Source organism: Onychostruthus taczanowskii, unplaced genomic scaffold (assembly GCF_017590055.1).
Source record: "Onychostruthus taczanowskii isolate IOZ18803 unplaced genomic scaffold, ASM1759005v1 scaffold16, whole genome shotgun sequence".
Classification (NCBI taxonomy): domain Eukaryota; kingdom Metazoa; phylum Chordata; class Aves; order Passeriformes; family Passeridae; genus Onychostruthus; species Onychostruthus taczanowskii.
In genome coordinates this window covers 10,254,283-10,326,104 of record NW_024498795.1, presented here as the reverse complement: position 1 = coordinate 10,326,104, position 71,822 = coordinate 10,254,283, and the positions used below count along the sequence as shown (strand labels likewise).

The 71,822-nt window shown below is 44.8% G+C and overlaps 1 protein-coding gene across 1 annotated transcript; it reads right to left on the bottom strand.

Moving 5' to 3' along the window:
• Positions 1 to 28,305: 28,305 nt before the first annotated feature.
• Positions 28,306 to 49,481, bottom strand: GATA6 (GATA binding protein 6). The gene is made up of 7 exons (XM_041399413.1): positions 49,389 to 49,481; positions 47,163 to 48,082; positions 43,556 to 43,722; positions 40,096 to 40,221; positions 38,696 to 38,783; positions 38,466 to 38,572; positions 28,306 to 29,957 (listed from the first exon to the last, which is right to left on the bottom strand). Exons 2-7 carry the CDS (start codon positions 48,061 to 48,063, stop codon positions 29,790 to 29,792), a joined length of 1,557 nt encoding a protein of 518 aa, XP_041255347.1. The 5' UTR covers positions 48,064 to 48,082; positions 49,389 to 49,481; the 3' UTR covers positions 28,306 to 29,789.
• Positions 49,482 to 71,822: the final 22,341 nt, after the last annotated feature.

Here is a 71,822-nt window from a genome sequence, read left to right as displayed (position 1 = left end):
GTGCACAACTCTCAGCCGGGTCCTGGCATTTAAAAGAGTTGAGGGATGGGAGAGTTCAAAACTGATGAGGCAGTTTTGGATGTCCCATGAATGTGTCCTGTTGCTCTAATGTCCCAGCAGAAACTGGCAATTAACTGGGAAGTTTATGTGATGTGGGCTTTGGAGTGTTACAGTCTTTTCTGCTCCACGTGTTGAGACAGAGCTGTGCCTTCTGAGTACTTCCAATGGAGAAAATGTCTGAGGTCTTGTTCTGCAAATGCTTGGCCTGTTTTAATATAGCAGACCTCGGGGTTTTGAAGACAAAAAGACAGGTTTCCTGGGAAGACTTTTGATTTTACTGGCCTTCTTGAAGGGGAAGGGAAGGGAAGGGAAGGGAAGGGAAGGGAAGGGAAGGGAAGGGAAGGGATTCTGCATTTTGTAACTACTATACTTAGGTGACAAAGCCAAACAGAAGCAAAATCCCCAATACACTGAGAAAAATCAATCAAATCTGAGACAAAGAAGAATGCAGCAAGAGAGGGTTTTTTGGATCTGGCCTTCAACGACAATAAAGCATGGGGTGCCTTATTATACCACCTTATTCTGTAGTATTTTAGCAAGGAAATTGTATGCAATGGTACTAGGTTAGGGTTTGGCTTTTTTGGTATATTACTGCTGCAGGGGAATCCTACTCATCCCCAAAGACCCCTGTGTCATGAGACATAGGAAGAAGCTGAATTAAGCAGAAAAAGGAGCCACAGAATTTTTGTGTGCAATTTACTTGACTGAGCCATCAGAATGAATAAGGAGGTGTCAATGAGCAGGGCAGTGTCTGAGCTATCCCACCAGAAATACCCTGACCTGTCACCAAAAGGCTGGTGCACAGAGAACAGCATAGAATTTCTCTAACCCCTCCCCAGACCTGTAGAATTCTGAGCTATCCCACCAGAAATACCCTGGCCTGTCACCAAAAGGCTGGTGCACAGAGAACACCTGTAACCCCTCCCCAGACCTGTAGAAGTCATCCTTTCCTTACATCCTGGGGGAAACAGGTACCACCATTTCATTCTGAGTTTCTACAGGAGAAGAAGGATCCCCTTGTGTTTGTGTGCTGCTGGACTTCTCCCTGGGTGTATTTGACAAGGGGTCTGTGCTGCCATCTGCCTGGCAGATTTCACTGCTGTGCAAGGGTGGGCAGGCCCCAGCAGCTCCAGGGAGGGCACCAGGACTGTGATATGCTGCCTTCCTGCCTGGCCCCAGCCATGGCCTCGCACAAGCTCAGGAGCTGCTCATCCAGCTCCCTGACAAGCTGCTTCACGGAGCTGGACCAACCCAATATTATTGACTTGATTTGTTTTCCAACCTATGAGAAGACAAGGTGGCCAAGGTCTGTCCTAGGTCAGTTTAGGCTGCTCTGGATGTGTAACTTTAATTCTAGGAATGTGATTGTTCCCATTTCATTTTTTTCACACCACTCACTTTTCTGTAAACTAATATAATCTCCCTCAACACTTGTCTGTGTTCCCACTGGATGCAAACAGATTTCCAAACAAAATTCTCCTGAAGATTGCTGGTTTAACCTCGCTGCAGTGCTGCCAATTATAATGACCTTTGTCCCACATGCTGAAAATAACCTCCTGAAAGCAGTGGATTCCCTGCAGAGTCATGCTCTCTACAGCATTATCAGGATCTTTCTTGCAAAGGCCACCAGCAGCCCCATGCATCTGGCTTCATGAGCTTGCTAAAGCCAGTGACACAAAACCAGGGGCAAGCCCTGGAGCTTGTGTGTCCTCAATGTCTGTCTCCTATTTTTTTTGAGGAGATATTCTGGCCAGGGCCTGTGGTTTTGGAAGAGGAAACATTATTTGTCTCATAATACAGACATCAAATACAAACATGGGAGCTGCAGTTCCTGGCATGAAAGCTTTTTGCAGCAATTTACTATCCAACATCCTTATAATTAATGAGGGCTGTAACTACTATTTTTAGTACAGCTAAAATTTGCTATAAGTTATTAGAGAGAGACATGTTGTGTAATATATGACTAATGTACCATTTCACCAAGAATTTGTATTACATTGCTGAAAATTGCAGGGAAATTATTTCCAGAGGCTTCCAACAGCCCTGAATGCTCTTTGAATGTACAGCACAAAGCAACCTACAGCTTAGCTGGCTTGGCTGGGTAATTATGTCAAAGCCTTCAGAAAATTAAATTCAGTCTGCACCTTGCAAGAAGGATGTGGCCAAATGTATTTCAGGTGTGACAAAATTGAAATCATTGAAATTAACTGGGGAAAGAGGTGGAAAGTGGAAGTGGGAGAAGATTACCAAGGGTAGAACTGATGAAATAAGATGTTTCATTTGCTGGGGTAACTAGCTTTGCCATTGAAGCCTGTCTGGGGTACCAGGACCAGAGGCACCCTGAGCCTGCGAGGCTCGGGCAGATGTGGAAAAAGCTAACGTGAGGGGAGGCAGCTGTGGGCCCTGGGAGAAAGTCACTGTCTCAGCATGCATTTGGTTTGTTCAGAGTAGTCTCATCTCTGTCCCTGCAGAGGTAGCTGAGTATCTTGCATGATTGCTTCTTACCTGCCTTCGTTTAATCACACGTTATTCAGCATTAAGTCCCCACTGTGGAAAATGGAGAGACAGAATCTATGTATGTACACTCTGTTATCTGACCCCCCATTTCAGTACCAACTTCCCAGATACATGCAAAAAAACCTCAACAAAAGCCTCCCTCCCACACCCCCATACCCTCTTCCCCATGTAGAAACCCCAAGTAACACCCTTCTTTTATAAGAAGTAGCGTGATACATTTTTTCTCTCTTCTCTTGAGTTGGGGAACATTCTTCCCTACATAATGGTGTTGTTTTCTTGTCTGGCAATGTTGTACACACTGTCACAGCTATTTGCTATGCAATTCAATTCATAAAAGTCAGCAACCTGTTGAAGTGATTAGCTGTATTTGCTTAAGAGACGCCCAGTACTGGAATTGCAGGGAGAGTGCATTACAGGTCAGAGTTACAATATTGACCAGGATCTGGGGGGAAGCTTGTACAATCACATTAGCCATTCCTATTTATGACTCCTAAGCTAGTTAACCTTAATACAGCTGCTCTTAAGAGATACAGATGGGAAGTAACTCTGTATAAACTGCATACTGTATAAAGTTTACGTGCAATCAAGTTGAAGATGGAAAGATGGGGGAGTAGATCCTTGAGATGCAGATTACTTCAGCTGCTAGGCAAAAGCACTGGCCTTGGCTGGAGCATCAAGTGTCCCAGCCCAGACATCGATATGTTCTTTAGAGAGTGCTCCAGCAAGGAGTATAAGGTCACCAGCACTGGCTTGGTGCCTTGCTGCCCAGAGGAGTTTTGTCTGTGCCTGGAGAATTTTTGTCTGCATCTTCTAGGCACTTCCCAGCAAAGTGGTACAATGTGAGGCACATTTGGTACAGGTCTAAGAGGCAAAACATGCAGGGAATCTGTGTGACTTTACCTTCACCAGAAAGTAAGACAAAGGTAAAAGGAGCAAGTATTCATTATGGAAGAAAAAAAAATTCCCTGTGATAGAGCACAGCCTTCGGAACACAAAGTGGACAATAGAAACGGCAGTGGGATTTTTCAAAGCATGAAAGTAACTTAGCAACACATATTTATTTCCTGTTTTAGAAAAGGTGCCGTGAAGGCATAAATTCCTAGGAGATTAATCATATATAAAAGACATGCATTGTTTAGCTTTGAAATTGCATGTGGAATACCAGTGAGATCATTCTGCATATGTCCTCCTCCATTCATAAAGACCTGGCATGCTGATCACCTAGCAGGTGTGCATCGAAACAGAAGATGAAGATGGAAACTTTTGAGAAAGAGCATTTGATGTGTTTCCTCTCACATTTCTGTTGGTGGCACAACAAGTAGCAGCTATGGGAGCATCTTACAGAAAAGTAATTCCTGTCCAAGAGATTATATTAGTACATGAGAAAAGTTAGAAATTTCCTCTGTGTTCTGTGTTTAGTAAACAAGTCACGTAATAACTTACTTCCAGGAGTTCAAAATCAAAAGAAGGTGTTTATTTCTGTTTGGGAAAATGTAAAACTCTATGATTCAGGATTTATGTTTCAGGGAAATCAAAAGAAAATCAAATTTTACTAAGGCAGTTGCCAGTTTTAGTCTTTACATGAAAATCTTTCTGTTTTCACAGTGGCTTTCAGTTTTCAAAACCAGCAACTCTTTTTCCAAAAAAATCAAATCTGAATGGGCATAGTTTTATGGGTTGCATTGGTGACATTTATTGTGCAGCCATAAGCATGAGATCTTTAATGGTCTTGAGCAAGCTAAACTCTATAACTCTATCCATAAGCATACAAATATTGTTCCACCCGTGTTGAAAGATATTTATTGACACTTAGCAATTTATATGAGGTCATCGACCTTCAAAACAGGTCTCTTTTTGAAAATTTTATTGCCGTGTTACATTGCTTGACTAAAAATAATTAACTATCTACATTGTTTAATGACACTGCCAAACTACCAACAGTAAGGTGAAGCAGAAATGTGAGACCTTTTTTTCAAAAAGAGAAGCTTCTTTAAAAAACGTCCATGAAGGTATAAAAATGTCCTCTATTCCTGAGGGATTTGTATGGACCAGTGATTGCAGTATTTACACTGCCTCCTAATTTTTAATATTTTTTCCTCCCAATGCCTTTGTGAGAGAGTGAAAGGACCTTTTTTTCCTTCAACAGATGGATATCTGAGATGTGAAATAAATAGGAGAGGACATGGTATGGGCATGGACTGATTAGTGAAATACTGGAGGCATTAGTTAGATTAACAGGAAAACATTCTGGAAAACATTTCTTGCAGCAAAACACCCAGCTATGTAACTGGTTTTTCACCCACAGGCAATACTCAAAGCAGCTCCTGATAATTACTTATTGCTAAGTGTTGTGCTTTTCTTGTTGCAGCAATTACTAAAAACTAAAAATTCACCTGTCTACCCCTGCAGCTGTCTGTAACTGGGGATGCCTGGGCACGTCTTTAGTCCTCTCACATGATGCTGTCTGTGGCAAATACTTGACAGAGAAGAACAAAACACTTAATGGGTAAATTAAACTGGGTACCCAACTTAATGGGTAAATCAAGAAGGATGGAAGCACAGCCACAATAAGGGTGTGCTCTGGAATTTTAGCAACTGATAATGAACAAGTATGATACCTGACAGCTGAGTGATGCTGTGGAATAATACTCTTTCTGAGATTTCACAGATGCTTCAGTATCATTGGCTGTCTTGAAATGTGTGAGAAAATGAGATCTTTTCACGTTCTCCCCTTTTCAGAGTTTTTTAAAATAAACTTGTGCTTACAATGAAAATAGCAACTTAGTCTGTCTTTTATATTTACCTTCTTACTTGCTGAATTAATGACCCAGTTTTAAGTAACAAAGATTGATCCCTCCCTGATACCTTCAATCTCCCTCTCTCCAATGGAAGATGGGAGATGGTTCAGCTCAGGGCAGAGACACAAGAAAGGGCCTGGCGAAGAGGACTGAGCATTTCTCTTGTATCTTTCCTTGCCCCACAGCCCTGGCCAGCCATACATGTCAGCATCTCTGTGTCCAGTAAGAGAGCTCTGCATGCATTTAGAAAATCAGTTCCATGGGTTTCTGGATTGCTAAATTCACTGCAAGTTAATGTGCACACAATTTCACAGCTGATTTCAACCCAAGCCACTAATGATGGTAATAAATGTCTTCCAATTTTATTAAGTCAGATGTAATTGGATATTTCAAAGCAACTAGAGGAATGGGATCGATTAGATCTACAAAAATATGAGATTAAATTCCTCTTTCACTTGTGACAGCTCTATTGGAGTATCAGAATTTGTGCCTGTGTCTGACTGATTTATCAGTATCTATTTAAGAGGAAATGGAATATCCGTGCACATATTTAACAAATCTGAGTACTTTTAAAAGCAGAGTTTGCCTTGTTCTCTCTCAAAGGAAATGGGAATTCATCACTCTCTTAGCACATGCTCCAGAGCCTGCAGCAAACACTTTGCTTTGGGAGACATTCCTTGTTCTGCTTGTGCCCATCAGCTGGACAACACTTGCAAAGTGAGAACTGCTCTTTTTGGCTGAGTTTAAAGGGAAGAAAATGCAGCCACAGGCTTTGCACATGTTCACAGGAAATGGACAGCATTGCTCTGCCTATAAAGCATGGTCTGAATGAAGGAGAAGGCAGTATGTGTGTATAGTGGTGGCTATCAAAACTGACCTTTGGATATTCTGGAGACTCTCTGTGTCCCCTGCCTTCCTAAGCCATGAGTCTCCTCCCAGTAACTAGACACTAATTAGGTATTGATTAAGAACCACAGAGACCCCAAAGCCTGCATATCTCTGAGAGAATTGAGCATTATTGATGTGGAAAACGGAAAAAAGAATAAATACACATTAACTTCAGGGCTGACAGGCTTTTGCCTCAAAGTTACAGGGGCAACAGTGACTGAAGTAAATGCATGAAGCATTTAGAAGATGTCAAAGGAAACATTTCTTTGCAAGAGCCAAATTGGGAGACAGGATTAAATTTTGAAGAGGAGGGCAAATGTGACTGCCTTAAAAAAATATTGATAGCTTTGGAAACCAAACCCACACAGGTTTCAGAAAAGACATGCATAGTGCCAAAAGCATATGTACATTTTAAGAGAGTCACATTTTAGACTCACAGAGTCACACCAGCTGGGAGGAAGCCCTGGAGGCTGCCCGGCCCAGCCTCCTGGCCAAAGCAGGATCTCTGATGCATTGAGTTATAGATAGGAATCAAGGTTTGTCAGATTATTAGTTTATTCTGCTGAGCTTCCTAGAAGAATTAATAGAAATGTAAACTACAGCTTGCTAAGAAATTATATTATTTAACTTATTCAAAATCAAGGAAAGTTGGGAATTACTGAGCTTTATTAGGCTGAAAAATAAATGAAGCAGTAAGGCTAGTTACTTAAACAAGGATGTTGCACAGTAGTGTTGCAGACACTGTGTGCTCCTCCACACCAGCACCCTGCTCTGTCTGAGATCCCACTGCCTGTAAAAAACACATAAAAGACATTAAAATGTGTAAGCAAATGCCCAGTGTCACTGCTGAGGCATCTGCATGACAGTCAGTTGGAGCAATTGCTTTCAGATGAACTGGTTGTCTTATCTAAGGGTAAGTCATAACATCATCAAGTTCCTTTCATGTTCAAGATGATGAATCATTTGAAAGAGTGTCACAGATGGAAGTGAGCCTGGACCATTGCCTGTCAAATCCATTTTAGTATTCCAAGTGGGAAGGACTTACCATCACTTATATTATCCTATGTACCAACTCAGCAGAAAAAAATAAGCAAACAAACAAACAATCAACAGCCAACCCTCTAAAGAAAACTTACCCTGAAGGACTTTGGTAGCAGATAAATATAATATTCTGAATACCTGCCCAACCCTTTGCAAATTTTTATTATTTCAAATGTAATAAATTTACAGAAATTTAGAAAGCCTAGAAATTGTATAACTTTTAGGGTTTATTTCTATCTTTCTTCATTTTAAACACTGTTTTGATATGGCATATGCACAGATTTGTCTTACTGAAGTCCAAGAGCATATTGATCTATTTCTGCCTGACATAGGAATTTTTTTAATTCCTATGCTGAATGCAGACTAGGTAAAATTTTTGCAGTAGTAGAGAAAAAGCAACTATAGGGCTGATCATTTAAAAGACTAAATGTTTGTTCCTTTTCCTTCAGCATGAGCTGCTCTAGCCAAGAATATTAACCTGAGTAACAAAAGGGATGGCTGAAGGGGAAGTGCAAGATGAGGATTAACATCCTCCAGGCCTGAACTTAAAGTACCTTCTGCAGCCAAAGCTGCTATTGTTGCTAAAAAAGCTGCTGTGAGTTCAGGGACACTGGAACCTTTATCTGTATTGCTTTGTCTGTATCACTGAAATTTAAGGGGAATAAATTACTGGATTTACAGTGTGAGCAGAGTATCTTGTCATATGAGAACATCCAGAAGATGTTCTCATATGCATCTTTGTGAAGGTTCATATTTTCCTAGCTGTTAAGGATTAAAGTGAGTATCCTCTGAAAGCTCTGCAGGTGTCTGACTCTCCCCCAGCCACATCCCTGGACAGCTGTGCTGCCTGGAGGAGTGGGAAGGACCGGAGTGGTCAGCCTTGGTGCCAGTAGCCAGGCTTGCAGTGCCTGGGTCAGCTGAGCCACAGGAGACCTCAGAACAAAGTGTCTCAGCTCACACAGCCCTCCATCCCCGTGGGACACTGCATCTTTCTCTTTCCTCTGGGTAAACCCAGAGCCTTTGCTCAGGCCCAGTTGCATCTTCATCAGTGTTGGTGAAGTGCTGAGCCAAGGACTGGCCGAAGACCTGCCTGGTGTAGTTGTCCTGCTGTTGGAGCAGGTGGGTGTTTGTGCCAAGGTAACTGGCAGGGAGGGATCTGCTGGCACCCTGACTGTGATGCTGAACAATTCTGGGCTCCTCACAGACATGCTGAAATGTGAAAAATGGTTACTCATGCAAATAATAGCTGACCTCCTGGTCAGAACATGCTGCCAGGCGCAAATAGGCAACCTAACACATGGACTTTTGTTTTCACCACCCCCTTGCACAAAATAAGCCCTTGAAGGCTCGGAGAATGTTTCCCACAAAGGCAGAGGGCAGCAGGTTAGTGGCTTCCTTCCTTAATGGGACTGTGGGGCTCCCTTGGCTGTGTCGTGGCAGGGGGCAATGAGGAAGGAAGTGCATAACACACAGCCGTCCTGCACGCACCCAAGGGCACGGGGCAGCAGTCAGAGCTTGTGAGCTGTGAATATCTGGGTTGGGGAATAAAAGCCAGCTGGTACTGATCTCCAGAAACAGCCAGAGCTGCCCCCCAGAGCTGCTGCTGGATCTGTGAGAACAATGCGGGAGGTGAGGCCCTCCTGCACGCCATGGGCAGAACTTCCTGTCCAGCTATCCAGCCATCTAGCCATCCTGCCATCCATCCATCCTACCATCCATCTGTCCTGCCGTCCTGCCACCCAGCCATTCTGCAATCCTGCCATCCTGCCCTGCTGCCTCTCACCTGAGCCAAAGGGCCAGATTGTTCAGTGAGTGGCCAGTGTGTTGTGTATGAAAAAATCCTGAGCAAGAGACTGACAAAAAAACTTCAAAATGGAGATAATTAGTCAACAGATACTCTCCTCCCTCCCCAAACCCTTCAAGGAAACAGTTGTATCTGTGCTGTTTTTCACTCTATCTGTGGTTATATACCTATTTTCTGTCTTAAAAAGAAGTTGTGGTGTCAAGTCAATGTGTCATTTATTATCTTCTACACATAAGATTGCTTTCTATGTTCAGACTTACTATTAAATGAGCAGGGAATCAAGTAACAGTCACTGGTTTTGGTGGGAGGCATGTATTTCCCAATATTATAGTTTGCTTTCTATTTTAAATAATACAGAGAACAGGAAAAAACACTGTGCCTACAAAAAATGCAGTGAAAATTACAAATTAGGCATTATTTCAGTATCCAATTCGACTGAAATCTGAAGGAAACGAGATAACATCAAGGTAATGTGAATTCAAAAGAAATCCTCATACATATTATGGTATGTCCTTTGCAAAAATATATACCATATTAATTACAGGATTAAAAGCAAGGATGAGGAAGAAAAGAAAGTGGGTGGAAGTGGCAACAAATAAACAAAAGAAGGAAAGATAGTAAGCTCCTATGTTTAAACAGAACCTTCCAGTAGGCCACAAATTTGTGTGAGAGAGACTGAGAACACTTTTTTTTTCAATTCATGTATCTCATGGTTCAAAGATGAAACACTGGAAATATGTGTGCTCTTTTCTGCCCTATTTAAATCACTTCAGGACAAATCCATCCCTGTTGTAAATGGGTGTAACTCAGTTCAATCCAGTGGAGCTGCACCTGCTTACACTAAGGCGAGATTTGGCTCAGATTGGATCCAAATTAACTCAACGTTTGGAAATAAAAACGAGAAGCTTGGCATAATTCTGCATTTCATCTGGAATCTCATAAAGCCTGAGATTAGTTTATCTAGTAGATTTACAACTCGAAAAATATTTTATTCTGCTATCAACTCAGTCCAAAACTCTCCCTTTCCCTGCTCCTTTCATCCTCCCTCCCTCGCATCCCTGGGCAGGAGGATTGGTGCTGCCTTGGCCCCTGTTGTCCTGCTGCAGCTGGTGGAGAGCCTAGCTAATAACAGCACATCCTTTTTCATCTCCAAAGTGCTCCACAGGAGATTGTTCCTGTTGGTAAGGCTGGCCCTGCTGCACTCATCTGCCAGCTTCTCCTCAGACTGTGAGGATGTGAGTGCCTGAGGATGAGGGACGCTTCCTGCACCAGCGCTGCCAAGGACTGGGACAGCAACGTCTGGCATCCCTGAGAAGGAGGAAGTCTGGTTTCCTCCCTTAATTGCTAAAGAACTGGTACAGAGGCTTGTGTGGGGAGGAAAGTTGGTTTGTTTTTTTTTCTATCTTAGTCCATCTACGAGTTTTTAGGAGTCATAAGGGACAAGTAATTAAGCCTGGAAACTTGTAAGCATTTAAAGGGATGTCTTTCAAAGAAATGCAAGCGCACGGAAATGTCAAAGATCTTCCACACGAAACCCACCCGTTCAGAAAAAGCCTGAGTAAATAGATAGCCTGTGCAATGTGTTGGGAAAGTCAACAAGCCCAGGGTTTCTCACAGGAAGGGGGAAGTGAATTCCTAAATCAAGGATTCTCTCCTGAGGAGACCAAGCCCACAGCTCTGAGAAATGCAGAGTTACGGCCTCTTAATGCAGTTTCTTGCTTAGCCCTCCAGAAAGAGTACTCCAAAAAAGCACCCTGGAGCCTTAGAGAATCTGGCTCAACAGAGTAGAGGAACTTGTGTTTTGCTTGGAAAAGAGTGGCAAGATGGATTAGTATTTGCATTACACGTTTGTTATGTTTGAGCATTGCTATATGTGCACAGAGAGGTGCATGATACCCCAGCCTTTCAGGGACAGCCGCATGAGCACATTGTCAGGATCCAGGAAGGGCCGTGAAACCACTGAAACACTTGCAGGTTTCGTAGGTGGTAGGAAACACTGCCTGGGGAAGAGGAAAAAACATATGGCTCAGCTGGGAAGGTAGTGGTTTCTCCTGGATTCAGTCCTTGCATAATCCCAGAATGGCGGAGGTTGGAAGCACCCAAGGGTTTAGGGTGGGGTTCATTTTCTTCAGTAACTAACAGGGACTGCAGTTTGGATTTGTGCTGGAAATGGCATTGATAATTCAGGGATGTTTCTGTTATTGCTGAGCAGCATTTACACAGCCTCAGGGCATTTTCTCCTCCTCACCCCACCCCACCAGTGAGGAGACTGGGGGTGGTACAAGAAGCTGGGAGGGGACACAGCCTGCACAGGTGACCCTAGCTGACCACACAGGCATCACAGACTGTATGGTGTCATGCTTAACTTACTGAGCTGGGGGGAAAGTTGACCAGGGGCAGCTGCTGGAGGCTGGCTGGTCAGTTGGTTGGCAGTGAGCAGTTGTTTTTAATTTGCATAACTCATATTTTTTGTGGTTTATTTTGCTCTCACTCTTTTAAATTTTTTTAAAATGTATCTTCCTTTTCATTATATGATTGGTACTATTGTTGTTGTTCTGTTATTATTAGTAGTAATAATATTATTGTTAAGTTGCTTTTATCTCAACCCACAAGTTTTCTCACTTTTACCCCTGCAGTTCTCCTTCCACTTGCCCTGATGGGTGGAAAGCGAGTGAGCGCCTGTGTGGTGCTTAGTTGCTAAGGTTGGGGCTAAACCACAACAACACCTTTGGAAGTCACCTGGTCCAATCCCTCAGCTCAAGCAGGGATCAGCATCTACCTACAAGCATTTACCCTAAATTTTTGCCCAATATGAGTTAGTCAAATGATCTACCTTGTCTTTGCTTGCATGCTGCTTTTGTCACGGTGTGTTTTTTTACGAAGACTGCTTTATTAAACCTTTTTTATCAAGCAGAAGACAGGAGCTTGTTGATAGTGTTGTCCCTGTCAGGATAAGACTGAACACATTATTTGTACAGTGGTGAAGCCTGGCTTTTCTGAAGGAAGCTGTCAACAGCTGCCATGAAAGCTGCTTAAAAGAAACCGCTATTTGCCTATAAAAATTTTGTCAGCAACAAAGAACTTACTTTAAAACCACAAATAGCAATCAGCTCACCTTCCAGTTGCTTCTGGAGTTTTCCAATTTAAAACGCACTGGATTATTTCCTAGCAGCATGCAAATAGCAGAGTTTGAATCAGCAATGAGCTAAAGTAGAGCACATAGAAACAGAGGATCACACCACCCAGACCAGGGTAGTGAGAACCAAGAAACCTTTTACTGAAGCAGATGTAAATTCTTGTTTCATGAAAATAAATGGGAATTTTGCCATTTACTTCAAACTGCTGTGCTCTGATCCATTAGAATTTGAATCTAAACACAAAAACACAGCACTGATACTTTGGACACCGAGAAGAACAAGATAAATTAGTCGTCAGCAGAAGTGAGATATTACATATTTTTTGGCTCTGTTTGGGATCTTCTGGAGCCGAGAATTTTGATAAGTGTGCTTACAGTTATATTTTACTTTTTGCAGGAAATAAGTTAGTTTTTCATTTTTCCTTCAGATGTTCAGAAGTGATTTTTACACTCAGTAAGTCCGCAGTAAGAAGGATGGAAAGTCAAGTCCGTTGTGGTGTACCTTGGACGGAAGATTAGCAAGGATCAGCAAAAAATTTTGGAGAACATATCAGATTGTTTATTCTATGATAATTCATAACTGGAAGCTAACTCCTGCCATGAAGAAATCAAGTACTTTTCCTCATTATAAATTATTTCTAGTATCTCTGAATTTTCTCCCTGTACATGGACTGGTGGCAAGATTCAACTGGTGCAACTTATAACAGCAACGAATTGTGTAACACTCTGTAACTGGCATGTAAAATGCAGAAATGGATTTGTTCACCTTGGCTTCTGATGACACTTATGTCAGTCATATCATCTAACTTGAGGATGGGTTCTCTTACTTTTTATATTTCACCAAGATTTTAAATAGAACCTTCACATTTCAGCTGTCACAGGAGCCCAGGTTCCATTGGAACCACTTATTTTCAAGTCTGGAATTTACCCAGAAAGTGGGAATATTTTGTCTTTCCTGCAGATATCTGTGTGACAAGTCTATCAATGTGTACAGTTGCTCGTGACTCCACATGCTTGTAAAACTGAGCAATCCTCATAGCTGCCTGTGGTAGTTACTTGCTTTGTTTTGACTAGCTCCATTACTTATTTTCTTTTGTCTCCCATTCAGAGAAAAATAAAATTGCTGATAAACAATACTAAAGGAAGTGTTCAGAGTTGTGCATTAAAGAAGAGGGAAGGGAGGGGGAAATAACCTAGGGTAATTTTATCATATGTCTTTGACCTGAAGCAATAATAAATGTGAAGTCTGTATAATCATGGGTGATGTTTTTATATACATATCATATTTTAGATTGGTTTAGGAGAGAAACACATAAAATTGATTGACTGGTGATGTGGCAGTAATTATGCAAATAGAGTAACCCGACCATAAAACACTTTAAAGAGGAGAAGGTAGTTCAATAACAAGTAAGCATAAAAAAATGTGGTTATTGCATCTATCCTAATGTCCTGACATCTCTCCTGCCAAAGCATGAAAGGAATGGATGTTGTGTAACAAAATTAAAACTTTATAAATTGCCAGATGAAGGTCATAAATAACTTTTCCTTAGAAAAAAAAACATGTCCTTAATTGTTGACTGTGACTTTCTTACAATTTTGTTCAGTCTTGGGCAAAGTTCAGTTTTATGAGACCAGCCTTGTGCAGCAAACACACCTTTGCTCTGCTGCTTTACTGCACCATTAATGGTTCGTTTGCCTTTGGGGGCAGGGGAAGGTAAGGGCTGCTGCTGTTCCATGATGCTGCTCACATGAGAAATGTGAGGTAATAGTTCACTGAGTCATTCTGTGGAGTATTCTCAGTTGCTGAGGATAAGTAATAAGTAATGGCTGAGTATTCCCCCACTGCCCACTCCACAGTCCCTCTATTCTTGCAGCTGCATGATCGTTGTGCACAAATAATGATCCACTTTTTGGTGGATGCTTGAGAAGGGCAAAAGATAAAGAAAAAAAATTAATTATCCACAATGAGTGCATAAAAAATAATTTTAAAAAATTATGCATGAGTCTTTGAGTGGAAAGCACCCATCTGAGCACAGATTTGGCCTTAATTTGACCTAGATTTGAGGTGTGAGTGAAGAACCCTCCAATACCTGGGAAACTGGAGATATCTGTGGGGAGGCAGCCATGCATTAATTTTAGCAAAGCAGAAACTTCCTGTGAGGACAGACTGGTGAGCAGCAAGCCAAAAAGGAAATGCACAACAGAGAGAGCTGAGAGCATCTCCCAAAACATACTTCTTCTCAACCAGACATATCAGGAGACACACTGGAATCCTTAAGAAATCCTCTTTTTCCAGCTGGCCCTGTGTCCAGGGATAGGTTGAACATGTTCTTTATGAGCTGTGGTGTGCCCTGGTCTCCTGGTCTCCTCAGCAGCAAGTCCTGTGCCTTTGGGCAGGTTCAGGGTGTAGGACAGTTTCATTGTGGTTGTGCTTGTGGCTTGGTGATTTTGGATGTCACTGAGACCTGCTGTGCACAAACAGGCCAGTTCTGCAGCACAGGCTTCCTTATGGATTAAACCACTTCTGTGACTTTCTCACAACTAGCTCTCCCAAGGGGAACACAGCCTTTGATGGCAAAACACTGCATGTGGGCAACCACTGTCCTCTCAAATAGCAGTCAGCAGTGTCAGTTTGATGTGGACCACATGCTCTTGGAGGATCCAGGTTTTGGGACATTAAAGACAGTCATCTATCAGAAATTACTTGAGAGGGATCAGCTGTCCACAGCATCTTCAAAAGATGGCTTAGGAACCATCAAATAAAGCAAATAGGATCGGGGTTCATAGCAAGCCAAAGGGAGTGTTGGTTCTTGCAGCAACCTGTGCCTCAGGAAGGAGCAGGACAAGCTCTGGACAAGAGATCCATTGCAAGCTACTAGATAAACAAACTGTGATGTCTAGGAAAGTCCAAAACATTCTGAGATGAAAATGGTCATTGTGCAAGGGACTTTAAGGAAAATATACGTATGTGTCTTCTCATGTTTCCCAAGCAAGTAGCCAGTTTTTTGTAAACAGTTTTATAAAGAGAATACTGGGCTAGAAGGGTATTCTGTTTCAACCAGTACATTTGCACAGATGTTTTCCCTACAACTAAACTGCTAAATGCTTTTTCTGCCATCTAGGTAGGACACAATAAATATATAAATAAGTGGGATTAAATCTTGAACCTTTGACTTGCTCAAGTAGAAAATCACTCCTACTCCCATTACTTCACAACTAATTGCAGAGTCTAGTTGAAACCAAGACTGAAAATGTGAAGGTGAGGAACCTCAGCTGCCTGCAGTGCTGTTTTAAGGCAAGACCAAAATCATGATAAAAATGGTCATGATCATATAGTCCAATAGTCAACATGAAACCAATAGATGCTGATTTCTCCCACATGTAGAAACAGTGATTTGCATACTGTAGAATAAGACTGACAGGTCACCAAGCAGCAAACATCATGTCATGACACGTCAAGGTCTATCCATTCTGGGGACCCAGGACCTCTGGCCCTGCTCAGCTTTCATGGTGACTGCACATAGATTTTTTTACCCAATTTGTTTATCACACAGGTTTCTTGTCAGGCATGAAGTCACACAGACAGATAGACAATGGTAACAATGGTAACAACTATCTTGGCTTCAAAAAAGACAGTAGCTCAGAGTTACCAGGTAAGATGAACTTGGTAAAGCCATGTTTTATTGTTGTCACTTGCATTTAGTCCAGTCTCCAGCTGGACTAACGCAGAATTAGCTTTGGAAAGAGATAATTATTTTCTAACACCAACAGCCGGTGTAGCCAGGAGATAGTCCTTCAACAGAGGACCCATCAGACACTTAAGAAAAGGCAACATTTCAGCCCATGTCCTGCAGCTAGTCCAAACACAGAAGCATAATTCCTGATGGAGTCATTTAGCACTTAAAGGTAACTATTAGGCAAGTGAGAAAAAAAAATGTCCATCTCTGATTTAAAAGCAATATTTGAACCTGGCACAGCAGAAACAATAGGCTCTTTCCCAAGTGGAGATCAGGTATGTTTATTTTACTGAAATATATGGGTTTGTGACAATCAAAAGCAGATGTTCATTAACAGGCAGGACATAGGTAGGTTTCTGAGGCCTAAAGCATGAAGAGGGCAAAGAGGCAAAACATTCAATCTCCTGCCTTGCACCTGAATCTGCCCAGCCTCTTAAATCAGTTTTCAACAATGCTTTTTGATTTTCATGTTTTTAAGTAACAGCTATGCAGATGCTGTTCCTGCTGGCCTTGCAAAACAAGTACTTTGGAGATAATTTTGATTCCTATTTCAGGTTATTTTCAGTTTTCTTGCCTTTAATATGACTTGGGGTCCAGAAGTAGATTTGAATTCTGATGGCTGAAGATGTGCAGACCTGAGAGACTTCTTTCATAAACAGACTGCAACCTTCAGTCTGGAGCTGAGTTCCTTCAGAGCCTTCATGTGCTCAGACCCTGTGTTTGGTGCAGAGGGATGCCTCTGGATGTGTTGCTCCTTATATAGCTCTTTTATGTCTCCTAACAGTTTGAAACTCCCTGACTGGAGGTGAGTGATGTTGCACTAGACCGGTGCAACCTTATTTCAAGCAGGAACTGTCAGCAGAATCCGTGCAAGGTCAGCCACTCCACTTGTTCCTTTCAGGAAACTACTCCTCCTACAAATACCCTTACACTAAACAAACCCCCTCAAATACATGTGCTGCAGCATTCCTCCATACTCTGGCGTCATGAAGACTGGCAAAAATGCCATGGCAGCAAATGTTAGCAGACTTCCAGACCAAATGAAGCCCCATTTTCCCTTGTACAAGGACAACTCCAAGGTAACTTGCCAGTTGCCTGCATTTCTATTTCCAAACAGTGCAGCAGAGTATCAGCAAAAAGTCCCAGGAATGTTTCTGCCAGGGAAATTGAGTGATGGAACTGGTAACTGGATGCAACACACTGGCAAAAGAATTATTTTTATCAGCTGACCCCGAGTATGCCTATAAGATCACATTTTTTAATTTTTGTCTACAAGTGCGTCTGAATCTCAGTTCCAAACCAAACTGAGGTCTGCATGCTGCAGATCAGTCACTTGAGTGCCTTAAATCTTTTTTTAAAAAAAGACAAAAGAAAAAGGGTCGATTTAGACTCATGGAATTCCCCAGATGGCACTCTGCATCCACTTTCCTTCATCAAAAAGCCTGAGACACCCCTGCCCTCCACCCATGTGGTTCCCAATCCCAGAACACATATGGTCTCAGCCCGGGAGGGTTGGTTGCCTGCTGAACTATGTGGTCTGTGAGTTATCTTCAGTGGAAGTGCTCATGAACCCACTCTGAAAAACAGCTCTGAAGGGGAAGGGACCCAGGTCCTCAGCTGCTGCATTTCAAGGGTAATGGTCACCATAGCAGAATCATAGTTCCAACTCCTCCACAAACCTTCCAGCTTCGGAATTATACAACGTGATACCACTAATATAAGGGTAATAATATTGGCTATCTGAAGCAATAATGACTAATTAGAGGTCCAAGGCTGAGTCCTCGTTCTCAACAGCAGAGGCTCTTGGGTTCCTGATACCCTGAGAAGGAGGTGGCAGAAAGAAGCTGGAGGAAGGCTAGGGAAGGACTCCAGGGACCCCAGTGGGCCAAGGGGCTCCTTGATGTCCCCCCACACATGGGCAGAGAAGAGTTTTGGCAAGGTCAGAAAACAATGGGCATGTAGGTTCCACTGCTGGCACAGATCTTGAAGCTATGTGAGTGGTAAATAGGTCCATCAGCCCCATCCACAGGGGACTCCAGCAGGAGCTGCAGTCTGAGCCAGAGAGTGGTCTCTGCATCCCCAGCTCTACTCTGCTTCCATTGCCTGATCCCTGTGCTGCAGTCCATGGGACAGGGCTAAGTTAAAGCAGGTATTTGACACCACAGACCTTGTTTCACTGTGTTATGAAAAGACACACAGTCTTTTTTTCCTAGGCTCAGCATTCAGAGCAAACACACTGCTGTAATCTTTAGCAAATACATTTTTGCTTGCACAATAAATCTGTTCAGAAATCACACATTTCCATTCAAACTAGTCACTAAAGAGTCACGTGTTGGGGCCTATCTCTGCTTTGTGCTGACACTGCATGGGCAGAGAATCATGATCCTTCATGAAAACATATCCCCGGTCTTGAGGCAGGGCTTGGCTCGGGGTCACATTAGACTCATCCACATTTCATATCATGTTTCCTCTTCTTTCTTCACCAACCAGTCTTGAAATATGTCACTTCTGTGCCAGCAGACAAACACAAACCACAAATGCATGCCAAGTGGCTGTACCTATGCTGGGAAATAAAATGGGCCGGGAACAGTTAAAGGAGGAGCACTGCAAAGCACATCCTATGTCCCTCTGGCTGAGCTCTCACTCTCTAGAGCAGGAGGGAAACAATCCAAAGCAGGTCCAGTCCCTGGCCCAGCTGCTTTTCCTGACCAGGGGCAACAGCTGGGAAAATGCTAGGTGATCCCAACCAAAACCCTGCCATGCCATGTAGTCACTAACAGGAGTTGTCACACACCACGGCCTGTGTCCTGGCACTGGTGAGATACTGCAAGAGTCCCCAGCTGGGACATTACCCAGAATCTGGAAGGTACTCAGTAAATGTCTTTTCTGTGGATGACTTCTGTGAGATTTTAGGAAAACTACAGAGGCTTTCTAAATCCCTGTGAATCCATAAAATGGGGAAAACAAACCCCACTGTATGTCTGAGCTGTGGAGGGAGGACAGAGCGTTTTCCAGCTCAAAAGTAATAGGAAAACATGACAGGACCCTGGCTGGACAAGTGGGCTTATCCCATTGTGTTTGGTAATTTTCATTTGAACAGAGAGCAAACTCATTTAAGTGAGTAATTGATAATCAGAACAGAACTTTGGCCATTGCTTTAAATTACAAATTAAGCCAGTCATCTGCACTGGATATAGGCATCTTTAAGATAAACGGGAATATATAACTTTGAAATATAAAAATATTTTGCCACATTCTGAAATAAAGTGTTTAGCATTTTGTTTCTTACCAGTATATATCTTTTTTGCTTCTTTAATTCGTGATAGTGAAAGATGATTATCCATTCTATTTTTATGACCTACTTATTGTTGCTATCAGGAATGATATCACTAAATGAACTTCAGGAAAGACAGACACAACTTTCTTATACTGAAGGATCTAATAAATGGGGTGGAAAAAAATCAAGAAGTTGTTTTATTCAGTGCTGTGGATTTAAAGATTTTTGGATTCTCAACTCTGATTCTTCTAACTGTCCAGAAATATATGGGTTGCAGACCTGTAGCTGGGAAGAAACAAACCAAAATACATGGGATGAAACAGAAGCATAGAGGGAGAAAAAGAGGGAGGGAGAGGAAGAAGGAAGGAGGGAAAACAAGCAAGGAGAAGAGCCCACACCAAGGCTGATGTTCCCTTGCTCACTCATGCACCCACCTTCCTCTACAGCATTTACAAGCCAGCAGCTCAGCTGGATGCAAAGCACCCCTGATTTTCAGATTCAGTGCTGGATATCCTCCAAATTTTGCAGCCCATATATAGAGTTGCTTAGAGATATGTGTTAGGAATGCATGGTTTAGCTACAGTTCTTCCAACCTACCTGGCCTTCCCCTTATACATTAGATGTCCATTTAGAACCTGTAAAGAAAATACCACCAGGGGCTGTATTTACACCTTCAGCAAAGCTCTAAGTGTTGTGGATGTGTTGTGGAAAGATCTTATTTTCTGATGGGTTCCCCAGCCCCATCAGGGCTTTACTTCTGACATAAATTAGATATGTGTAGGCTCTTTTGAAACATGTGCACAAGACTGTTTTGTGACAAAGCTTCTGAGCAGCATTGAGACTTTGCAAAGGCTGGTGCATGAAAGACTTCCAAATTCATATACTTCCTGGGTGTGGGAAATCATAAATGCATCCTCTGCTGCCATGTGTTCACAAAGCTGCAGAGATGCTAGAAGAGGGAGAATGAATGCTTGACTCCAGGTGAGAGTCAGCTGCAAAATATCTGTTTTTCCATGTGGAAGGGTTAGCTGGAGAGACGGTTAAAGAGCAGTATTCCATGACGTCAGTGGTGTTTATGATATGGCCTTTAATTACCCTTACCAGTAAATCAGTGTGTGCACTTTAGTACCACAAAGTAGGGCATACTTCAAGGAAAATAATAGCTCTGCTGATTAGCTAATGAATATGCTATCAGAGAACTCAAGGAGCCTGTCCAGTATTGCTCACTTTAAATAATAATGATAATTAAAAACATACTGCATGCCTCAAATCCACTGCTTCACTTTTCAAACAATGAAATTCTCACAATCATTCTTTAAATTATCTGTATTTATTGATGGAAGGATGCTGTCCTCTTCTCTGGCTGCATGTTTAATTCATGGAAGCAGAACAGTACACACAGAACAGAGGAGTGAATCTAATCTTATCTATGGCTGGAAAATGAGCCTCCCTTCTCCCTGGGGCTGGGGAAGCCCTCTCCAGATGCACACTGTCCAAGCCTGCTGGCTGAGACACAGCCTTGCTGCTCACGTGTCAGGGGCCACCCTGCAGCTGAGGGTGACACCCCAGAGGAGCAGCATTGGTGGCTTCCCCTTTCCCCCACTCACCTCCTGATGAGGCTGAGGACAGCGTGGCTAATGAACTTAGGTGATTAAGAGAGCTCAGATATCACTGCTGACTCTCATCAGTGCTTCTACCTTGTCTGCTTACAGAGCTAAGACCCCTCTCTGCTTAGAGGGGTTTTACCTAAATGATCCATTTAATCTGGGCTGCATTTCCTCTACACATCCCCAAACTCATGAGGACTTTATGGGCCAGGATATGCCCTTCTGGAGGACTCTCTTTTGGGGGCAGTTGTCTTCAGGACAGCAAGTAGCCACAATGCCTGTGGGTGTCTATAAACATTCTCTGATGCAAGCAGGGCAACAACAGATTATGCCAAAATTACTGCAAAACACGGTTTGGAAAATTATACATTTCCCTTAGCTCCAATAAGAAGTTTGTTATCAGAAAATCTACAATAGAAGCTATAATAAAAAATTCATTTTCTCAACCAAAGAGGCTCTGCAAATTGTTTGTATTCCTGTCAAAGAAGCCTGGCTGTAATGAAAAGGAATTTTTTTTGAAAACTAGATACTTTCAACTCATTAATTTAGAACAGCAATTTCAATATCTTCCACAGCTTCTGTTGAAAAGACTTGATCTTCTGATCACACTACAGCTTCTGGTTCATCCTGCTTTTCTTTTGTGCTGCAACTGTCCTTAATGCTGAGTCTTTACTGATAGAAGGTATGGAAATGGAAGGCAATGAGAATATACCTTTCCAGGGAGGAGCTCCACCTAACCCTTACTACCACATTTCCCTCCCACCCATGCTGATTAGGTAGCACACACATTTATTTTTAACCACAGGGAGTATCTGGTCTCCTTTCAACGGGACATTTTTTGCTCAAAACTGATTTTCTGGGCCTGAAGTGCAAGCTGTCTCAGAAGCAGACATACAGCTGGGAGGGATATGGAAAATCTCCATGTAAATCTGTGGGAATAGAGAGGCAAGGGTAAGATTTCTCAGAATCGTGTATGGCTGAAGCCTCAGGGTTAACAGGTCACTCCCATAGGTTTCCCCATCAGTGGAGCACACTGAAACACAAGTGAAGCATCCTGGCCACCTCTTAGTTTGCCTAACAGGAACAGGAAAAGTGGAGTGTACACCAATATCACAGTGCCTCTGTACATAACTAGTGTGAAATATGAGTTTCTTTCAGCTTTTCCCTGAGTTTTTTGTATGTGGCTCATTTCAGAAGTGCTAATCCTTTGCTTTAGATAAGGAACTGCTTTGCAGTGTGACAGATTTGATCCTGTTGCCCAATGCTGAAGCAAGGGTTCCAGTTTGTATCCCTAGCTGCCTGCACAAGGATGAGGACTGGTTTATACTGGAGAAGGGGGACAGCACACAGCTGTCAGTGCCTATCCAGGTCTTCCCTGATGAGCTCTGATACAGAGAAATTTTAGCATCATCATCTTGTTTACCAAGCCCAAATCTGCTGGAATCTGTGTTTGAAGTTTCTTACTTTTGCTGAAACTTCGAAAGACAAGCTGTTTCCCCTGAATTTCCTGCTTACACAAAGCTTTCATTTAGTCCCAGAAACTTTATCACTACCCAGAGCAAAGTAAAAGACTGGGTAACAAAGCGAGAGCTCTAACTTCATCGCTGGCCTCCTTCCACCTAGAGCACATTTAATCCTATAAATTCTTTTTTGAGAAGTTGTCTTTTAATTTTCTGAGGGTCCCTGTAGTGTACAGAGTAAAATTTTTCTATGCCTATTCTGAGTTTAGCCACATTTTTTTAAAAACCTCGAAGGTATCACTTGGTGCTTGCAATAAGAATAAACATTTTATTAGTCAAACTTCTGAGCAATGGGGTTTTTTTCCTTTGGTTAAAATAGTAATACTATTTTTCAGCCTCTAGGTTCTTGTCTTAATCTGAAAAAAATAAAAAAAAAAAAAAAAAAAAAAGACATGTTGAAGTTACAGGAAACTACAGAACATTACCTTATCATGAGGAAGGGAGTATTGCTTCTTTAGGACCCTGTTTCAGGCTGAAAGGTTTCTAATAGTTCAAAATAAAATTGCATCAAATTAATCTTGTGACATACATCATTAGCTGTGTGAAGAACAGAGGGTATGCCTTATATCTTGTCCAAGTCATGGAAAGACCCAGGCACAGTGTGCACAATGCTGGGACAGGTGGGTCTCCCCGGACCTCACAGGCACCACTTGTCACCTCTGTCACTGATCTAGAAGGGGCTCATCATTCCCACTGTTCCATTTTCAATGAACTTCTATTCAGGTAAAATGGAACAATCACAGGCAAGTGTGGATTGTGATAGAAAAAACACATAGAGTAAAAGATCTAATTTTGAGAAAATGAAGACATTGCACACACACACACACACGCATACGTAGAAGGTGAGGATCCACAGCTTGCTAGAGATCCTTGCAGGATCAGAGAAGGCTAGTTTCAGGTTCTTGGTCCTGATGCTCCTTGAGTCACTGTGAGCAGAGGCTGCCCACGAGCAGCTCCTCATGATGCTGCAGCTGAGGCAGGGCAGATCTCCCCTCCACCAGGCCTCCTTCCCTCTCCCCTCCCCAGAGCCCTGGCCAAACACACACATCTCTGTGCCAGGAAGGACGCTCCCGGGAGGCACATCTGCCAAGCTTGTGCAAAACCCCTTCGGAGTGGGAACTCACCGGGATCTGCCTGGATGGTTTGGGCTCCTCTCTACTGCAAAGGGATCAGATACATGACCAGCCAAATAGACAAAGCTCATCCCCTCCCTCTCATGCCACAAGACTGGGTCCTCTGTAAGCAAGGCACAAAAAGCCGCACCATTTCAAGTGTTATTTATTCCCGTGAGAAGAACAAGTAGAATTTGGGTTCCAATTGGGGTTCAGTGCACTAACTAAACCTCCCATTGCACTCTTTATTTATTTTATTGCCACATTTGTGAGGTGACCCACACACCTTTGTTCCTTCTTCAGGCTCTGATCTTCACAGCATTGAAAGGTCACAGACTAAAGACTGCAGACTGCCATTTGCAGAGAAGGTTTCCTTTCTGCTTCTCCAAGAGCAGGGGCTGCTGAGCAGCCCCTGTCCCTGTGCTGTGCTGTAAGAGGGGACAGATTTTCAAGCCTTGTTTGTTCAACTTCGAAACTTTTCTTCTCTGGGACTCAGGATGTATTTAGGAAACAGTAAAGATGCAGGACAGTTTTGGAGAGGAAGTAGGATGTTTTAGATATGCAAAAAAATAATTACTTATGCTGAAACTGGGTCAAAACGCCACAGTGTTTACCACGGCTCTCAGGAAGAGTGCCATGGATTTTTTAATAACAACAAAAATTCAAGATCTCAGCATTGGGTCTCATCCCAAAAAGCAATATGGTTTCAGACCAAATGGAAACTAATCCAGCCTATAAATCATGATGCAGTAAATGCAACATGCTCAGTCCTGACCCCAGTCACTTTTGGTCAGCTAAAGCTGATCTTCCAGACAGCTTTGTTGCAAAGGCAACAAGAAATTGAGCACTAGTCTTCTTCCCTTGCTATTGCTCCCATCACTAGTCACGTTCATTGTTTCAGATGAAGTTATATTATTTTTTAAATTAATCCAGCTTCACCTTCTAGCCACTAGATTCTGTTATGTCTTTCTCTGCAAGGTCAAAAGCCTCTTAGCACCTATCATTTTCTCTCCACAAAGGAACTTACTACACCTGTCACATTTTAGTCTTCCTTTAGATACTCTAAGCAGACTGGTCTTTAAATTTATCAGGACCAGATATTTTCCTCAGTTCATAAATCCTTTTAGTGATTCTTTTCCCTACCTTTGCCAATTTTTAAACACCCTTTTCAAATGTGGATGCCAGGTCTGGATGCAGCATTCCAAAGTAAAATTGCATCCTTACTCCTACTCACTATTTTCCTGATTATTTGTTCAAGGAGTACATAAGCACTTTTGGCTACAACATTGGCAACTCTTGTTTAATTGCACGTCCACCCAGGCATCTAAATTTACAGATCAAAGGTTGGACTTGATGATCCTGAAGGTCTTTTCCAACATAAATGATTCTGTGATTCTGTGAAATTCTACTCCCCTCTCCTAGATATACCAACTTCCATCAGATAGCTTTGAGGAAATATTAAGAAGTGTTTCCAAAACATGTTACAAATATGTAGTGGAGGCCTCAAGCTTTTTGCAACATATGGAGCAGAAGGCACACGAAAATGCTCCTCAAGCCTTCAGTTTCCTTCTCACTGGCCCGCTGCAACAACCCTTGCCCTATATTTAATACTGAATTCAGTGTATTTGACAAAACCCTGGAATGTCCAGTGTATACAGACGTAGGAACTGGAGGATCTGTGAGGAATGAAGTTCGCAACAGATGGATAAAGGAAGATCTGGAGCTGTGATTACACAGGAAGAGTTGAAGTCCATTTTGGATTTCTGCAGCCTGTGCTCAACTAAGGCTCACACTAGCAAGGACAGGATGTCACTCCAAAATCCCTTCTTCTCTCAGAAAGGAGCAGAAGTTATATTATTTTTGTGTAGGAACATACACTAAATTACCTGAGTTCTATATGGCAAATGTTACAGAGCTGATGGATGGCTTTGTCTAGCTCTGCAGCAGCAAAACAAAAATCAGCTACTTCACACCCAGATTTTTGCCCTCTGATCATTCACAGGAAACAAAGCCCACCTGCAGTTCTGAAAACAGCCAGGCACCCTTTACTCCTTTTGGGCAGCCTGTCCAAGGCTGGTTCTCTTTGCCTGGGGTGGTTCTCCAGATCACCAACCCAAGCCTGGCAGCTGCACCCACTCATACCACACCAGCACACACCCTCACTGCCATGCTGAAAATACCACTCTGAGCCACAGTAGGGACCTCATCTTATTTCAAGCCCTTTGAACAGAAGAAAATATTATTCTGGGTGAGGGTATCAGGAATACTACTAAAACAGGATCTAGGACCTAGGGAAGATTGGAGGCCAGGGTAACACACATGGATGGGAGTAGTCTGATCTTGGGGGGCCACTCAAGCAAATTTGAGCCTTCTAATATTGCTTGATCGGGGACTCTGAGGCAGATGCCCTGGGACATTTGGCATTTAATTTTTACTCTTTCCAGAGAAAAGGTGCTAACATGAAAAGTGGCCATATGCCTTTCCCCCCCACCTCCAAATGTCAACTCTGAAACTTCATTCTGGTGCTAGAAAGATGCTCTGGGTTCAACTTGTCTTGTTCAGCCTCACTAGTAACCAAAACTCATGGTAAAACTCTTTCTTTGCTCTTTTGCAGCCCAACCCGGGGCTGTCACTGCAGAGAAATGTTGATAAGTAAGGAAAGCTTTTCACCAGGCCATCCAGCAGGGATATCGGCAATATAAGAGCCAGAGCAAAGTCCAGCTCACACACTCAGAGTTGTGCTGGATCAGCAGGACTAAAATGTAAAATAATTATTAAAAAAAAAAAAAAAAAAAAAAACCTTTATTTTGTCTAGGAGTAGCAGTTCCATCAATCAGTACATTTGGAGAGCAGATTTGGTAAGCATGGAAGTATGTTCTTGCAGTCTCTTTCTACGTAAAATCATAACACAGAACCTGGCTTTAAGGTCCTCAGCACCTTTTCACTAAGGCAACATAGTGCTGCACCCCCTTTGACTCTTACAGAGGGTTGAAAACCTGACAGTTGTGCTTCTGTCCAAGGAGGCAAAGCATTCCATTCTTGATTTTTTTTTTTTTTGCTGATAAGAATTAATTGGAAACACCTTCCCTGGGGAATACTGGGGGTTTCTAGAGGTTTTTTTGTCTCCTGATGTCACCTAAAAGAGCATTTTCATCCTCAGATCCAAGAGGAAGGTTTTCACATAGGGCATCTTTGCATACCCCCTGCAGGACTTACTATCCGCAGGGACCACCCTAAGATAGTCCCTGGGCTAAGGTGGTGCTGAGAAGGGAGCAGGGCCTCCTAGGAGCCCTCTGAAACAGGTGCCACAAGGTTTCAAGGCAACGTGGCGTCCACAGGCCACCAGCAAGAGCATCAGCAACCAGATAACATTTCCTGCTGGGTCAGCAGCCTGAAACTGGAACACGCTGGTCTGAACCTCCTGTTCTATGGTAACTCCGAGCAATGCAGCTCTGACACACCCAGCAGGTATGGGTTATGCGCTAAGCTTTTGAGAAATGGCACACTGAACGTCACCCCAGCAAGAAAAATGGGAAAGAAAAAGGGAATGCTGACCCTTGCTAAGGCTGAACACTGCAACACCAGTTAGCAACAGCTTTTTCATCCATTTAACTGTCAACACTTGTAGAATCACAAATAAGGGCATTTTAGCCAGTAGATGCTTCAAGGGGAAAGATATCCACCTTCTTGTCCACATCTTTAGTTTTTCAAGCCCGGTGTTTCTCTGTATGGCTCAATTTGCACTCAGATAGGTGTTTATTTCTGTAAATCACCAGATCCAAACCCACATGGCCCCAGGGCTAGCAGGGCTGGGGTATCTGGCTACATTAACCCACAGGTAGCCAAGAGGCAGCCCAGCAGTGAGCTGAGCACAACAAGCCTGCCAAGAAGGGCGAGTTATCCCCACTCGTGGCTGGACACAGCAGCCCAAACCCCAGGAAAGGCTCAGCCTGATCCATTTTTGCTAGGATCAGTTTTCCTCCTGAGGCTGTGCTGCAGCATTCATCCCACAGTCCTCACAACACCTCTGGCGTAAGGAGACAGCCCCAGCTGTCAGGTTTGAAAAACCAAGAGACAGATTCTCAGCTGGTGCAAGTTAGCATAGCTTCACTTCAGGCCAAGGAGCTTCCCCAGTTTGCCCCAAAAGAAGGTCTGGCAAAGAGAGACAAAGGAACACACTGCAGCCACTTCATGGGTATGGAGGTTGGGCATTCCCAGTCCAACAGCACTGCTGCCATAACTGGAAATCACACCTGGCAATTAGTCTGGCCCCAATGATCTGAGCAATGAAGAGAACCAGTCCTCAGAGCCACCAAGTGGAAAAGGTTTTCCACTTCCCTGAGCAGCTAAAATTCACTGTCTTCTCAGCAGCAGTGCCTTTAGTTTTTGCTGCCCTTCACCTTTGGCCACAGGAGGATGCCAGCAAAGCACTCAAAGCCTCTACCACTCAGCAGTTACATCTGTAGTGGGTAATATTCTGATATTTTCCTACTCAGGGAACCTGGGCGACACCCTTTAGCTATGGTGTGAAGGGCAAGCAAAACAATGATAGTCCGCACAGGGCATGGGCTCAGCTCCCCAGACTTTCACCACAAAAGCCTCACGTGTGCCCATAAGGAGCCTGTGTTGGTAGGTGGAAGCCTTAGTTTTACAGATCATCAGAAGGTGTAGTGAAGGGAATTGCAGAAAAATCGTACAGTGCAGACTTAGGCAGGCAGAGCAGGCACCTCAGCTGGAGACCTTCCTTGTAGCCATCAGACATGCCACCTGTACCAGGTACATTTCCATAGCTTTTAATGCAGCTTAACAATGGTGTTGGAGACAAAGGAAAAGGCACACTGTACAGAAAAAAATATATCCTAAAATGATACCCTTTTATTTGTAAAGCTCTGATGAAACAACTTTCCAAATGATGTCCCACTTAAAAACCAATGAAAACCAACCTAACTATGCATCAGTCACACTATACAGATTGCATCCTACATTTTCAAGATGCCTAGATATCTTCTGTAGTATTTACATATGTATCAGTTAGGTAGTAAAGTTTCATTGCAATTTGTTTCTTCCTACCACACACTTACTCAATGGCAAAAAAACTCCTTGGGGATGCATTTGCATTTTTGTACAACACTTCGGAGCAAATGGCTAGGGCAATTTTCCTGAGAGAAGGCTTGTTCTTTGAAACTCTTGCTTTAACAACTGGAAATACAGAAAGTGGATGCATTTTTGTTGTGCTAAAAAGCCTAAGGATGCCTAGTTAAGTTTTTTCTTTTAAATTATTTACGTACCATTAAGTTAAAATGTTTACATTCATTCATTCGTATAAAAACCGTTGTTAAATCTTATGCAAATGATTTAACACTGATTGCTGCAACGCAAATTGCACTTCTTTTAAAAAATTATTGTATATATGGAAGAAAAATATCTGATTGCTACCCTGTTTACAAATTTTGACTGACTCTACACAGTTCAGCCAGGAAATATGGACTTTCATAAATCTCAGTCACAGTGTACTTTAAAAGTTATATCGCAGTCTTGAAAAGTGAGTAAATATTTTAAACCAAAAAAACACCAATCCCAAAATCTCCTTAACCAGCTGGACCTTGTGGGACTTGTACCAAACATTGTGATTTCTTCCAGGGACATAGGTGGGCTCTGAAGAGCAGAGCAAGGCACGCTGAAGATGGAGAGCACAGAAGGAGAGGTCTGACGGGGCGAAGACATCAAATCTTCGGTGCGAGAAGTCTGTGTCAACTCAAGCACTTCTGACACTCATTAAAAAGTATCTCACTATCTCTGATAATTAAAGTCTTTGCTACTCCCTCCCAGACACTGACAACTTCCACCAAATTCTTAGGGGAAAAGGCGATGAGAGAGTGAAAACAACTATATAATCAGAAAGGCAGCGCTGCTGGGTAAGTTGAGGATGCATTTCTGGAATCTACCAAAAGGTGTAGATTTTTTGTTGTTGTTTTTTCTTTTCCTTTTTTTTTTCGTTTTTTTGAGGGTTTTTTTGAGGGGGGTTTTGAAGGTATTTTTGAGAGTGTAAGGCTGCATTAGCTATCCCCGGTGGTCATTTGCTTTCCCTACATTTTTCTTGCATAGATGAGGAACTGGATGCTTTGGCAAAGCCTCTTTCGGAAGTAGAAAAACACCTCTGCCACCAAGGCTCAAAAACTGTTTCAGAGGAATGGTCTTTGCCAGCACTCTCACTGCCGCTGCGACCGCTCCACAGAGGAAACCGCGCGCAGACGTCTGGGGGCTGCCAGGATCCAGCTTCCCTCACACCAGGTCACGCCAGAGCCAGGGCACACCAGGGATCCTGTCTCACGGATGCTGTCACTTCGGCCGTGGAGCTCAGGCTGACTCCTGTGTACAGCCCGTCTTGACCTGAATACTTAAGGTTGCTGCTTTCAGGACTGGTGCTCTCTCCTGGGCCAGACATCACCGACGAGCTCGCCTGCAGGGAGGGGCAGAGCAAAGAGATTCGTTGAGCAGGTGAGAGCAAAGACAGATTCATTGAGCAGCTGAGAGCAAAGACAGATTCATTGAGCAGCTGAGAGCAAAGACAGATTCATTGAGCAGGTGAGCTTTGCACGCACTGGGGCGTGAGTGAGAGCACAGTGAGCCTGAGGCACGGCCATCATGGCAGGATTTCTGTACAAAAACAGGGTTTGCCCTCTTCTTGCCCCTGTGCCTTGAAATTCTGAAACAAAAAAATGTGTCAGCATGAGCCCGGCCTCCCAGCCCTGGTGATGGCAGGGATGTCTGTGTTTGGAGAGGTAGAAATGAAACCATGTGATGTGCAAAAAACATGGAAATCAGCTCATGATGAAGAAGGAAATGTGCATGTGTCCCACTGCCCCCTACTGAAAAGACACAGCTGCCAACACCAAAAATGTGATCTGGCAGTGGTGGCAGCTCTAGTTTTTCATCCCCATGGGAGAAGCCCAATACATCCTAATTCTCCAGGAGGAGACACGGAGCACCTTCTGGAAAGCAGCTTTCTTTGGGCTCTTTAGCCCTTGAAATGCTTAAATTCATTCCTAACCCTTCAAAACGCCAGCCAAAATCACTTTATCACTGTAGGACTGGCCACTAAAGGAGATGCTCTTTTAATCTTCAGTGGAGAAACACTATGCCTTTGAAGCAGGAGTATTTTTGTTCTGCTGACTGCACAAGACAACATGCAGGGAAGCCCTGGTAGGCAAGGAGATGAACCCCTGAACCACACTGGAATCAGTCCATTTATTTTAACAGAGAAATGGAGAGTTAAAAAGACAAAGGAACAATCATTTTTTCCATGAGGCTGAGCAGATCCACTAAAGAGGAAAAATTCGCAGTGCCAGACAGAGAAGGGGCAACATTTTCACCTGATAAAGGAAATGTTTAAGAGCTGACTTCATGCAAAATTAACTCTTGGATATGTCAACTTTAAAACCTTAATTTACTTGTTAATGGATAGTCTTTGGATGAAACTCCTTTTTAAAAAAAAGAAAAGAAAAAAGCTATCCTAAACTGTGACTGCAGAAGCTTCCTGCCTGCTGTTTAAGTACGAAGTATACATATTTAATCATTTTACAAGAGTAGAGCTCTTGGTTCTCCTGGAGCTGTGCCAAGCGAGCAGTCCTGACATAGGAAAAGCAAGACTTCATTAATTCAAAGGTAATTTCCAAATGGTATGGAGCAGGGCTCTTGTTGTCATGCTTAACCCAGGGAAAACCTCGCCTTCTGAAAGAGGTACTCACTGCTAGCAGTCATTTTTGTCTGAAATAACCTGGGCTCCAGTATTTTCTCAACCTTTTATTAAAATGATTGACCAACAGTATTCTTCCACCCAGTCATCAACCCTGATCCCACTCCATTAGTCACCATCCAGAAATGCAGAGAAGGAAGGAAAAAAAAAAGGTGTCCCCCAAAACCAGCTGAAACAGCTCTAAGCCTAAGAAATAAGTTTTATCACTCCCTTGAACATACAGTTGTCAACCAGTGACAACAAATCTCTGTATCCTCTTTCCCTGTGACTGTGCACAGAGAATTCAGTGAGGCAGGTTCCATGCTAACCTTTGTGTACAGTCCTGATCTTGCATCAACCTAGTTTTTGAAAGCTTTTCTTTCTAATGCTTCAAACATTTCTGTTAGCACAATAGATGTAATTTTTAACAGCTTCGGTCTCCCCATAGTGGAAGAAGGGTTTAAATTAGTTGAGCAGTATTTGCTAAACCTGAGCTAAAAATACTAGGAGCTGCAGGTTCCCATTTGCCCATATTTGCCACTGCTGTTCTGGTAGGCAAATATCTTATCAGTACCTGTTTTTTCCGGGCTTGGAAAGTGTAATTCACCTTTTCCTGATTCAGCCCTACAAAGGTGGGGTGCAGGGACCTACAGTTTCCATATGGGGTTATCAGGTACCCCTCCCTCGGGCACCCCAGAAGGGAGGACATGGAGGCATGTCCTGTTTGAAGACTGCCCATCCCTGCCTGGCCAAGACCGGATTCTGGCTCTGTTGAGCCAGGACGGGTAGGACCCGGGCAGGACTGCCAGGCCTGGAAACCCCACCCCGGTAATGTCATGACAAATCCAGGCAGCTTGGGCAGCTCCCAAAGTGAGACATGGAAAACAAACTTTGGCTCATGAAAAGGACGTGACGGAGTCACAGTTCTGTTCCTGAGCCTCCCTACCTTTGCTCTTACTTTTCCAGCTTGAAGAGATGAAAGATGACAGAGGTTGCACTTAGTTATTGAAGGACTTTTTTCAGCTGAAATAAATAAGCTGAACAATGCTGATGAATCAATGGGGTCTAATTCACGGCTACTGGCTCCATCTATGAAAAGGTAATGCCTTTATTTTTATTGGTGAAGTCTGATAATAGCATAGATAATCATCTGAAGGTCAACTATCAGAGGAAAAAATTAATGAAGCCCACTGGGAAGAGCCTGCCTCCCAAACAAGCAGGGAGGTTGTGTTTGTATCTGCAAAGGTTCTTTTTACCCAAACCAGGAGGAGCTGGTCATGAGTCAGCCCCCAGGCATGTTGTCTGTATGTGAGGTGGCCTTTCTGTAGAGGGTCTGCCCACCATGTACAGAGGAAGACCTCTGCCAGAGCCACAGAGACAACTAGATTGTACCAAAACCTGCCATCAGGACCTTAGAGGCAAATTAACTCCCTCTAAAGCTGCTCCACATCAAAACCAGGCTGCTCAGGCTGTGCTTGCCAGCACCCAGGGAACAGCAGCAGCAGCTCTGGCTGAAAGACTCTTGCTTTCTTCCACCCACTCCTTCCTGCGCCATCTGCCCACCACAGAGAGCAGGGAGAGGGGATGGACACTTTCCCCTCTGGCCTTCTCCGACACCTCCGCAGCCAAGAGGGAAATGCACTGGGCAAGGACAGCTGGAGGGGGTGGCGAAGGGCCTTGAGCTAGACCTTTGGTCTATCAGATAGACCTTTGCTCTATCCACTTGACACGTTCAAAATGGTCCGTGAATTTTGGACATTACATTAAGTCAGCAATAAGCTGAGTGTCAGCTGAGACTCTCTTCCTCCTCAGCCTAGTTTACTTTCGCAACACTTAAATGATATCTACAGTCAGTTAAAACACATTTGCAATGAATTCTTTCACACAAGAAGCGTTGTGGCAAACTGGTGGAGTCTTTAATTTTCCAGCCTCAGCCTCTCTGCAATAACTTCCATCCCCACAAAGAGCACGTTTTCCCAACACTATCACTCCCTGGAATCCAAAGAGCAAGTCTTGGCACTGCAAAATGACAGCTTTTTTTGCTGATGTAACGACCCTCTTAGTACACAAAGCTGTCATTTCTTGCTAGTCCAATTGATCCTTTTGTTTATACTGCAGACGTGTAAGTTTACATATCTTCTAATCTCTCCTTTGTATTATAGCAACATAAATCTGTGGTTAATACTTCATTAATTTCCTAAGGGAGGCAACTTCCAGCATGGCTTGGAAAACTGATGACCCACTGCTGTCAAGGGCTGTATGAGTAACTGACTTTATTGCTTTGGCAATAAAACAAAACCAAGCAAAAGGTATGCGTCCATGTGCGTATAGAATTTTGGGATAGAATACTTTTTTTTTGGGATAGAATACTTGCTTTTCCCCACTGAAACAAAAAAGCTGGATTGCTTCCTTCTGTTTGATATAAAAATGAAATGCCTTTTTTTTTTTGATACATATACACAGAGCAAAGAAAATTACTCAATGTAAAAGAAAAAGATTCAGTGTATGAAACTGAGTGGGGAGAAGAAAGTAGCTTCCCATTTTGTCCAGGACTGAGCACTGATGCAGATGACATAGGAGACCAAGAAGAATTTAAGCTAGAGTCTAGAGTATCATATCTCCCAGCATACTGCCCTGTCTGCCACGCTCTTTTGTATTTTAGGTTGCCACGTTCCTCATGCCTCCTGTTGATCTTATTCCACCTGGTTTAGATAAATATTTACTCATACCAGGACTGAGGCACCGTGTTCCCATTTTCCAGGTGAAAGTCCTACCAGCCATGCTGGTGAGCCTTTCTCATGAAAACTGTCCCAACACCTACAAAATTATTCCATACAACTGGAATCAGATAATCTGAAGGACCCCTGGACATTCAACTCCCCTATATCCAGGTAGTTAGCATATTGTTTTAAGAGGTTGAATTCTGGTTCATCCAGACTCTAGGACATACTATGGAGGCTGATTTCCCCTTAGCCAGCATGAATGTCCTACCAATTTACTGCCTAAACAGGAGCAAACAACACCACATCTAACCAGCTCACTCTTCTTCTTCTTCTAAAAGAAAAAAAAAAAAAAAAAAAAAAAAAAAAGAGAGAGAAAGCAAATGCAGGAGAAGCCATTAATCCAATCCAGGCCCATTTGTCCAGCATTTTGGAGACAGTTAAAACTGCATTTTCCTGGTAGCTCACCACATGCCAAGGCCATCTCAGTCAGCTCTCTCATTTCCCACCCTACAAAACTGAAGAGCCAGTCCTGAACCACTTCTCAAGGCAAACCTCCAAGGGAAGTAAGCACTAGTTTTTCTTCCTAGGTTTTTTTTTTTTTTTTTGTGGTGTGAGATTATGGTCCTTCTGAGAAAACTCCAAACTGGAGGCAAAGGACACAGGAGTGTCTTCTGAAAGAAGAGTTCCCCTGGTGCTGCTGAGTTTTTCTGACACCAGCTGTGGCTCAAGGAGCCTCCATGTCCTGCCAGAAAAAGCAGATTTTTCAGCAGGTTTCATACTGCCTTTACCCTAATAAGGGAATGAAGTCCTTCTGGTTATCACACTTGTTGGAGCCCCTGCATGGAAATGAATGGGTTTACACTGCAGACCATGCCCTTCATTTAGCAATTTATTTGGTGGAGCTTTTCCCTGTACAGTTTCTGCAGCATCAAAGGGAGAGCAGGTATAGATGCAGATGCAAACTGTCTGAAACCTTCAAATCTTCTTTTTATGGGGACGTAAGGCAACTTCATATATCATGCAGCTGGACCCTTTCCATATTAGTAACACAGGACACCCAGTACTTATACTGCTTAGGAAAACAGAAATAGGCCTAGATCCTAGATCCAGATGTGAATTTGGCAAATAGCCCCTTTACAATGGGACAACGAAATATCTCCGATCCAAACACTTTTACATTTTGGGATGTTTGAAATCAACTTTGCCCCCACAGCAATTCATTAATCGTATCACTTAAATGTTTAAACTTCAGCTAGAATGTAAAATCAACATTTAAGGTTCTTGCTAATTTGTCTCAGAATTGGCATAATATAAGATTCCCTTCATGAAATGGATAGTCTCAAAGACATTGCCAAGAGTAATTGCTGCTCCACTCTTTTTCTGCCCTCCCTTCTTTATTTTACTTTAAAAGAGATAAAGAAAGGTAGGGTAAAAAGTGAATGTTACTGACACAAATGAATTCTGCTGAATTTCATTTCCATTAGATTTGTACATAACTGGAAACTATTTTGGCAGCCTCCCACAAAAGGCATAATAAATTGCTTTTGTACCAGTAGAGGAATTCGTCTTCTCTGATTCATTTAGCAAAAACATTGCTGTGAATTTCACACAACAGTTTCTAAACGTCATCAGATTTCTCTGCCTAATGTCAATTTGGCATTTTCCCCCTCTTCACAGAATAAAGGCTCGAGAAGCAAAAACAGAGCAAAACAAAAACAAGTTGCCATGCCCGTTGTGTAATGCACAGGGAACAAGCCAGGTTTGCTATTCAGGCAGGTGCCTGTTTTTCGGCAACATCACCAACACCACTGTCAGGAGTCAACATTGGTCTTTTTTAAGTGACCAAAGATTACAGAGCCTGGATTCATCCGTCTGAGAGTTTGGTTTTTTGCCTCCTGACAGGAGCTGGAGAAGTTTATTCTCCCTGTGCAAAGCCATTGCCTATTCTAGAAATAATTACAAACATTTGATCTATCAATAGATCAACTCAAAAGGAAAAAAGAAAAAATAATCAAGAAAACAGAAGTCTAGCAGAGCATCTTTGCTTCAGCATGTGATCAGGTTACAGGCTGCCTTGCTCTAAAATGCTGACATCCCTTCACTCACAACAGCTTAAATGGGCTTTATGAGTGCTCAGTCCATTCCATAGGATTTAGACCCTTTAGAAATTATTTTGCATCCTTTGCAGCTAGTGATCATGTTCCCAAATTATGTCTGGGACAACGGGAGCCCATCTTAACAGCCACCAGTTTCTGCTTTAAACTTCCAGCCTCCTGAGTCCTCATCCCTTTGAATTACAGATGCTTGGGCAAAGCCAGAAGCCTGAGTGAAGAATGTGACCATGCCCGTGACATATCCTGACAACTGCTGCCTTGAAAATCCTCTTTTCATTCACATACATCTGGCACTGGGGCACAGTGGTGGGAGATCAGTAGCCCTTCACATAACTTGGGATGGAGTCAGAGGGATGCCCGTACGTCTGGTTGCCACTGCAACTTCCTCTCTTCAGCGCATGTCACAGCCCCTCTCCATGACTTCCGCTCACTGGAATTTTTCACGAGGGGATATTGGCAAGTGCTTTGCATATGCAAGGCACATCTGATCAAATCATGGTGGGGAAAAGGCTGTGCAGATGTTACCATGCTGCCTGCTGGATATAAGGGGACAGATTTTCCCAGCTGTTGCGCAGGTGTCCTCTCCCAGTCTGATCTACCGTAGAAAAATCAGGGAGAGCTGTAGTCCTGTCACTGGAGATGCCATCATGTAACTAAGAGCAGCCTCAGGGTCCCTCCTGGGAGTTGCTCCTAGTTGCTAACAGTTCTCAAGGAGTCTTTTAGCCCTCAATCCATGTCCCTGCACCCCTCTCCTCTGGTACCCACACAACTCCATCTGGCAAAACCATATTAAAAATGGTACTACTAAAATTATAACATAAATATTATTAATAAGGTGTTTGATGTGCCCTTCTAAGGAGAAATACCACAGAAAGGAAGTCAGGTTTTAGCCAGCCAAGAAGGCAGCAGCATAGTGGAAATGAGATCTGGTCTATATGGCCTCTCCTTCCCCGAGCAGTACACGGCTGTGCTGCCTCAGTCTCAGCTGGGACTGTGCTTCCATATCTACCCGTTACATAAATCTCACCACATTGCTCAGGATCACTAGTACTGCTTAAGGTAACGCAAGGAAAATTTAAGGAAAATTTGGCTACATTTTTTTCCTTTGCAAATATCAAGGGAGAGCCTAAAGAGTGCATAGTAGCTCCTTGGGGGAGTCTGAAACCCAATTCTGAGACTGCAGCAGTTTACTTTTCAGTTAGGGTTTCTCTTTTATTTTTTTATGTGATCTGTTTATTTTACTGGATTGACAGGGTTTTCTCTTGTCAAAGACAAGCCCTTTTAGTACCATCCTAGTCTCACAGGATCCAAACCCAAAATCCAGAGTCTCTGAAAATGGGTGGCCCTGTCAATCCACAAACAATCGCATTTGCTAAAAAATTAGTTTTTCTTCCCCTTTTACAATGAAACTTTGTACATCAGAAATTAAACTATTGAAAGGAATTTGAATGTAGAAAACCCAAGACATACTGAAAAATAGCTATTATAAACAATGTCTTCTTTTCGTTAATAAAGGACTAAAGAAAGCCACATTATAAAAGTTTCTCAAAGAAACGATGTGGCAGATTAAGGGATACAGAAGGCTGAGAAGTGAGTGTGGATATGGATAGGTACAGCCAAGGGGTTAGAAATTAATCTACATTAAGCTTCACAACTTTAGCAGTAGTATTTATCACACATGCTGAGTGAAGAAAGGAAGTTTGAGATGGTTGGAGTACATGATGTAAAATGAAGATCAAAGCAAAAGCAGGGGATGATCAGCACTCCTCGGGTGCTCCTCTGGAGCTTGGTGCTCCCAGATGCTCGGCATCTGGCACTGAAGAACCCTCTGCGGGCAGAGGGCTGAACCCCTATGCACTGCAATCAGCAGGGTGCTCCAGCCTGGCTTCAGCTGAGTTTGGATCAGGGTTTAATTGCACATTTTAGTTTAAAACAAAAGCCTGTATGATGTACTTCATACAGCAGGATAATGTTTTTCTGGATTTTACCCTTTGGGATAATACATAAATATATATATATATATATATATATATATATATATATATATATATAAAATTGTTTCTTGAAAGGATCAGTTGGGCATGTTTTTTTGTCTTCTGTCCAAAAGAAAACCTTTGAAATGAAGGAACTTGAATATTTAAAAACAAAATATCTGCGGTTAAGCTGTGGCTAACTATCATAAAAATTATATAGATCTTAATCAAGAAGGTTTGCAAAGTACTTCAGCTTGTCGTTCTGTTTACAGCTATATGTAATATCCTCTGAAAATCTTGTTCTAGTATCAGCTAACAAAACTGGAAAGTTTGTTTAGATTATTGTTCTGCTAGATAAGATAAAAGCTGTGATAACATTGCCCAGTGATCAGCCTGCCTGCAGACACAGACACAGACACTCACCCCGGAGGCTGCAGTCTGTGCGCCGGGAGAAGCAGTTTTGCTACAGTCATCTGAGTTAGTAGATGACGTGGATGTCGGAGTCATAGGAACTGCAGTAGTACTGTTACCTGGAAAATTGGGAATTGGTATTAAAAATAAATATTTTCCAGACACAGAAGGAAAAAAAACCAACAAAAAACCAAGACAGCTACAAATTATTGCAGCTACACTTTCTTATATCTTATATTTACCGGAGCATGCCTTTGATTTATTTATATTCTTAGGTTTTCGCTTCCTCGTCTGAATTCCTTCTTTTTTCATAGCAAGAGGCCGAGGAACCTGAAAAAATTAAATTTCCACACCAATCACAGAGTTGCACAGGTACTCTAATCAAAAATCAAAATGCACTACACGACCAGATGTGATGTTGCAAATGTCTGTATAGCAAGTTAATTTTCTCTGTGTTACAGTACTAATTCTAAAAAATATTTGCATTTTATTTGAGCAAAACAACTATTTGATTCAAGGGAAGTCGTAGCTGAATTAAGAGAGTAGGGAAACTTTTTTTTTCTCTATGCAAACTTCATAGTTTTTTCAACCCCTCAATCAATCCACAGGAAAACACCACAGAATTAGGGAAAACCAGCATTATTTGGCAGTAAGCCATAAGAAATTAAATTGGATGGGGTATATCTGATCCTTGATTTATTATTCCAGTCAGTTAGGAATTATCTCCAGTGCCTGATTCTGGAAAGAAAGAATGTATATGAGAAAAAAAAATCATTCTCATCCTGTGCAGCAGCTCTGCAAACCAGATCATCACAAGGAAATGTCTTAGGACAGAAGCTTAAGAATAGAAGAATGGACTAGTATTTGTTCCTGTGGGCAGATCTGCCCATAATACAGCTTTACGGTATCTAAATGTATATTTATAAGGATAAATTTATATTTAAATGTGCTCAAAAATCATCCTTGTGTTCATCACAATGATAATCACACTACAAAAGCACCGGCTTAAAATACATTTTAACACCAGTTTGAGAAAAGAAAATTCATGTGTTCTCTATCAATATAATATTTAAACCTGTGACATAATTTTCCTTTTTTTTGAAGGCTAGACCACATCTCAGTCATTCCTAATGCCCTTGCTCTTCAAACACTTATGCTTGACTGTATCAAAATCCACAGGGGTCTCACCAAAAACACGCTCTATCACATTCAGGACAGAGCTTTTTTTTACTCTATTATTGCCCAACAAAGGCTGAAATTGCCTTTAAAGTTTTTCTGGTGTAGCTATGGCTTGAATTACACCCTTTTGCTGGCATAGCTATGTCTGTCCATGAAAAACTGTCTCATTTAAGGTCTAGGGATTTTTTTCCCTACTAAAGGGCTGGTTTAAATCCTAGTGGCAAAAATACCACTGCTGCTCATCCAGAGGTGGTTTCTTTATATAAATCTATTGAGAGAGCTACAGTGGCAAACCCCTAACTAGTCAAAAGCATAACAAGCTAAAGCGGTGCAATCATTTTCTAATGCCACCCATTTTTCTGTTGCTCTCCGCACTTCGCTGGTGGATTTTTTGAGGACCACCCCTTCCCCAAAGCAGCATCAGGGCTGGCAGGGGATCTCCCTTGGTGAAGCAGCCACTCACCCCATGGAGCTTCATGTAGAGGCCGCAGGCGTTGCAGACGGGCTCGCCCTCGGCGTTCCTGCGCCACAGGGTGGTGGTCGTGGTGTGGCAGTTGGCACAGGACAAGCCCATCCGCCGCGACGAAGGCTGGGTGGAGGCAAGCACAGGCAAACACGGGTGTAAACAGGTGGGCAGCAGAGAATGATTTACGTCTTTATGGTTCGTAAAAAGCCCTTTAACACATGGCGGGGATGGTGGGAGCCTTTTTTTATAGTATCTGTCAGCAACAGCCCAGAATTAGAACGGAATTATACTCCTATCAGAGAGTGGAAAGACAGTGTGAAGAGGTACCGAATATCTTTCAACCCTGGGCAGTCACAGCAGAGGAAAAATTCTCATCTGGGAGCTGGTGACCAGAAGTCTGTTCAGACCACCAGAGACTGGGTCTTTTCCCAGCAGGGCAGCGAGGAAATATCTCTGCTACAGCTCCATCAAGCTGAACAGAAGGCACATCACTCCCATGCCACCTCTCCAGGCAGTTCAGTGCCTTCACCCCTGCATGGTGGGTGAAGAGGCGGCTCTGATCCTGCCACTGATACTCCTGACTCATTGGGAAAATCAGCCACTTTAATCACCTGCCCTCGGTGGCACCACATCTGGGGAAAACTTTCCTGGGCATCCCAGGGGTAACACATACAACAGCATTACTTTCATAAAAAGATCTTTTTATCATCACCCATTTTATCTTCATAGAAAAAAACAGTGTGCCTTGGGAGCGTGTTTTACAGAGCAGAGCCTCCCTCGGCCAGCAGAAAAGCTGGTGGGTGACAACAAGGTTCCCACCGCAAACAAGCCATTTATGACACTCTTCCGTGGAGTTTGGAGCCAAGATGAAGCAACTCTGTATCAGAAATAACCGTATAACCCAGAGCTTTATGGCTACAGGCTGTATATCATAAGTGAAGGCAGTCCTCATAAACATGTGAAATGAAGGTGAATGGGTTATAAAAGTCCCTGTAACAACTGATCTCTTTTACGTTCATCACAAGCAAAGAATTCCAGCTACATCATAAATCTAGTCTTTTTCAAAGTATCGCATTGTCAAAAAAATACAAAAAAAATCTGTGCCTATCTCTGCGTCTGGCAGCTGAACAAGTTTACATGGAGAAGTCAGTTTTAGAGGATTGCATTAATCTTATTCTGACCATAAAGTGCCCATAACTGAAATTACTAACTTAAGGGTACAATGCCCTTCCTCTTGAATCATTTACTGCTGGGTTGTTAGACATAACTGGGTCACCTTTGATACCACAGGGCTGCCTGCCACTGGGGAAACCGATAAAAATGTTTTGAGAATGAAGAATATTCCAGAGTAATAACTGAGATTCTTGAATATTGTCTTTTTGAGTGTCTTGAGCAGTAAACCGTCATTTTACACCACAGCTCAGAAAGAGCTCCAGATTAAATACAAATTTTGTAATCTTGAATCAGTAATCCATTATTAACTGCACAGCAAAAAAAAGCTGACCACCCAGCCAAGTGTTATATAGGCTGAAGTACACAAATACAATTTTTAGTCTTAAAAATCCAAGTATCATGAAAACAGAATTTTTCACCTGGTTATTAAATATGTACGCACACAGCGCTCACATTATGCCCTCAACTCAATATGTGTTTTATGTGATCACATTGAGTAAAAGAAAGCTGGTCATAACACACATGCTTCATTTTCTTTCTCTGCAAGTGAAATGCTGTCAGCTGTTTCACTCTGTTAAATCTTTCTCTTTCCTATGCAGCCTGGTCTGAACCTTCATACATTTTATTCCAATAGCTTTTGCTCATTCCTGTTTCTAAACAGACATGGAGTTTTGGCATGTTTTGAAGCTAAAATGACTTTTCTGATGCAGGAATTTTATCAGAAACTTTGGGGCAATCTAAACATATTTAGCGTTTTCAAAACATGTTCCCTTCTCACCTACATATTTCCAACTGTATGAACACAGAGTCATGGTTGATTTATAGTTACGGCCAGGGTACTCGGTAGGGATTCTTACACAGAGCTATTTCAGAGTTATTTCGCTGAGGTGTCAGACTGAAATCGGGCTGTAGTTTGACTCTGCTTTAGTCTTCTCACCCCCACCCCTCCCTCAAAAAAAAAAAAAAAATCGAAAAGGACACAGAAATGCTAGAACAGGGTGTCAGCTACTTGAAATCTGCCTTAGGCCAGGGTGCCACAGCAAGCTGGGCTCTGACGCTTGACACAATCGGCAGATCTGGCCCCTCTGCTGCATCTGCCCCCGCTAATGAGATAACACCTTGTGTCATGAAATTACGGGACGACCAGCTAGAAAAAACAGACCTAGCAGCAGTAAAACTCTGACTTAAAGTTAAATTAACTCTTTGGCTTAAAGAAAGGTCTTTTAGCAGAGGTGGGTTGGTTCCCAAGCGCTTGCTGTCTGCTCTGATCATCGAGTGTTTGGGTCTTGTTTCCCCTCACTCCCCTAAGAGCACTAAATTCAAATGGTTGTGAAATAAAGAACAGTAGGTGTTTTAGCCCAAGCAAAACAGGCACTGAGCAAAGCAGCTGGCATGATTGAAAGGGGCTTGAAAGGCTGATGGGTTTGATACACTGTCTCCATACACAAGGGTCCAAACATCAGCTTGGATTATAGTGGTGTGATTTATTGTGGCTCGCCGGGGAACAGCCATTACTGAAGAGCGTATTCTTTCTGTCTGCTGACCTCCACCCAGATTTGCTAAACATAATGTGTAGTTCCCACTTGTTAAATTTTCTCCTTGCCTATTCAGTGCCAGCCTGTGTTATAAACAGGGGTTCTGGTTTGTACTATTTATTTCCCCCCCTAGTTTTAGGAGTATATTTTTAGAAAAATTGCCGCTCATTTCTTAGGAGTAAAACAAAACAAAGGCTATTATCATTGTTTAAACAATTGGTTTTCTTTGAATTATATACAAAACTTGCTTACATTCCCAAGGATCGAGCTCTCAGCAAACAAAGCAGGTCTGGAGAAATTCCTAGCCCTCTGAACAAACATTTTCCAACCTTGATTTCTTTTTTTTTTTTTTTTCTGTTGAAATGTCTAACATCACCAGCACAAATTTCTTCCAAGCCACTGAATCTCCCTCACAGATGGGGCTCATAGCTTGAAAAGCCAGGCTGGCCCATGCCTGATACACAGCTCACAAGGGGGCAGAGAGAAGTTTTGCCAGCTCAGAGAGCCTGGAAGTGGGTCCGAAGCGGTTCCCAAAAGGCTGCCAGCCCTGTCACCCCTCACTGTGACCAGTTTGGCCTGCAAACCTGGTCAGGAGCCCCACTACAGTTCTGCAGCCGAGAGGATCACCAGGCTAATACGCTGATTGCTCTCCCCCGTCTTTGCCCCAAATTTCTCCCTGGCTAGAGCTGACTGGGGTTCCTTGGGGCAAAGCTCCTCTCGGCCCCCTCCTCCCCTCCCTCCCCACTCACCACTCTCTTTTGGGGCTTGATGAGGGGCCGGCTGAGGCCGTTCATTTTGGTGTAGAGCCCGCAGGCGTTGCACAGGTAGTTGCCGGTGCCGTCCCTCCTCCACAGCGGGGTCTGGATGGAGCCGCAGTTGACGCACTCCCGGCTCTCGGACAGGTCCTCCAGCAGCTCTGGGGGCAGGAGCAGAGGGGAGAGGCGGTGGGGCACGGCCGCGGAGCCCGGGCTAGCCCCGCGCAGCGCGGCCCCGGCCCCGCCGAAACCGGGCCCGGGAGAGACAGCAACCGGCCCTCGGAAAAGCGATTCCCCGGCAGTGACGGCGGCCATGCGGTGATTTTTTTTTTTTTTCTACAAAATCCCTGGGTGAAAAGCGATTCCCCGGCAGTGACGGCGGCCATGCGGTGATTTTTTTTTTCTACAAAATCCCTGGGGTTTTTTATTTTCCTTTTTTTGGTTTGTTTGGTTTGGTTTGGGGTGTTTTTTTTTTACCCCCTGCTATTTAAATGTGGCAGACCCGCTGCCTGCCCCCCCGGCGCTCTTGCTCTCCGAGCCGGAGCAGAGCCGGTGCGCCCCGGACACCGGCCTGCCGGAGGGCTCAGCCCGGCCCGCCTCCACTCCCGCCGGGATTTCACCCTTGGGAAGTTCGGCTGGGGTCCGCTCGAGGGGCGAAACCCCCTCCGTGGTGCCCACAAGACGGAGAGGGAGGTGCACTTGCCTTTGGAGGGGAGCGGAGTGGGGAGTGAAGCGGCTGTCAGAACAGCCACTTCCAGAGCCACCCTGGGAGCTGGATGTAAGGAGCTGTCGTTTTGCCCAGTATTCCCCAGGGTCGAAGCTTGGCAAGAACTTTTCTACCCTAACTCTTATTTTAAATGCCTCGCAACTAGTAAAGCTTCAAGTTTAGAGGCAGCGTTTGGGGCCCTGGTGTGCCAAGGCAGCGAGGGGCAGTGGCTGCTTCGCCTCGGCTATTTGGTCAAATTAGAGCTGGTTTGTAGGAAACAGAGGAAATGGAAAAATAAGCGGTATTGTGCCTCCTGCTTTCATAGTTACTGAGCACTGAGGGGAAAAAAAATATAAAAGCACGGGGCGGGGAAAAAAGGAAAAGAAAAAAAAAAAGAGAGAGAGAAAACCCACCTAAAAAAGCTAACACTTGCACCCATGCGAATCCTTGTTCTGATTCACCTCTCCATATTTCCATATTTCGAGGGAGGGGGGAATAAACACTTGTTTTACATAGACTGTGCCACGTTGTGCAGAAATAATAAAAGGACATGTTTAGATTTTTACAGCAGCTTTCGAGTCGAGTCTGGGAATGTATGTTTCAGACTCAGAGCTTCGTCATTGATTTTTTATTTCCTCCCTTTGCTACCTGCCTAAATTCATCATCGGGTTATTCTCTAACGTTTCACTGCACAGCGACAGCGAGCTCGTAAATGTCGAGCAGCTTTGGAGACTGGGCTGCGGTGACACGGCGGGCACTGAGCTGAGAAAGACACGGCCTTTTGGCCCGCACCCACCCAAATACATTTCTCTCCTCCCTTCCTTTGCGAATTATTAGGCGCTAAAGAGGAACGGGCACACGGCACAGTCCAGAGAGCACAGTTCAACTTACGTTGTCAGCTCCTAGCTCTTAGCACATCGCTAAGATTTATTAATCTTTGCACTAAAAGAACCATTGAAGACTGTAACCAGAAAAATGTTTAGGACGTCAAGGACGCTGGAACTTAAACAGTATTTTGCGTCGGCTACTTATTTTATAGCATTGCCTTCGTGCCTGCAGAAAGAAATTCCGCCGTGACAATATTTCTCGGGCATTTTCAAATATTTTTCCCCTTAGAGAGTGAGTACTACAATTATTTCCAAAGAAAACAAAAGAAAGTTTTAATTTTAGACACTGTTTTAGCATCTCTACGAGTACCGTTAAGAAAGTTTTATCAAACTGTCCAATATTTAGCTGCAAAAAATACATTTCGGCTACAATTTTTCCACAATTTTGGCACGGGACAACGCGTAGCTTCGGCTTTGCTGCCGCGTTTTGCCTCACAGGAGCAGAAAATTCGCCCGGCCCTGGAGCTCCGGGCTGCTTCGCCCCGCGTTACACCGCGTTGCGGCTGCCCTGGCACCCGTCCTTTCCCTCATGGAAAGGCTAATCCCTACTCCTCCGGCCCCCAGCACTGGTGGGAGGGAGGCACAAGGGCGGGAGAGACCCGCTGGAGCAGGGGAAGCTGCCGTGCTCCTCGGCTGCCTTGACACTCCTGCCCCAACCTCCTCCAGCGCCCGGCTCCTTCACTTCTCTGCTCCTTCTTACTCACCCCTCTCCTCTCCCTGCCGTGAGATTTTCCAACCCCACGTCTCTCCCGACAAAATAAAAAAATAATGAAAAAAAATTAAAAGCATAATTGATTTTTTTTTTTTACTCTCCATCACTTAGTTTCACACTATAACTTTTAAAAGTCGAGTTTAAAACTCAACTTTCTCGTTACCCTGAGATGTGGTTTCTCCTATCACTGCTACAACTCATTTTCTTCCCTCTGTCAGGATATTAAACACCAAGTGGGAGGATTAAAATAATTAAATCTACAGGGTGTCATCGACAGACGGGAGGAGTATTGTGTGTACAGCCCTACAGAAAGACAAAAATCCGTGGGGCAATTTTCTGTAACACTGCACTGACAGAGAAAATCACGGTGTCTATAAAATATATGCACCTGGCGGGTAGTTTATGCTTAAAGTGAATGATGATCAAATCTGTGTGCATACACATATTTACATAAATATGTGTATATACATAATAAATATATGCAGAGCATGTGTATATAAATACATATACATAGCCACACACTCCTCTCTATAAACCTCTATTTATATTTATATACATAGATTTATTCTAAAGCTGAAGAGATTGCAATAATCGTTAATCTTTCTACCTCTGACTAAATCATCGCAGCTCAAACTCCACTTTTACGATTGATTTAATGACACCGAGAATCTCCTTAACTAAAACAAAAATAAGGAAGGGACACCTCGGAAATAAAAACAAAGCCCCACAAGGAGATGCTGTATTTTAGCAGCAGTTTACAAATTAAGTTTTGTCATTAATATACGAGATTTTGCTTCGCTGCTTTTCTTTTTTAATGAAGCAGCGAAATGTTTTATAGGTGAAATAATCCAAAATGGGTTAAGTGCAATTTTCCTCTATGATACAAGAACAATTCATTTGCAGCGAATTTGTCACCGTTTCTTGTCCAGATGTCCGCATTTAGGGAAAGCAGGAATGTACTGATTTGGGAAATTTAAAAATTAAGTTTACACCGGGCAATTCGTTTCGGCATCTTTGGGTTGGTAACCCCGATTACCATACGCCAAACAACGCCGCTTTTTGGAGGTGTATTTTTCCCCTAACTCAACACAAACGAATGGGGGTTACTTCCACTCCAGAACAGCCACGGCACCGGGACCGCCGTCCTGCCACCGACAGCGGGGCCGCCCCTCGCCAGCGAGCCCGGCCCGGGGCGGCCCTAGCGCCGCTCCCCGCCGGTGCCCCCGGATCCCTGCCGCCCCTCCAGCGGGCAGCCCGGCATGCGGCCACCCTCCCTGCCCTGCCCGCGGCTCCTACCTGCGCTGGGTGCCCGGACGGGGATGGGGGCGGCCCGGCCCTGGAGGCAGTGCAGCATGGAGTTCTCGAAGGGCGCCGTGGGCCAGGCAGGGGCGAGCTGCGGCCCCACGTAGGACGTGTAGGGCCCCGGGTAGGAGCCATTGAGCGGCCGGGCCAGGGGGCTGTACTGGTCCCTGGCGCCCAGGCTGTTGCTGTAGGCGCCGGGCTCCCGGGAGGCCCCGTTGGCCACCGGCGGGCTTGGGGAATAGGGGAAGCGGCCCGAGGGGTGGGAGCCGCCGCCGCTGCTGTACGAGGGGCTTTCCGCGGCCGGCTGGGACCAGACGGCGTGGCCGCCGCCCGGGTGGCTGGGCTGGGCCGCGCCGCTGCCCTGCAGGTAGGGCAGCGTGGGCAGCATGGAGCCCACGCGGGTCGTGGGCACGTAGACGGGCGAGCTGGGCGTGGAGTGCATGAAGCCGCCCGGAGATCCGTCGTAAGGCGTGGGGCCCTGGGCGGCCGAGATGGCGAGGGTCTGGTACATCTCCTCGGGCTGCTCGGCGCCGAGGGCGCTCAGCTTGGGGCCGCGGCTGGACCAGATCAGCTTGTTGGTTTGGTCTAAGTCCGCGAAGAGCAGGATGTCCTCCCAGCTGGCACGGCCGGAGGGGTGGGGGGTCCCGAAGTGCACGTAGGGGGCGAGCAGCGACCTGCCCTCGGCGGCGGGGGGCGGCGGCGGAGCCGGCCGGTGGCTGCCGTCGGTCTCCGGCCGAGGAGTCTTGGAGGATCCGCGTTCACCCTGGGAGCCGGAGGAGGAGGAAGGCGAAGGAGGAGACGGGCGCGGCTCCCTGGTCGCGAAGGGACAGGAGGAACCGCCGGCGTCCGCAGCGCACCGCTTCACCGCGCACCAGCCGCCTTCAGCCACGGCCATCCAGGTCCCCTTCTAGCCGCTGGGTGTGGATGGGGAAGGGCGAGGAGGGGAGGAGGAGGAGGAGGAGTGGAGGGGGGGATCCGCAGGGCAGGGCGGGGAGGGAGGACACAAAAGAGCAGGGAAGTGGGGGAGAGAGAAATAATAATAACAAAGTTTGCAAACAGGACAGCCCGTCTCCCTCCCGTAATGAGATTCATCAGGGCTTATCTGGCCCCTCTGAGCGCTTAATCAGTCATGTCGCCTCGGCGCTGTTGTCCCTCGCCCCGGCGGAATGGGATCAGGCAGCCCAGGTCAAGACGAGCCGGGAGACGCCAGTCCCGCGGGGCCAGGGCTTTCCGCACGGCGGGAGGGCTGCTCCCCTCTCCCTTCGCATCCCGGGATGCGGATTTGAACATGAAGCACGCCGGGGCAAAGGTGGGCCTAAGGGCGTGGGGACAGAGGGGGGCTAGGAGGCATTTTTCCCTGTTTCTGCCCTTTCTTGGCTGCTGCCGTTGTTATGATTATTTCAATGAATGAGTCATTTGACTCGGTTCCACCGAGAAAACAATTAGTAAGGCGATCCCTTTAAGGTTACTTCGCCGGAGAGCGATGTTAGCTCTTCCGCGCATCGCCTCGCTTGTTTGCCTATTTCCAGCCCAAGGTCACGGAAAGGAGGAGGAGGAGGAGGGGGAAAGGCCCCTGGGAGACGGGAGATGCGCACGGGCCGGGCCCGAAGTGTGCGCGGCGGCGGCGGGGCGCGGAGCGAGGCCGGGCGGGGTGCGCCTGCCGCGGGGGCCGGATCCAGCGGACAGCCCTGGCTGGGGGCCTGCCCCGAGCCCCAGCACACCTTGCAGCGCTGACACCCGTCCCGAGCCGAGCGGGCTCAATTCGGAGCTGCCAGCATGAGGAAGGCCGGACAGACACACACACACAGAGCCCCGTGCCCAGTCCCTAGGAGAAGGGGTAGAAAGCGAAAGGGGACACGGAGAAGTGACAGCAAGAGAAGGGGAGGCTCTCCGTTCTCAGCCCACCTCGGGGCACTCCAGATAACCACAGGCACAAGAATACAGGACACACACACACACAGAGCCCCCTCGCAGATAGGCACCAAATACGTCTCTCCCTCCTGCGAGATAACTGGAAGATAAGGCTCCGGCAGATAAGAGCTGCAGGCAGCGGCATCGGATGTTTGCCCACACAGTCTCTCTCCCTCGGGCTCCCCCAGCCTGGGGCAGCCGCCGCCGCGCCGCGCTCCCCTCGGAGCGCCCGAGGGCAGAGAGGCAGCGGAGAAGAGCGAGAAAGGACAAGCGAAACCGCGGCGAGGCAAGGAAAGAGAGGGGCCAAACCTGATGCCGGTGCCCCGCATGGGGCCGGGGCGCGGGGCCGCGTCGGGCGGTAAATCCAGTGCGGCGGGGGCGAGTGGCGGCGGCGACTCCGGCGGCGGCGGCCGGCGGCTCATGTATAAAAAGGAGAGAGGAGGCGCCTCTCGCAGCCCTGCCGGAAAACTGCAGGCAGCCGGCCCTGATTGGGCTCGGCCAGCCCTAAACAAACACGGGGCTCCGCAGGGGTGCCAGTCCCGGGGCCAGCCCGGCCGCCGCAGCCCCGGGGGCGGGGGCGGGGGGGCACCTCGGGGCGCCCACAGCGAAGGGGCAGCGGACCCCTGCTCGGGGAGCAGGAACGAGCAGGGAGGGCTGGCTCTGCCAGATACCCCAGTCTTTTTTTTTTTTTTTTAATTTTATTTATTTATTTTAACCCAGAAATAATACACACTCTTCACTCCTTCTTGGATATTTTTTTTAATGGTGAATATTCGACTTCTCTAAGGTTTTTTTCTTTTTCTCCGCGCCTCTCGGCATGTCAGCGAATGTCCCCTGGCAGCGGCCCGGGGGGGAAGTGTACCTGGCTTTCGCCCTAAGCAACCAGGCGAACGTATCCCTCCATCAAATCTCCTTAGTTTGTGCTCGTCAAAACCCGAGCTATCCGAGATGAAAAAATGTGGCTCCTCCTTGAGTTGCCCCAACCATCAGGTGAAGCCAAAGCAAGCTGTGGGATGTGTCCATCCCAACAGCTGGCGGTAGGCATTTTTCCTCCGTTTCTTTCTTATTACCCCCCCGCTCCTCAACCCTCTTATCTCAGCTGTGTACAAACTGATATGGTACTTAGCAGGAAAGTGACTGGAAATTAAAATAACTTCGTTCACCAGAGGTTATCAGCTGGATATCTGTCATCATCAGTTTGTACAGAAAGTCATCTGCGGCAAAGGGCTGGACTAGAGCAGAGCCGGGCTCTCGGCTGCCGGCAGGCATGAGCCCTCCCGACAGAAGCCGAGCCCAAACCTGCTGATGCGCGGTGCTGTCGCTCCTGGGGTAGGCACGGCTTTTCTTTCGGTCTTTCCAGGCGAGGTGAACGGGAGGTGAAGAATTTGCAGTGCTGGGGGTACGGTAAAACATTGGCTGTAGCCATCCGCTCTGCCGGCGTGGGTGAACTGATTGTGACTTGGAAGTTTATTGTGCGCGTTAATTTTTGTGGTATAGCGCGGCAGGGGTTTGATCGGAAAACAATCACTTTCCCGAGAAACCGTTTCTTTATTAAATTGTATGATTAAAGGTGATACTTCTTTCTTGTCAGTTGTTTCTAAATAATATCGTTAAATAATATCGGTCACCCTGCAAGGCTGAAGTGACTTTTTTCCATTTTACTTTTAAGCGTATTTTAGTGAGTGCAATATTAAATAGAAAATAAGTTTTTGCAAGAGAGGGCAGTGATTTGTTTTCTGCCCGGCTCGTCTTCGGATCCTAGCTTGAAATGTAAAACATTTTTGCCGTGGTTTTTACCTGCAAATGAGAGACAAGAGCAGTGGAAGCCGCGGGAGTGGATGCCCACGCCGCTTCTCCCCAGTTTGGGTGCTGCCACTAAAAATTTCTGTGCTGAAAAGCGCCGAACTTTAAACCTCGCCTTTCCTGTCAGTCTTGTGGATGCCCCTTCTCCAGTTAAACACGAGGGTGTTTAAAAAACGTGTAAAGGTGGATATAAAACTATAAATACCCTGAGGTTTTTTGGTTTGGGTTTTTGTTTTTTTTTTTTTTCAAGCGACGGGCTTTGCTCGCTGGAAGGGGTTTGCCGGTGCTCATGCAAGCCCGTGGGGGGCGGTGGGGACCCGCCTGGTCCCGGAGGGTGCCTGCCCGAAAGGTGAGGATGGCTGGGAAGGACGGCCACGTTGGCCTGGCAGGCGCCTCTTTCCCTGGCTCCAAAGTGACCCGTGTTTTACACTCAGGCGCCTTGGTTTTTTCCCTGCCGATTAGCCTGTTTACGTTATAGCCGGGCTACAAGCTTCATTTTATTTCCTCCGATAAACACGATAAGAAAACCCGGCTTAAACTGGGACCAGCGTGGGAAACCATTCCCAGTCACCCCTTTGCTCTCCATTCCTTTTCGTTTCGGGTTTTCTGTGGAACCGCTCAAATCATACACTCCTAACTCCTCATTACGTCACTCCTTTCCCAAATCCCGCTCTGCTGACGTAGCTTTCACCCCGGGGCTCCGGGAGGCTCCCAGGTATCTCCTGCACCGTGCCTGCGTTAGGTACCGGGGGTGCATGTGCAGGGACATTTTTGAGGGCAGGGGGGTGCTCGGTTGCGGGAAGACACCGCCTGGGAGGAGGTGCCAACGAGGTGACCATCGCTCCTGGTCCTTGTGGCCAAAGAGGGAAGAAGGCAGATTGGGGGAAAAAGAAAGTTTCGTATCCAATTAAGGCAAATTCCCTCTCGGGCACTTCAGTCTCCCAAAAAAGGGTTGGGGGTAAGCCGTGTGCAAGCGCTGAGCTGTTGCTCCTTCCCCCACTCTCGGGTCTCTGCAAACGTGATCCCTTACCAGGGGTGCACTAGGGAGGAGGGGAAGGCTCGGTCCGACCGCACCCTCGCTGTCCCTGGGCCCGGGCAGTCTCGGGAGCAGCGGGCATCGCCCGCCGGCTCGGGCCCCGGTGCTCCCGTGCCGCTGCGGCCGTGGGGGCCCGGCGGGTTCGGTCACTTTGGTGACTATCGCAGGCTGGAGCGTATTCTTTTCCGAGACGTGTTTATGTAACTTAATGTACTTTAGAAACTGCTGGGGAGTTTAGGCCGGGCTGATAAGCGCCGCGGTTATTACGGGCGACGTGCCGGCACCTCTCCCCCTCTCTTCTCCCCTTCGCTTATCCGCGCTACTTAAAATATACTTTTATCAAGGCCACCCCACGATACGGACTGTTTCCATTGCCCAGCGGCTGTGACATTGAAGCGGACATATCGATCGGGGCACCGGCGGCTCTCGGGAGCGCTCAGCCCAGCCGGGAGCTGCCGGCCGCGCTTCCCGGCTGCCGGCCGCCGAGGGCTCAAGCCCCCGCGCAGGAACGGCGGCCGAAGCCGGCGGAGCAACCCGCATCCGCCCAGGAAAAGATGGATTTCAGGATAGGGGCCTTTGACATCACCCATCACCTCCGTCTCGGGCCGGGTGGGACAGCCCAGGAAGCTAAGGGCAGTGGTCAGCCAAAATTGACGCCCAAAGCAGCAAGATGTGTCCCACGGTGAGGACAGACCCCCAAACTATCAGTGATGAGGGAGTATTGGAAGCTAAGGGCAGTGGTCAGCCAAAATTGACGCCCAAAGCAGCAAGATCCCCTACACACCACAGCACGAGCAGGGGCAGGCACGGTGAACGTGCCCTTTGCGAAAGATCAGATGTGTCCTAGGTGAGGACAGACCCCCAGACTATCAGTGATGAGGGAGTATATTTTCTTTCCCCCAAATTCCTAACGAAGGGCTGCCGGGTGCTCAGAGGCCGAGCTTCAGCTCCAGCCGTCCTGGCTAGTTGCAGACAGCAGGCTCCGGGCCCCGTGGAGCAGGGCACCCTGACCCGGCTCGCAGAACTTTGCCCGCTCCCTGCCGGCCGCTCGGCTCCCCCCAGGCTGAAGCCGCGTCCGGCGGCGGGGAGCGGGGCAGAAGGATATTCCCCACTGGAGTCAGCGGCCTCCCGGTCGGCTGGTGACCTGCTGCTGCGTGCTTTTGGGTGATTTCCACCGTGTCTTTAAACACTTGACTCAAATAAGCATCAGGCAGCAGAGACCCCGCACGGACATTTATGCAATATGTGCCCAAGTGTGTGGTTTCTATGTAGTTAGGGTTTTTTTGTTGTGTTTGGTTTGGGTTTTTGTGGGTTTTTTTTTTTTTTTTTTGGGGGGGGGGTTTTTTTTTTTTTTTCAGGTCTGGGGGCTTTTTAAAAATAACGATATGTAGCTTCTTTTTATTTGCCCTACCTCCAGTCTCTGAGGTCCTGCTAGTTAATGATTTCAGCCTTAAAAAATAAATAAATAAATAAGATCAACAAAACGCGCGGAGGAGGCTCCTGTTGCCGCGTAACCTGACTCCCGGAGCCGGCGCTCCGCGGTACCCTCACTCCGAGCCCCGGTGGGGCGCACAGGACGAAGGCGATGCCCTCCAGTCCCCGGGGTGACCGGGAGGCAGCCGGGACCCACGCAGCACCCTAAAAAACACGGTTTAACTTCTTCTGTCCTGCAGGCGCATACACGATTTGTCTCTTTCCGGCACATACACAGGAACTTTGAAAAGGAGTTAAGGATTGCTTTTATTGCTCCTCGGCCGTGTTAAATGTTTTGGTAATCGGTGATTAAAATGGCCTAATTCTGACCCTTTTATCAACGCGCACCTCAATGCCCTGGCTACAAAGCAGTGCGGCCGTGTTCCACCCACTGCTTGCGGGGACGAATATTGTGTATTATTTTTAACAGCAGTGCCCCTTTCTGCGCACAACTGTAGATAAATCAAGTACCTCGACTCCGTGTGCGAATCGGCTTTCACACCTAGTGAAAGAACCCGTTTCGAGACAACAAGGCCAGAAGGAAAGGCCCCCACCCTGGTTCCCGCCGCCCCGTCGAGGGGAACAGGGAGGTGGGGGGTGTAGGAGCCGCCGTCTCCCACGGCCGCGGTGGGAGCCGAGCCCTTCCCGCCGCAGCCTCTCCCGGGCCGGAGCCGTAGGGATCATCTCCGTTCCTGTCCGAGCGTTGGGGAAGGCTTTCAGGGCTCTCTTCTGCTGGATCTGACAGGAAAACCCGGGGGAAAATTTCTTGCTGCGAGAGGTCGTTGAGGGAGAGAGCCGGGAACGGCGGGACGCGGGGCACGGCGGAGCCGCGCTTCTCCTCCCCAGCGCTTCAGAGCCGAGCTGCTCCTCATCCTCCCCCGGTTCCCTATCACGGATGTTAGGCGATATCAAATCCGATCTGCAATTAGCTATCCTGCCTCCGCCCCCACGCCCGCAGCACAGAGAGTTAATTCTTTCTCACTTAAACCCACCCCTCCAAAAGAACTCCAACAAAAACGAAGCTAAACAAAACACCAAAAAAACCCCCCAACCAAACAAAAAACATCACCGACTGTTCCCTGGGACGGTTGTCGCCACTGCCGCACACCGTGAAGGAAATATCGGTTTATGTACGCATCGAAACCTGCCGGGAAACCCCCCACATAGTTGTCTTCTTACTTCTCTGTTCAGGAAATAAAGGAAACCATCAGAACAGGTCACAACCTTCCACTGAAATGTTTTCCACAGATCAAAATTAATATATTCTCTTGGAAGCATATTTCGGGTGTTGCTCCGTTTCATGCGTGTCCACGCTGAGCTCCGGCGGGGCCGCTCCGTTTCTCTTGGCATCGTGGCAATCTCTCGCCTTCCCTTTTGGAACCGCCATTTACCTGCCTGACCGAAATGTCTGAGAACACGTGCCAATAATAATCACAATAAACCCCCAAACAACGACATTCGTAATCTTAGCTAAGCAAGCCGCTTCCCTCCATCCCAGCTAATGATGTTTCACCTTGCTGCTTTCGTGTGAAATGTCAAAGTCTGGGGACTTTGTTCCTCCTTGGAATGAAAGTAGATTTTTTAAACGTTAAAATAATATCTTCCAGAGCGAGTCTGACCAGTTCTGTATATGCAAGCGCTACTAGATTGGAAAATCAAATCAAAACAACCACATCACAGAATGAGAGATTTCAGAGTTAGCAGCTCGGGGTAATTAGATAGCCTATTAATAGCCTTGCTCCTCGCTGCTATCAAAAGTGGATGGCTCCTGCCTCGGGAAGGTGCGAGCAAGCATGCCACGAGAGGTAGGATGGAGACCGAGGAGATGGAGAGGGGTTTCCAACGAGACTTGTGGGGCCCCATGGACAGGCAAAATGCGTGTACCCCCCTTGGCGTTGCCTGCCATCCCCGCAGTCTCAGGCTTCTCCCTCCTTTTGATAGATGGAGGTGTCGGAGGGAGTCGCGGAGGCAGGTCCCGGCCGGGCGGGTCCCATCCCCATCGGCCCGGAGATAAGCGATGCTGCTAATTCACCTCCGGGGAGGCGACGCCTTCATTCCCTTTTGCTTTTCTTACCGTCAGTGTTAATGGCTTAGCGGACACAGCCCTCTATTTGCAGTTAGAAGTATAAATATATACGTTCGACGTGGGAATACCGCAATTTCCATTTCGTTCATGTAATCACTGCCAGTGTTTATCCATTTCGCCTAAGCCTCCAAGACCAAAAAGGGCGTGCAAATAATTCGCACTTTTCGATTACTTTGGGAAAAGGTTGGGTTTATGCATCCGTTATTGCTGCTCGCATTGAATTTACAATTCAATAGTAAAGGACGCCAGTATCTGCAAACAGGCAAAAGAACAATTAAAACGCCGATCGTCCCAAAACTAGGTGGCTGTAATATTGTTCTCCTGCTGGTATTGATTGATTTTAAGAGGTCACAGATGACTGAACTTTAAAGAGTCAAACGACTTTCTTTTCATTCCAATTAGATGAGCAAGAAGTAGCATAGTCCAGTATACCTAAGGTTTTTTCTTGCTGTAATTTCTTACATTTTTAACATACACATATTGTAATAATTTCTTGTTTTGTCTTTCCTGATGGACAAAATAGTTTTAGTATTAAAGATGGAACACAGTAACAAAGGAGATAGGAGTAATCCTGATGTTACTGAGGTTTGAGATTTTTTTTTTTCATTCTTAATATGGGTAGAGTTAGCAGCCTTTTTCTGAGTAAGCAATTCTCAGAGTAAATCAATGTGTTGTATAGAGTGACTACTATTGCCAAGGGGGAAAAAAATGGACCAGTGTACTTTCAATAAACTCTGAATAAAATACTCTGCTACAGTGTTACAGGATAACTTCAGGGAGTTGCTAGCATTCATCAGTAACCAGGATGATACCTGGATGATGCATTTAGCATTTGCCAATGACAATCAAACATAAGCTTAGCAGCACACAACTTTAATATTCTCCTCTGAAATAATAATCTAAAACCCCCCCAACAACACAGTTTTAGTATAAATTTACATAGGTTATTTGTTTTGCAGCGGAACATTTTCTTTGTAATGTTACTGTAGGTTGGGGTTTTTTTTTTTTGGTTTTTTTTTTTTTTTTTTTTTTTTTGTTTTCTTGTTTTTTTGTTTTGTTTGGGGTTTTTTTTGATAGGGTGTGTGAAACGGGGCTTACAAAGAAGCCCTGCTTCTGTGTCTCTGCTCATTTAACCAGATCCTAAAAAACTCATTCAGCTGAAATTTGTCCTTGTTCACAATGACTTAAACAAGAAGAGCCAGTGCCACAGCCCTCCATGGAAATGCCTCTTGCAGAAATAAACCTTGCCAATGGTTCACTTCTGAGATTACCAGCAAGAATTGCTGCTCGGCCCTTCAAGTCATGATTTTTACTTCACTGAACTGGCTTTAAGCAGATTCTTATACAAACGTCAGAGGGATATTTGGTCAGCTAATGCAGAGTTTTCTGCTATCACAGCTTGGAAGCTGTTGGTCCCAAACAAACCTAATCAGCACTAGCTCATCAACCACCATAAGCTCCTGTAATGAACTTAACAGTAAAGGTAGTGTAGGTGCTCTCTGTTATTTATGCCAGGCTCTGTCAGATTTAACAGTACCTCTTTATGACACAGATGCCAAGCCATTGGACACCAAAGATGGCAGATCCAGCTCCATGGCCAGCACACCCTTAATTTTGGGGGCCAGTGACCTCAGCAGAAAGGACAGCCACGAGCACTGACGTCAGTGGCATCTCATGGCGTCACAGATAAATCCAGCAGAGGTAGGGCTGTCAGAGCCTAGGAGTGTTGGGGGATGAAAACTCAGCAGTGCTTAGCTGGCTGGAGGACTTTTCCCTGGCTATTTTCAGCTTTTCCCCAAATGCCCCATAGGTGACACCCTATGCAGTGCCACTCCCCACAGATCACCAGCTGGGCTGTAGGGACACAGCTTTACCAGCCACTACTTAAATCAAGTGTTTCAGCTTTTACACTAAGCCAAACTCTTTCCTTCCAAAATTTTGTATCAATCAAAACGTTTCATATTATCGGAAATTAAGATTTTTGTATGGTTTTTGAAGTATTTAGCCCTTTAAAGAAAATCAGCTTGGAATTGAATATGCAACAAAGTTCATCTTGAGAGGGCAGAAAAGGTGCTCTGTATTTTTTTTTTCTCTTTCAGTTTGGTAACAGGCTCACATCTGGAGTGGTAGGAAAAGTCTGTCATGCCTGGACCAGAAGCCAAAACTTCAGCATCTCATCCTTTCTCAGCCACCAGAAACTACAGCAAAACCTCTAGTTTTCTCCTTGGTCAGCAGGGCACAAGGAAAGCAACAACTCCTGAGATGGTTGAAACTGCTGCCTGTGCTCTGGGTTGAAGGTTTTAAACTTTTTTACTTTAAAGGCAGGGGCTTGCATGAATATGCTCCAAGATGTTTCACTCATGGAATTAATTGGAGAGGGGGGTGTAACTCAGTCTGAAACCAGGATTTATGCTGCACTCCTATTTTAGTTCCCACTGCCTAGGAGAATGGTTACTACTCAAATCACAAACTGGGACCTGTGCTAAGTTTTCAAATTCATTTGGCTTTGGTTTTGATAGCTTCAACAGAATTGTTGAATAACATTTCCTTCAGTAGGAGTTTTCCAAACAGATTTACTTCATTTCTGCTTGCAAGAAGTGGAAAGAATGTATTTTCCTTGTGCCTGCTTGGAACTACATGTACTTTTGAGGTCCAGAAGGTGACACATCTTTCACAAGTGATTCCCCTAATAAGCATAGAGAGGAGAAACTAATTGTTGTGTGCTGTAGCTACCAGGAGATTGAAAATATTCTGTGCTGAAATAAGTTAACTGTTGCTCAGCATTTGGACTTGTGGAGCACAGAGCTGACTAGGCTGAGCCTAGGGAGAGAATTGGAAAGCAAACTTCTCAGCTGGAAAAGGAAACCCCCTGAATTTAATGGTGTTGGACCAAATGAACAGGAACACACCTGGAAGACCTTGGCTGAATGCTAAATGTGAGTATGGACCCAAACCAGCACTTTTTCCATGTGTCAAAAATACACTGCTTAATGGATTAAAATATTTTATCAGTCCTCCATTTGGAAGGCTAAAACCTGCTGTGAAAGCTCAAGAAGTAAATAAAATCTGGTGATGAAGGACTAAACTCTGATGGGAATTTTCCTGGAGAAAGGCCTGCTGAAGTTGACCTGCTTAATTAAAATGCAATAAAATGCAATTTCCTTTACATCATTACATGCTAATGTCAACCTTAGAACCACAAATTTGTTGAAACCTGAGCAATAGAGTTCACCTGTGGCTGCCTCTTGGTAATAAAAAAATGTAAAGAGATGCTTTTAAGGAAACATGTTCATAGTTAAAAATAATTTTGGTGGTATAAATGAAGAGTACTGATATTACTAAAAAAAGGCAATGACTTAATTATTTTTGTAGATGTCAGTTATTCATTTGTGGGCCATCAAAATATAAACTGGGATACTTTATTGACTGCAATATATACTGGATATGTGCCATATTATTCAAGAAAAACAATACACTGCAAAAACAATACAGAGAAGAGGTAATTTGTACAGAGTTCATGAAACAATTATATAATCTAATTACAAAACTGACTCACTATGTCCTTGGTTCTATTTATTAGAAGAGAATTGAAGGACATACTAAACATACTCAGAGTCTAGGAATTTAAATTTAAATCCTGCCTGCACACCCAAGCATCCAGGAACTGGTGTGATCCAGAACATAGATCATGAGTCCCAGAAGAAGGATGCCTTGATGTGGGACTCAGGATACGACTTCATTTTCCTGTGTGATGGAAGTTAAACTACTGCCCCATTTTTCTGAGGAGTGCTTTGGAACTCAGTCAATATCACAGAAAAACTTTTAATCATGTTAATGACACACACAAAAAAGTGTAACTAATGATTTATTTCAAAAGGCGACAGCAGTTTGAAATAAAACTGCTCGTGTTTCACGTGTTTCACTGGTACAAAGCTTCTGGAGAAATGCATCAGGAACATTTGGATGCAAGTGAAGGTGTTCCATGTTCAAGCAGAAACAAATCACTGAGGTGCCTGAACATGAGACATGGCCAAGGCTTTGCACATGTCACTCACTCACAGAGAAGATCATCTCAGCACAGAAATGACCAAAGCCCAACAAAAGTAAGTTGCTGAATTATTCTGTGAATTTTCATGTTGTGGCTGCACTGCAACTGTTTGAACTCTTTTCACATGTTTTTCCTTAAACTTTTCAGGCTTTTTAAGGAACATATAAATATTTCCTTTCCTCATCATGTAAGAAATTTTATTAAATAAAATCTGGTCTTGCATCTCTTCTGTTGTTTTTTTATTCTTAATTTACTGTGCATTCTGTGTTTGAATAGATTTTAAGGGGTGACATCTAACCATACCATAGTAAATTGTGGAGGAGGCTAGTATTCAGAATGATTACAAGGAGTATTTGTTTATAAAACAGGAAAAAACCTCAGTGTCTCTTTGTTTGTTTTTATTAATGGTAATGCTGGTTTGCATGCAATATTTTTTTAATGAAAGCTATGAGAATCTAGGAGACAGAATAGCTAATGGAGAGCCTGGGACACCTGCGTGTAGTTTTGAGGTAGGGAAGTCATAATTCTGCATATTGGAAGGTACAATTCTGCAGCACACTGCCCCTGGTGCAATCCTGGCTCCAGAAATCCTTTCCCCCTGCCAGGAGGGACTCTTCTACCTGGAGGAGTCACTCCAGTGCCAGCACAGCAATCCACTGCCTTCTCCCAGCTGTATTAATGAAATTCCTTGTGGGACCACACTGGAAGAAAGACCATTGAAGTGATTACAATTAAAAATAGCTCTTCCTCTGCTCCTCCCACAAAGAGTTTATTTTTAACTTCCATCACTTCAGCGTGCTGATTTAAGCACTGCTCTACACGCAGTTGTTTTGGCACAGCCGAGGAGGTGACAAACTGCAGGCCAGAGGTGGGAACAAGCATCTGGGGCAGGAGCTGGCTGCAGCAGCTTCGCTGGCAAAGGCAGTGTATCATGGGACTACGGTGTGATAGTTCACTGCATGAACTTCAACTTTGCCTTTCCTGAGTGTTTACGGTGTGATAGTTCACTGCATGAACTTCACCTTTGCCTTTCCTGAGTGTTTCCATAGCCATGAAGCATCTCTGCTCCAAATTCCCAGTACAGGAGAGCTGGGCCAGTGTCACTTTCCTACCCCAGCCTGGCTCACTTACATCACAGATTTACAGCCATGTGAGCTCTACCACTGAGAAATAGAGTGTATGTGAAGCCTCAGCTGAATTCCGAGGCTGATGCCCTTAAAGACATGTAGATAGCTGACTTTCAGGCAGTGGGAGGCTTAAATGGACAGGACTGGGAGCAGGCATATGGTCAGTGACCACACCTTGGCCATAGGACAGCGGCCACCTACCCACCCACCCTCCCAGGCAGCAGAGACCTTTTGTGTTTGGCTTTCATGCAAAGGATTAAGCTGTGTGGGGAACTCAGGACTGGGTGAGAATTTCTGGCAGGTCATTTGGGCCATGATTTAGGGTTCTTCCATCTTTTCTTACAGCACAGGGTGTGAGCCACTTGCTGAAATTTTCTTATCTCTCCAACTTTTTGACATTTTACGGACCTCAGGCTATGGTGGCCCTTTGACTTCTTCTGTCCCCTGCCTTTGATTTTGGTCTTTTGAGGACTTGAAAGCCATGACCTAATTTGAATTTTTGTTAACAGCTGTATAAGTGAGCACTTGGGTGAACTTGCATAGCCTTTAAGCAGCCAGGAAGTAGATAATATCTAATCTTATGCCTGTTAGGGTAGAAGAGTGTCTCTAGCACATTACTGACCAATGCTTTCTAGAGCAGATGTCAGTGCATCATGTAATCTATCCTACAGTTCCCTGTAGGATACTAAAAACAATTATCTGACTGGCTCATGTGTGAAGGCATCACAGCATGGCATCATCTAGAGCACACTAACCTCAGTGGAAGAATATCAATTCAACTGAGTCTGGAGCTCTCCTTCAATGCCTCAAGTAACTCACTTCACGCATCACAGTCTGAGTTTTGAACCTCCCCCATGTTCATCAGACATTACTTTTTCTTCCAGTCTTGAACCAGGCTAGGAACCCAGATGATTTTTCTAATCTTAGCTGGCACTTCTGGCAGATTTAATATTTCAGTGTCAAGCCCTTCAATAAGAAGACCTTGTTGGCCTTCAGAAGCATAATGCTTCTCTTCTGCTCCATGCACACTGTTTCAGTCCTCCCTGAGGTTGTGTCCCTGAGACCTTCTTGTAATGTAAATACATTTAAAACAAAATAAAATAACATCTCAATGGCTCTAAAGTAGAACTTCCACGGCATTCTTGATGGCATAAACAAAATGCCAACTGAAAAGGCAACCTTGAAAATCATCTAGCTCACAAAAGTATGGTTTTGTGATGGAAGGGGGCAGCCCAAGCTTGGCTGGACCATGTTGGACCAAAAGGATCTCCAATCCTCCAAAAGCTTGGTAGAGCCTTAGTCTTTAATTGTCTGCAGAATTAGACTTGAAACCATTTCCTTAAAATCTCTCACTGGTTTCAATAACTTTACCTTCACTGGAGTATCTTTGTCTTTGTCTGTGAACTTCAGTCATGACTCTTCTGTCCTCACTTTGCAAAGGTGAAGAATCAAACAACCTGTACAGAGTACATAGAATCCACACACTCACTGTGGAGAGCACAGTACATGGTATGTAAAAGGTTTAAAAAATCATCATACTTTCCTAGCAGTCTTTACATATCCATCTAGGTGGAAGTTATTTCAGAGAATACTCCTGCTACTCATAAAAAGCCATTATCAAAGTCAGCCAAAATTCCAAGACAAAAAAAAAAAATTGAGAGGCAGCAGGTAACTAATCCATTTTGAAGCTGTCAGGTTGTGACCTGAGGAATGCTTTCACAGGAAGGGCAAAAATGAGGTTCTTTCCCTAATGAGGAACAACACAATTATTTTAAAAAGGAAGGATAAATGACCAACATTCAGTTGCTGCCTGCACAGAAATCATCCCCAAGAAGAGGACTGATCAGATGTAGTCGCAGTGGATGGCTACAGACTGCCAGACAGGCAGTGTTGACTCAGAGCTCCCACTCCTGAGCTCCTTTTCTTGCTTGCAGCTTATGTAAAAGACTATAAAGGAGGAAAACCCATGAAATAATGAAGACGAATGCAATAAATAGACCTGATCCTGTCTAGTTGTTTTAGTGGTTAATGCCACTAGAGAAACCCTGCAGGGCTTTAAGCAATTCTTAGTGATGAAGATTTATGAAGCCCTTTTAAAAACTTCATTAAGGGGTCAGAGAGATTTAAGTGGCCTCACAAGCTCTGCACTAAGCCAAGAGATTCACTTTGCAGAAACTCAGCCAAAGGCAGTGCGGACAGAGCTGGCTTGCAAGGGCTCTTCACGCACTCTGGGAACAATGCTGAGTGCCCTGTGCAGGACAGCTTAATGCTGAAGTCCCTATCAGGGTTGTGGCCACTAAGATGGTTAAAGGAAGCTGCTTAGCAAAAGTATTTCCTCTGAATAATGTTAAGGACAGCATAGTCTGGCAAGCAAGCCAAGTCTGTATACACTGCTCATATAACTTTCTTATTTCAGTTTCCCTCAGATTGTCTGAAATATTGTAAAGCTTTTCTTTTTTTTTCATTTTTCTTTTTCTTTCTTTTTTTTTTTTTTTTTTTTGTAGTTGGGATGGATTTTCCTCCTTCAGACGACAAGTGCTGCCTGAAACCAGAATCATACCTTTCATACTGATGCCTTCAAGCAGTTGTTTAGGACTGTGATTATTTAGATATAAATAGCAGTGCTCGTTAATTTAGTAATCACTCCCAGCTATGAAAATGCAAATTGAGTTGGCTTATTTGTGTTTTTGAGAAAGAGAGAAGGTGGTGGCGGTAGGTGGGAAGGGGAATATTCCCCAGGTGCTGCTGTTTATCACCTTTTTGTCTCACCCTGAGCCAGGGAATGTTTCATCTGCGCCCTGCAGAGCTTTGCTGGGCTCTGTTCCATCACCACTGAGGTGGGTGTGCATCACACACCTCTTGTAAAGTTCGTTCTTGGACTGACAGCTTGGGTCCACCCCATTAAAAAATAAATCCTGGACTTCTTTTTAATAGGTATGCAACAGCATAATCTCTGGTAGCTGGCAAAGGCAGAAAACTTTGACAGAGCAAGAGATGAAGGCTGCTTTTGTGGCTTCACAAGTAAAACTGCCACTCACTTTGCCTTGCTGGAGCTGCCTGGCCATGGGGAAGCAGCCGTGGTGGAGCAGGCTTCATGATCTGTCATAAAATCCAGTATCAACTGAGGCAGCACATCTCCTCCAAAAGCTGTGTTTCAGCTTGACTGCCCACCTAAACACTCTTTGCTAGGTACCTATAACCTGATATTTTGTGCTTCGTATGGGTTGTGGGAGTTTCTACAGAGCCTCCATAACTGGTGAGGAGGAGAGGAGCCAGAAGGAAGAAGGTAAAAAGAGAAAGAGAGTAGAGCATGGAGAAAGGGAGACCTGAAAAATCTGCAGCAGGAAGGGAAATGCTGCACTGCACCCTCAAAGACCTCCCTCACCTCACATCCCATCCCTGAGAGCTGCCAGCAGCAGGCACTTAGAGAAACCTCCTCCAAAAATGCTGGTTATTATCCCCAACATGTTAAAAACCTTGGAATCGAAATGCATCAGCATTAATTGAAGGGAGATCCTGAATTTTTGCAGTGCTTTGGTGGACAGAGAATCTAAATAATGGAATCAACAACTAATTTTTAGGATTTTAAGGGAGCTTGTTCATGGCAGCCCTCATTCCCTTTTTACATTCACAGAGCTTAAAGCACCTGCTTTACAGTAAATGAGAGGGATAGGTGGAACACCACCCTTGTGAATAGGGCTCCTCAGTTAGATTTTGTGGCAGAATGGCTCAGGTCTGGGGTAGCCCCTGGGAAGGCTTGAATTTATGAATGATTCCACAGGCAACTCTCTGCTTGAAATCAAGCAGTAGCAACAGTTTCCAAATAGTTATTTAATAAATGATTCAATATTATTGAACTGCATAAGACATTTTATCTACCATTACCTCCATCCCACAGCTTCTCAGTACCCTCATTTGAATCCAATAGTTTCTGATGTGTTCCTGAAGGTACTAACCAAGTCAGGAGGTGTCTTCCCATCTGCAGGAGCAAGCACAGACCCAGGAGTGAGTGGATTACCATTATGGCTGGCAGGAAAGAGAAGCCTCCCTCATGACAGTGAGTCACAAGATTATCGCCTTGACAAGGAAAACTACAACAGAAAAGCCACATGCATAATGTCCCAAAGAAAGCAATTAAGTGGTTTCATTGATAGAGGTTTTGGATGAGCTACACATTACAAATAATAGCTTCATTCAGGCCATTTCAATGACAGATGCTAGAGATAGGAAGAGCCATGACAATTATGTTTTGCCATGACATTTTGGGAAACTGGGAATCAGGAATTTTTCCAGAGTGGGAAGGTTGTTTTGCTCCCTGAAGACCTTGTTTTGATTTTAAGCACTGCTGACTATGCACTGTTGCCACATTTTTTAGATACCTTTTTTATTGCTCCCCTGATTGTAGGGTGCAGGGAGATTTCTGCAGTAGACAAAGGCTCTTCTGAGGCACATGCTGTAACAGTGGAAGGAATCTGCTCCAGATCTGCCATAAATAGTTAGCTCACTGTATCTCAGTGCCTCAACACGAGGAACATTGCTCTTGCCCTACTGAGACTGGAGATAAAGGGAGGCAAAGAGAAGCAGGGTGCTTCAGGCACCCCGTGTGTGAGTTCCTGGGTGCCAGTGTCAGCCCTGGGTGCTGACATTTGCCTCCACAGCCCTGAGGTGCAGAACATTTCCTCTCTGATGCTCCTGTGTAGCTGTTACCACTTGTGAGATGCCACTTGCAATGGTTCAACTGAGAGAGCAAAGCTGGGTCTGCTCTGCATCAGCCAAAGTAGGCAAAACTCTGACCTGCCTGGTTTAGGGTAACTGGGGAGAGTAAAAGCACTCAGACAGCTTAACAAGAGTGACAGAGAACAAACTCACAGTGAAGTGCACCCTGATCCTTCCTCTGGAGCTATATTCCTAGTCTGTCAGAGTAGGAAATGTCTGAAGTGGCAGGAATCCATGAATCAGGGGGCCATTTTCCGTTGTTACCATGGCGTGGCTTTTTTGTTTGGCTTTTTTGGGATTTTTTTGGTTTGGTTTTTCTCCCCCTCCCAAACAAAACAATAGAAGCCATCATTAAATTATTTAGGGACTCCTAATGATCCCAAATTAGCACTCCTAAACCTTCTGCTTGTTTCAGGTTTGTGAGTAAAACAAAAGATAAACCAAAGAAGAATAGAGTTCTGAGTTCCCTTGAGTCAACAGGAACTTTGCCAACACTTGATTTTTTAAAATCTGGTTTCCTCAGCTGAAGTAGTCATGCAAAATTAGCAACCTCAAGAAGGAAAGTGCAAGTGTGTGTTACTCCTGTTATACCCAAAAGTGGGTTACATTACCCATCAGTTCTCTCAAGCAAAACCTGCACACCTGGGAAGCACTGTAATTTTTCTTTTTGTCTCCCTTTGATGAGACATCAGAAACAAGTGAGCAGCCGTGTTTGCTGCAAATTTCCTTTTGAATGATGTCATGGCTTTTACCTGGGGGCTGTCAGCCCAGCCACCTCATCTTCCTGCAGAGAAAGGAAGGAGAACATTACTCTTCCCTTTCACCTCCATGTGGTAAGAAGCCACAGGGATACACCGAGCTGTGTCATCCTGGATTGCTGTGAGCAGATTTATCAGGAGCTTTTCTTACTGGAAAGCAAAAGTGCTGTGACTGCTCATCAGTTTATGCATGTACCCCGGGCTGTGTGTGGGAAATGGGGTGGGGACAACAGCTCCTGCCCAGCACAGTGCTGTGTGTGGTTCCCCTGCAGAAGATAATTACTTTTTTTTTTTTTTTTGTGTATATTCCACATATTAAACATGCAGAATAAAGAAAATTGAGAGTCATCAAAGCACAGTTTCCAAACACACTTGGCTTTGGGGGAGCACGGAGCACAAGCAGGACTGAGAGCATCTGCCAGTGGCACCCACCTCAAACTGCTGCGTGGCCCCAGGTGCCACCTGCTGCACTGACTGGAAGGAAATGGAGTATTTCATGAAATGAAGGGAAAAGTAAATGAGTCTTCAGGTAATGGACTTCAAATACACAAACTGGGATGCTGCAAAGAGAAATGGAATATTTTGTCTCCATTGACAGATGGAAGGTACAGGATTCACCAGAAAAAGCTGGAGAATTGCCATCACCTGTGCTCCTAAAAAGAGGTTAAACACTTTAAGAGAAGTCAAGACATAGCAAAAAAAGGATTTGCTGTCCCTCTAAGATCCTTCCCAAGAGAACCCCTCTGTGGTTCTTCAAATGTGCAATTATCTGCATCTGCCAGTGGACAGGGCAGTCACAGGGGAGAGAAGCTGTATTCCTCAAGCAAATGATTCATTAAAAATCAGCAACCTACTCCAGGAACAATCCACTATCAGTGTTTTGCCTCGAACTCAGTCATGAAGCCAAGAGGAGTTAAAAAAGGAATGACTGTGGCACAACAATGAAACTCTTTCAATTATTAAACCCTACCAATAAATACTGGCTAGTGCTGGAACAAATCTTTGTATTTCTAGAAATTATTCTAGCTGTGGAAAATATAAACTGTGTCTTCCCTGCAGACACAGCCAAAACTAATCAAAATACTCCTCATAACACAAAGGAAATACCTCTGGGCTGCGATAAGGACTGTGAATGTGGCTCTTTTACGTCTCCACTAGCTAATAACAATAAGATGGCCCGGTGGCACTGTTTTCAGCACGGAGATTAATAGCCAGGGAGAAACCGAGAAGGAGAAAGTACACTTTCAGTTTTCTTTCCGATGGCTAATTAAAAAGGCCATATCTGAAGGGAAATGCTGTGGAAATGAGAGCTATTTGGATGTGCCTTCCCCCATCTACTATCACTCTGCTTTGTGAGGAATGCTTTATTAGCGCTAATCTCATCTCTGTGCTTTGACAGAAGTTACAGTTTCCTTCCTTTGCAGCCGCTAAGGCTCAGTTCTATTACAGGGTTTGTTTAATGGGAGCTTTATTATTTTACTAAATTACCTCATCTTCTGGGAACAAACTTAACCTTGCACTACGAAGCCAAATGTCTTTTTAATGATACAAGTCTGTTTGGAAATTGTGCTTTGATGACTCTCAATTTTCTTCATTCTGGATGTTTAATATGTGGAATATAGACAAAAAAGTAATTATTTTCTGCAGGCCTTCCTGGTCCACTATTTAAAATCAATTTGCTGCAATTATTACGGTTAAGACTAGTGGGAGCAAACATTCTTCATGGTCAGGCACCAGAGAGGAGCCCCTTGTATCACTAGGGAACCCATCTTCAGTAAATTGGAAAATTATACAGAATTGATGCTAAAATACTCCATATTGAAATGTTTAAATTCTAAGATAACATAAATATCACTCCTATGTGCATTTTGGGATGCAGCCTTCTTGTGCTGCTTTGAGACTCAAAGAGAAATTCTGAGCAACAATGAGAAGCTACCACTGAGTTACACGAGACTATGATTTGATCCAGGGTTTGTAATCAGGCCAATGAATGTGATTTTCTAGTGCAATCTGTAGGACAGTGGATCTCTTGGATCCCAGTGAAGCAAGGCTTTTGCTTACAGGGCAAATTGTCTGAGTACAGAGGGTAAAGCAGGGTACTGGCCTATTTTGCTAACATCTGATGATGTACAGGAGAGGAATTACTGTGTTGGTTCCTGGTTGATTCCCTCCCAGATGCCTGTAAGTTGCTGCAAACCCACACAAAAGACTTCTTGACTCTAGAAAAATGTGTGTCTGTGTTTAGGGTGTGTGCAGTTTGGGTACTTCTGAGGCTGTATTGCCCAGAGGTCACCTCTGGGCAAAGCTGGGGGCAGTGTTTTCTGTTTGTGTCAGACTTGAGTGGGAAGAAATACATGAAAATCAAACAGAAATATGCTGTTTGCCAGTGGGGTAGATACACTGTGATGACCTGTGTATTTAGGAATATTGTTAAGACTTGTGAACTTCTTTCCAAGTCCCCATTCAGAAAAGTCCTGAATTGTCCTGCAGTAGGAGCAGAGGTCTGGGCACTGCCTCCCCTCAGTGAGCTGTACGACCCACACAGCCAGGCACTGTCCCTCCTGTGCTTCCTGGAGACACTGAGCTGCTGCAGACCTGCTGCGTGTGTGCACACACATGTCCCTTGCCTGTCAACTGCGAGAAAAGGTGCAGGCCTCTGGAGTGGTTAGGGAATCAGCACTGGAAATGTTGGTCCTTTGGGAAAATGGCAACTTTTTCCTAGCATCTCCGTGTCCAAGAAAAAGGAGTCCTGAAGAAAAAAGGGGAACGTGGGCAGGTTGCAACACCAGAATAGTTCATCTGGGGTGCCAATAGGGTCCCAAGGAAAAAAAAGAGCTACCAGGACCAGTCAACAGGCTGTATAAATTGTTCTGAGGGCTCCAGACAGCTCTTACCTGCATCTGGTGTTAAATTTTTTTTCCCACATTGCTGAGGATGTAAAAGCAGGATTGTTGTGAGCAGGTCACTTCAAGCACAATTTTCATTCTGCCTTTCTCACCCTATGAAGTAGTCCTGGCATATCATACGGAAACAAATTCTCTAATGGCAGACACAGATTTGGCACTAGATATTTTATTTGTTGTTAGACACTCAAAATCAGCTAAGAATCACCCAGAAGAAAAACCAAGAGTTTTGATGCCTGTTTTCCTAATCCTCAGAAGCTGCAAAACTTTTGTCTGAGCTCAGACGAAGGGAACTGACTTTTTCCCTGGATGCTCTCATCAGACTCTTCTACCATAATGCATCCCAATCATTACAGATCAAATTCTTTATCTTTTTTCTTGGTGCCATGCCAATAAAATCACCTCTCATTCTCTTACTGTAGTTTTTTATACAGAGACTTCTGCACTTGCCCCAAGGAATGGTAGCTAGTTGACCTGAAAAGACCATCTACAACCAAGGTCTTCCCCACCCAGAATCTTTTTATTCCCTTCAGCTCCCCCATTCCTGTAATAGCCCTGAGTTCCCACATTGTTATGAGTCTCTGAAAACTCCTGCCCTACAAAGCAGGATGGCCAACTTTCCCCCAGGCAAGCTTTCATACGTGTCAAAAACTTTTCCAGATGAGAGCCATGGGACAACACAATGCCGTGGGCATCAGAACGCTGAGGGAGGAGTTCTGGCAAAGGTTCATTGTTTGGGGATAACAGGCATTCCCCACTACTTTCCTTTGAGATGGGGATGATTTCAATGTGGACTGGTTACAGTGGCATTTAGCCATGTTAGACCAAATCCACTCTGCCAGTTTTCTTCTCCCAACACCTGGGATTGCCCAGGACCCCCATGCCAGCGCAGTCCCGGTGTATCTCTGAGCTGAGCATGGCAAGAGCCTTTGCCTTGCACAAGGGCTCCCCTTGGGCCTTGAAAACTGCAGCTTGACCACCTCTGCTTTGTTCCATCTCTGAGTGTGGAATGTGAAGACAAAATGCCCACAAAAAGCCACTGAAAATGCAAAGTATGTACTTCCTACATATATTTTTCATGCTAAAAAAATAGATATTTTAATATTTTCATATTTTCATCCCCCCATCCCTCTGGTTAGGTGTGAGTTCTACCACTATAATTTTATGTCACTGCTTAGAAATTCAGTTGACAGACAAGGTCCTGCTGTGCTACTAAACATAAACATTTCACCTCCTTGTTGTGTTAAGCCTTGGCTGTACTTTTTTTCACCAATGTTTTTTTGGGTTTTTTTTTTTCCTGCATGGGAATGCAAGCAGCTGAAGCCCAGTGAGAAAACATGAAAATAGATTTCTAGAAAAGTAACCAAAAGGGCTTTACCAGCATGACAAGTTGCTTATCAAGAACTATTTTAGGAACGTGAGGAAATGAAACTTTGATGAGAGGGTTCCAAGAGGGAAGATTTACTGAGGAGCAGAGGGTTCAAAGCAGGATGACAGCACGGCTATCAGGAAACCTTCTCTGCACCTGTTTCTCCACCAGCTGCCTAACCATACTTCCCCTCCTTTCTGCTGGCAGCTGAACAGCCGAGATCTGCATCCTCTTTTGTACTAATCCTCTCCACCGTCTGTCTGGAAATGTTTGCCAGTCAACTCATCCCCTCCTCCTCCTCCTGAGCACAGACATAAGACTTAGTTTCTGATTTTAATGCCCAGCTGTGCTCCAGAGACCTCATATAAATCCAAGTCACACTCTCGGAGAACAGGATCAGAGCTTGCCTCAGTTTCCCAGCTGTAAGAGGGAAATACATTACAGCTTTCTTTCCTCTGCATTGCCAGTACATTACCTAGTGAGTCACCAGGCTCCTCAGCTGGGAGCTCCTTCCTTTATCTAACATCAAGAGAGCCACCTCAGCCTCAGCTTACAGGAGCTATCCTGATTGAATTGTGCCCAAAGCATGTCTGCTATGCTGTGAGTCACAACCCCTTTAAGGATGAAGTGCAGTCTTTCCCTGCGCCACTGCTTTGCCCATGGGCACTTGGTAAGGTCTCCTCCGAGCTGCTAAACTGTAGATTTCACAAGCAGGAGTCCTGCCTTCCTCCAGCACGCTCCTCTGCTGGAGAAGTGCCCAAAACTCTCACTTGCTGTGCCAGATCCCAAGACCCCAGAATATTTCATTTCTGCCCCTGTGCTGTGATAAGACAGCAAAAAAGGATGGCCTTGCTGAAGTCAGCAGAGCATCATACCATGTCTTGCTTTCACACCAAGAATTATTTTGGAGGCAGTTTAGGATGATGAAGAAAGATGCCTCATGACACAGGCACAAGAGAGGCTGATCTTGGGACGCGGTGCGTGGGAACTGCCTCGAGCAGACTGGTGAAGGGTCATGGGCAGTTTGCAGAAGAAAGAGGACCCACACAGAGGACCTGGTGGGTTGTCCCCTCCTCAGCCACAAGGCAGGGACACCACTACATCTCTGCTTTGGGTGGTGAGGACCTGGTGCAGGCCTTCCTTTGAAGAATGGGCTCACTATTTTGACACAATGTGTTGCAGCTGGCAGAGAGGGCAGATTTGGCTCCTGTCTAAGCAAAGTGCTGTTTTCCCTGAACTTGAATTATATCCCATAATGATGGATTTCAAATAAAGGATGGTTCACTTAGCACATAGCCAAGGAGCCCGTATCAAATTCCCAAGCTTTTCCTCCTCCCAAACAATGAGGAAATTGTTTTAAATGAATCTTATATATCAAGCTCATGACTTCCTTAAAGAAAATTATTTTAATTTTAACATCCATG

Bases quoted from the DNA above. Each gene is read 5' to 3' on its own strand.
- GATA6 (XM_041399413.1), bottom strand. From the start codon at position 48,063: ATGGCCGTGGCTGAAGGCGGCTGGTGCGCGGTGAAGCGGTGCGCTGCG. The intron at 43,723-47,162 runs GTAGGAGCCGCG...TCCTGCCCCCAG, and splicing joins CGTCCGGGCACCCAGCGCAG to AGCTGCTGGAGGACCTGTCC. The intron at 29,958-38,465 runs GTGAGTGTCTGT...CCCTCCCTGCAG, and splicing joins CACAGACTGCAGCCTCCGGG to GCGAGCTCGTCGGTGATGTC.